The sequence below is a fragment of the Tigriopus californicus genome, chromosome 12 (genome assembly GCF_007210705.1).
Source record: "Tigriopus californicus strain San Diego chromosome 12, Tcal_SD_v2.1, whole genome shotgun sequence".
Taxonomy (NCBI): domain Eukaryota; kingdom Metazoa; phylum Arthropoda; class Copepoda; order Harpacticoida; family Harpacticidae; genus Tigriopus; species Tigriopus californicus.
Window position 1 is genome coordinate 3,235,240 of NC_081451.1, and position 72,089 is coordinate 3,307,328.

A 72,089-nucleotide genomic window follows, 5' to 3' on the forward strand; every position below is an offset into this window, starting at 1 on the left:
GGACATATTTTTGGATTTTTCTCCTTTACAGACTAGCTCAAAAAGATTTTCAAGATTCATTCATAACAACTTAGCAAGTTGATGTATTACGGTTTCGATGTATTTTAAATCATGGGTCAATTGCAACTCAGTTGACTAAATATGTCTTGGGCTTTTCAAGCCATCTGTTCTGATTTCAAGTACATGTAAATGATGTCCCTGAGTCATTTAGTTGAATTTTTGGCCTAACAAAATATTCACATCACGTTTTAAGCATAGAAGCAATGGATATGATAAAAAGGTGCGGGCCCTAAAATGGAGCCATGGGGTACACCTGACTTGAAATTATGTCTGTCACTAAGCTTCAGCCTTAATTTTTGGCTCCTACCGAAAATGAAATGTTTTACCCCATTTGAAAACGTTGCTTTTATTCCCCAGCTGATGAAGCTTCTTCAACAAAGAGCCATGACCTTTTTTAGCAAACGCCTTAACAAAATCAAGATAAAAAACCAACTGACTCATGACTCTCTAAATTTGCATCTTTTCTACGTGCTTTATCAGTTGGGCAGCCAAGCTAAAATGCGTCCAAAACAAAACTTCATTCAGTGCCATATTACTCGCGGCAACCCAATAGTAGATTTGATCTAAGACCCTTACCAGACAACCGGAATTCTGACCATTCCTACAAAATATCAATTTTGTACTGTATCATCAGCCAAGAAAGAGGTACTGACATTATACAAATGAGATGATATTGAGGCTTTCTCTTGCGTCAAAGACCTTGGCTTTAACTCTTAAGGATGATGGAATAACTATTTATACAATAGCGGGGGCATTCTTTGCGTGGAGTTTATGAATGTGAGGCTCGAAGAAATTCGATAAGGTCAAGACACCTTGAATGCGCTCGCTATTTCATAGTCCGAGTTTGCAGATTTCGTCTTCGACTAATTGAAGATCAAGAAGATCGAGGGAGCGAGTATAAACAACATTAGAGCTGAAATCTTTGCCACGGACTCTACCCATATCAATATCGAACACGGAAACCAGGAAGCCGGTTCGGACCTACTACATAGATATTCGTCAGGAAGATTGCCGAACGTGACCAACCATATATACCCGTTGTACTTGACCCCACCACACAAGTTCAACTCCAGCCAGGCACACAACATACGATTATAACCGATCTATCGAGTCTGATAGTGTTAGCGACCAACTCAAATCCAATTATGTCCCAATAGAACTGAAACCGAGGACTTAACCCTACAACTCCTTGTTCGATCTCATCCCAGGAAGCAATTGCCGAAACAACCCTGATCTCATGTGTATCTCTGGTAGTCCCCTCTGGTTAGTGGTTTCTGGAGGACTAGCCCTCTAGTGGTTCCTTTCAAGAAACCAAGGCAAGAAACAAAGTGAAAATGGCAGTACAAAGCCAAGCAAAGTGGCAAAAGATTTTCAATGAGCGGGAATATTTTCCATTCAAGCTCTTGGATGACATGAAATATATCTTCTGTAAGATATGCGAGCATGCCCTTCTTGGAGGTCAAAGGTCCAATTTCAAGCAGCATCTCAATTCAGGACGTCACCTAGCAAACGGAAAAATCTAACGAAGCATGCTCCAATCACAAATTGAAACTGGTGCTAACAATGCGGTTGTTCCCAAGCCATGAAGTGAAGTTTTGGGCCGAAAAATTTGTACAGCTTTTCTATCTGCAAACATGGATTAAGCTTGAACACCTCAGGATCCGCGGTTTATAGGAAACACCTTTAGGCGTACAAATTCCCAATGAGTCTACTTTGAGAAAAACTATTTGCCTGACTGTTACGGAGAGGTAGCAGAATTAATACGACTTTAGCTGGTTGGATGCCCCCTGTGGATTAGTATGGAGAAAACAACAGATGCCATGTGCCGCGCCGTGGCAAATGTCCTCCTTGCAAAACTTGATGAAAAAAACTACCAGAAGCCATACTTGTTCTCATGTGTCTTTCTTGACCAATGCAAATTGGGCACTGTAGTTCGGCTGATCAATGACACCTTGCGCTGGTTGTCCCCAAGTTTTGATTGCCATCATGCCACGATAATTCTCTTCGATTCAAAAAGTACCAAGCTTTATTGACGAAACCTTTGCTTCTTTTGGACCTTGCCTTTATCGGGAGCAATCTGTCATTCCTCCCAAAATACATTACGAGCTTGGAGGAACCTGGTTTGCCGCTAACAGAGGCACTAACCACCTTCAAAAAGGCCAGAAAAAAACTTCAAACCATTCCAGGGGATATCGGCAACACTTTGCAGGTACAAAGCTTTTCAAATGTACAATAATTTAGAACAAGTTTAAGAATAATTTGATTTTTTTTTCGGATGAAGATAAACTCGGTTTGTCAAAAAGCAGCAAACTTCATTATGGGGACATCCCAAGCAATACCAAAACACTTCAACCCATTGAGCATTACAGAGCTCAAATATACCCCTACCACAAGTTTTGATGTTGAGCGATCGTTTTCTTTGTATAAATGTCTCCTTGCAGGCCGCCGCCAGAGACTAACGCCGGAATTAATTTGGAAAGCATTTCCAAAATAATAATAGTTTATAGCTATTACAAGCGTACCAAAAAATCAATGTTATCAGCTATGCCAATACACCAGAAAAAAAAATCACATACTTTTTACTTTTCACATATTTCATCGCTTTTTTGCCTTTTCTTTGCTGTTTTTGCCATTTTCGGCCACATAAAAATGTATTTTTTGCCTCGGAAGATCACTTTCAAATCCGATCTCTATTAATGAGCGAAATGAATTTCCGCGCAGCACTAATCTCGAACCTATGCAACCTTATTCCGCCGCTAGAAGTACGATGAGGTCGGGTGGAAATTCAGTCGTGACAAGTGTATTGATTGTATTCTTGTTATATCAGTTTGTTAAGTTTATTTCTGTGTTTTAACAATTCATAACTGTAATATGATAATTTTTAACCATGATTTCGTTTATTTGTGATCGTGAAGTTTAAGACATTTTTAGTACCATTAGATGAAAATGCTTTTGGTGCGTAGAAAATAATCCGCGCAAAAAGGAAAACTAAACTGGCAGATGTATCCTTGTAAAATTTCAACCACAAGATTGGCTAGTCTACTTTGCCAAGTTCAAGAAAGAATAATTGGAAATTACAAATACTTAGGAGATTTTAGGTGCCTATATTAATTAATTTAAGGCTTTAGGGAAATGTTTATGAAACTAAAAGAATATTATTTATGCTATCATAAAAGCTCATCATTTGTTTTTTTGCAATTAACTAAAGTAGGTTTTTGACATTTTTCTATATATTTTATTGCAAAATGCAACTTTCAAAGTGTAATAACTAAGCATCTGCTGAATAGATATTGATAAAATTTGGTGTCAGTGCGTAATTAGAAGTTCTGATAATATTGCTTGGCTAGGTTTAGCACAAAGATACTTAAAAATATATTTTGAGTGCATTAATATACTAACATGAGCTACTTTTAAAGATGCTTATTGAACAAAAATTGTTCCTTGTGTTTATTTAGCAAAGAAATTGGCAACTTGAAGTCTTGGCATTTGAGCAAGCACTTAATCAGGAATTATGGCCACCGTGGTGAGCAATCATTCATCCCGTACATTACTTATCCATATCATATCGGGATGATGTACTCGATTGTGCACGGATCCCATCACTAGAGACTGGGGTGTTGCTTGAAGAGCAGGCACACTCAGAAATTGAGAGGTCGACTGATTTGACCAATGTAGAAATTGTAGAGATGTCTCCATTTATAGTAAAGAAGGATTAGACTTTTTTGAAGAAAACAGTCTCCCCTGGTCATCGAAAGCTTCCTTGTACTGGAGAAGGAAAAGGCTACCACCCTAAAAGCTGCCAAAAGCTTCTCAAGATCGGCATAGAGAAGTACAATAGAAAGAAGAGATGTTCGAAGGTAGATTGTCCTCTTTTTCACCCGTACATGTGCCGTCAGTATATGAGACTTAAGACGTGCTTTAATGTACGGTGTACCTTCGTCCATGTAGAAGGGACGCAAAGAAAGGCGAGAAATAGGATAGCTCAGTTTCGTAGTTTTAGAGCTGACCCTATTCCTAAGCCCACTCCATCCCACTTCGTTAACCCATTCAGCTTCCGCCCTCCCACTCCTCGTACCTCCCACTCTCTCACCCAATTTCCTCCTCTTCCCTCTAACACCCAATCTACACCCATTCCTATTAAAACCCTCCTTCCTAATGTTCCTTGTCCCTCCCCTATTCCCAAAATACGTTCCTATTCTCATGAAGCTGCCCAAACCGTTTCCCAAACCCAAAGCTCATGCTTTGCCTCCAGTAGAACGTAGCTTTGTTTGATCTTTTACGGTTGGACAGGATGGTCCAAGATCTTGTGAACGTGGTCCGTCAAAAGAGAGGCCCGTAAAGGGGCTATATTTGAACGTGCATTGTCTGATTTCTAAAAAGGACAACACAAAAGCTAAGATCTTAAAAGAACTGGCCGTTGAGAGAGATTTCATTCATCTCTATAACAGAAACCTGGTTTCGCCAGAGTTTTTAGATTAGAACTCTAAGAACTAACCATAGTTGGTTTCAACTTAGTTCGTTGTGATAGGGTACGCCCTGATAATCCCATTTTCTCACATGGGGGTGTGTGCCTATATGTTAGAAATGACTTGCACATTCGTCATGTACAAATGCCGAATGGAGAAGTAGAGGTCTTAGTTTGTCATATCCGAAACTTGATCTGTCCATTGTAACAATATATAGGCCCCCTTCTTGTTCAGCAAGCTCTTTTATGTCAGCTCTCCAATTCACTAGAGCTAGTCTCTCTTTTTTGTTTTTCACAAACAAAGAATTGTCTCACAACTAAAACCAGGTCCATAGGCGAATGCCCTTGCAGGCCACGGAATGTTCAATTTTTATATCCTGCATTTTGAAAGGGCATAACATCTATACACAGTTGTTCGATTGCGTTGAAATTTGAAATACCTAATTGCTTTCACTTGGGGCAAGCTCGAATTTAAGAAAATTCAAATACATTCACTGGCTTTCAAGTGGTCAATTCTAGACCATAGCATCCCCGTCCACATTTCAGTGCTTCATAGACAAACGAATGTTTTCAAAGTTTGAGTTTGCAAACATCCGGATGTTCTCCGAATAAGGTGAGATAACTAACGACCGTGTTTGTGAAATGGAGCTGGATTATTCCTGCGTTTCAAGATATCTCCCTTGGGATGATAGTTCAAGAAAGGACGTTATCATCAAATTCCGGGAAAATAAACGGAGCATTAAAACAATGCTAAGAGCTGTATGTGCCTAGGAAACAATTATGCTGCATGTAATTCTAGTGAATTTATAGACTTTGTGTTAACAGAGTCATTTTTGTTTTCAAAATTGTATCCCCTTGTGCAATAGTCTAGCTTTTCTTGCAAAAACGTTTTAAATTCATTGTTGCTCGACCAATCCTTTACTCAATACTAAAAAACCTAAGCACAACTCCAGGCAGTCCCACCTTTTCATTAGGTGTGTTTGGCAAAGAAAATGAATTGAATACACGTATGAAATGTTAGATTGCTAATCTATTCTTGGGAATTGAAGGTACGCTTTACCTTACTCTCCTATTATTGTACACATGGCCTAATAAGCATCTTTATTGCCTCCTTGAATAGCCAGCCGACCTGTTACCTGACCTAAGGCATCACATAACCAAAGAGAACGCAACACAACCATCACGTCTACTCTTTGGGCCTGTGGATAGAGCTACCGATCTTCTTGAACTCGAAGAAAAAACAACAGTCGGACAGTGATTTCAACACATGACGAGTGTATTCTCGTCCTCTGAGTATATGAGCATCCATCTAGTACTTTTTGATAAAATTCATCTTTCCTGCAGGTGCTCAGTTCATGTCCCAAGAAGCTTTACTAAACTTGGAGGAGTCCTCATCAGGTCAAATGGATCAACCGCAAGAAGCAGAGGAGGAGGCAAAGGTCCCTCTATTTCCCAGAAGCACTGCAGTGATCCGAGTGCTTTTGCGGGAAAGTGAATGATCAGAACTTTGAAATCATCCTGGCTCTTGGCGTGGACAGCAAATCTACCGACCTGAACCAAACTCCACTCCTGGGTTTGGCCATTTTGTCCAAGTTGTTCCACGTGGTGAAATTCTTAATGAATAATGGCGTGGATGGGCGTGCCACCGACAGCCAAGGGAACACCATCCTTCACATGTTGGCCAAATGTGGGTATCACAGAATCATCATGATGGTCAAAAATATTTGGCGGTTATTGGGTAAAGAAGTGGCGAATCCGGACTTGCATTGGATGACATTAAATGTTGAGAGACATTCACCAATTGGAAACACCATCTATGAGAGCAACGAACCTGCCACTCGAACCCTTCTAAAATAATTGGGCCCAACCGAATTTAAAAGTCAGCGTGTGGTTTACATGGCGGTAAAGAGAAATTCTATTGGAGGCTTAAAAGCTCTGATTACTTGGCAAAAGAAGAACAAGTCATCGTAATCGATTTTGATATCAAGGCCTGAAAGGTCTACACGAACGCCCTTGGAGGTGGCTCTCGAACAGAGGCATTCAGAAGCCTTGGAGTTATTGCTCGCAACAGAGGTTGTGGATCAGAATTCAAATCTAGTTCCATCCCTTGCCAGTTACGGCAAGCCGGAAATGATTGAGCTTATGTGGCCACGCCCTAATGGTAGCACCAAGAAACGAATTAACTAAAGTGTGTTTCGAGACCAATTCATCACCTAAGTTTTTCATGCAGAAACCTGAGTACCTCCAAAAAATGGTAAGAGCTGCTGAGCTCAAGGGAGTTCTTAAGTTTCGTACCGACAACAGACGGGCACAATATTTAAGAGTCCACCTTATGTTAGCATTTGCCAATGATATGGCCGTAGAAGCTCAACTTATCCTTGACTATGTACAACAATATTCGCCAAAGGATGCAGAGGCCATGGAAAATCATTACCGGACAATTCTCCTACCATCGAATCAAAAGGGAAGCTGCCTTTTATCTGATTCTAATCCAAATACATCACCCCTTGTGATGAGCATGTCAAATGAAAGTTTCCGAAGTTCGTAGCCATGGTAAGAGGATATAAGCAAGCTTCATACCCAAGATATGTTTCATTTTTTAGAAGAGAGTACCTTATCAATATAGAGGGGAAGTGCCTGATGAAGATCCTAGGGACAGTGGACGAGTCTGAAGGACGAGCTCACCATACCTCAAAAACACTAGATCCCCAGAGCCTACAAATTTGTTTAGGACCTGGGAAGCCCCAAAACACTACCTTGGAACATTATTTTAAGCAATTGATGCGAAGGGGAACCCTAAGCCAACGGATCCTAAGCCTTGAATCAAAGGACGACCGGAATACGGTTTTGAAGTGGCATCGGGAGTGGGCGATGCAGGTGTTTGACCTTCAAATCCTTCATCAAGTTACCGATGCCCTTGGCACTCTGCCGTTAGATCAAAGGCAAAACATCATTTGCGAAGCCTCTGGAGATTGCACTCCCGATGTTGAAACGTCTCATGGATGCCTTCAACACGCCGTCAGCTCTTAAAAGAGGTAACTGCAGTAATATCGTCGATTCATTGGGAAGCTCTTTTGGTGGAATCTATTTATATTTTTTGTACCCTTGCAGATTGTTTGTCAATGAACTTGTTCACCAAGAGCATCTCTGCCACAAGAATGATGAAATCAAGGGTACCAAGTGCGTAAAGAAACAACTTACACACGAGAATAACATCATGTATACCAGTGACATGTTCAGCTCGTTCTACCCAAAATCAGCTTGGGGAAAATTGCTTTCGTTTTTGTTTCTCACGCTAGTTCCTTCCCTTATCGGAGCCGCCTTGATATGCTTGGATATTTGGCAAGACATGATATTAACTGAAGAGTACGACAGTCTGAGAAACAATTCCAACAACAGTGTAGAAACGTCCCACAAATATGACGTTGCCTTCCGAATTCGCTTTGCCAGCCAATTTCTGCATTTAATCACCTCAATTCCCATCTGCATATGGATTTGCTGCTCCTCTTGGAGGCAAACCTTCAACCTTTGTCGATCTGGTGGTGCCACGAGTACTCTTGACAATCTAGTTACATTTCTTGTGATCCTGCCACCCATTGTGTCTGCCCCTGCCATTTACTGTACACGGGGGCTTTCGTCCACGTCCACAGCATTGGGTTTCATGATGATGTCCAACGCGTTCTCGGCCACTCTGATCATCTGTCTTTCCATTTCTCGTATGGTCACAACAACCAAAATTGTCTTCGGACACGACCAGAAGAGATCTCAAAACAATTGACACCTCCACCGAATCGAACGACTGCTGGCCATGACAACCATTGGCGAATCGGGACTTGAGGCCATTGTTCAACTCGTTCTCTTGGCTATTGTCGGAGGAAAGTTTTACCGACCGTTTGAAGCAGAGTGGGTTCGTTTGGGGATCGTTACAAACCATGGCGGCACTCTTCACCACCGAGGAAAATGCGAGCCTGTTTCAAGTGTGGCTCTTGTCCAAGCTCATCCTTTCGTGTTTGTCCATCATCCTAAGTGTGAGTAAAAATTACCGACACCTGAGAAACAATAGCGTGAAATTGCCACATCTGGCCTTCATCTATGTGTCCCTCACGTGCCAGATTTTGACACCAAGACGACTAAGGTGTTGCACAGCATACCTTTGGATTACAGACCTTGTATTTCATAACAAGTCTCCTTATTAGCATCTTGTGGACTTGGATCTCTTCCATTTGCGCTGGCAGTCCGGTACAAAGTGGAACCATGATAGAGATCCCTGTGTTACTTTTTGGAAGCCTTGTATGTCACATCATCTACTTTGCAGTTTATGGACATCCTTGGAAGGTCATTGTGCGAATGAATGCATGGAACAGATTCCAAAAGGTGTGATCGGAATTTTGCACATGCCTTTCCAATAGGCTTCAAAATCTAAGATCTCTCTTTTAATTGAATTTTCCTGGAGAAAAACCCTGCACGTTTTTTATGTTTGAAAATAAATGATAATCATTTAAAAAATCTGATGCTTTTTTTGAAGAAAGGAATATATTTTGCCCCGTTCAGAAAACTGGGGCAAGATTTGAGAAAGGATCATATCGGATTGATCATTTCGCCTGAAGATGGCACCTCAAGAGGTTTCATTTACAAATTGATATTGTCCCAAAGGTCCAGAAGGGGGGGGGGGCATATAATTTCCATAAAACACACTTTATGTCATGATTACATTAAGCCTCCATGAAGTCACGCATTAAGGCGGCATTCATTGGCAATCATGTGGTAAAATCTTAATTTTCTTGGAAAAGCCTACAAAAGTTCAATCTTTTTAATACGTTGTTAGATAAATTATCTTAATATATTTTGCTTGTCTGTGACTAAACGACGTCCATTACTTACTTGGATTGGGAGTTAATGATGTTTTTCATCATACACTAGAATAGTCTTTGCTCCTTTCCAAATTAGGCAGGCATCCAAGGATTTGCATTATTTGATTGAGGATATTTTTTGTAATTTCGGTTGATTATTGGACATGCTTTCTAAAAGGCGTGTGAAATTTATTGCATGACGTCTTTGAAAAAGCCTCAACTGGGTCAAATTCTGGTAAGCTCTAATATTCATTTTGAGGTTTTAGGCGTTGATTGGTAATGTTAAGAGTTCTTGTCAGAATATGTTGCTTTAATGGGATATCTTTAGTATTTGCACTTTTCTTTGCTGGCGAAGTAAAGAGGCCAAGGTGATCATTGACATCATCAAGTAAATTTTTGGTCAGGTGACGCCTTGAATGGCGGACGTGCTTTTTATACTTCTCCGACTAGTTTTTATTGGTTTTAAGTTGATGACATAAGACTGACTGTGATACCAGTGAGTGGGGCCATGCCCTCGAACAATGGCGCCCATGAACCTGTGATATGCCTGGTTCAGTGCACCTCCCCTTCCCATCCTTCCTCTTCCCATATCCCCCGGCCCACGTCTTTTTCAAAGCGTGAGCTTTTAGCCCTCCAACCCTCTTCCTCTTTACAAACATCCCTTTCATCCTTCCCCCCCTCAATGTCCATAGTGATCTCTCTTTTCTAGGTCGGATTGAACAACTGGTTATCGCGAGGAATCAGCACCGGCGGCAACAGCGGATCAAGCGGAGAGGAGGGAATCAAACGGTTTCGGCCTGCCTCCTGAACTGTCATGGAAGGACGAACATGCTGCGAGTGGTTGGAGCTGGACGGTGTCTCGACCAGATCCGAGGAGACGCTTTCACCTTCTTATCCGAAAAGTGGGTGGGTCACCAAGGAGATACACGAGAGTTGCTTTCCTGGCAAACAGAGCTTTGTGATACATGCCAGGAAACCTGCTGGGCGTAGTCGGCTCAGTGGTGGTTAGAAGCTCTTCTATCGTCCTCTCATCATCACATACCTGTGGACGCCCAAGGCTTCACCATCATTGGCGTTTATTATCAGCCAACCACGGACTACAATGATCTCGTCTCGGACCTCATGTCCATTCTTCAGAAGGTGAAGACTCTGGGGACGATCATCATTGGTGGTGACTTCAACATCCGCCCTGCCTTGGGTGAATTCTCCGAGCTCGCCCAGATCCTGAGCCAATGGAGAATCACTCTGCGCTCCGACACGGAAGTCCCAAGAAACACCTACTCCTGGGCGCCTCTGTACTTGACTACATTTTCATATCAGAAAATACTTGATCTACGGCCAGTTTCGTCCATCCACTGGCCATTTCTGATCACCTCCTGATTTCAGTCACCTTCAAGATGCCCAGAAATTTCCATCATCTGGGCGTGACACCAAAATGGGACGTACGTGTGTGTTAGACGTATTATCCTGGTGCTGAGCATGTTGCTCATGCTCATGTGAATCCTTTCTAGTCATGTATATAAATGTGTACTAGTCAAAATACAGTCAGTCACGAAGCGTACACAACTACGTGGTCAATGTACAAAAGGGCGCGGCTTAACTAGAGGCCCTGTAGCTATCCATCAACACCAGGGTTGTGAGCAATCTAGCTGCAATGGCCCAAGGCATTTCGCAAGCATTTAAAGAGTCCTTCTCAGTGCAGAGGAGGAGATGAGGACTCAAGACCCCAGGAACATTCCAAACAACCATTGGTTTATTGACCTGGAGAACCCCTTCTTGAAGATGGTGTCCCCTCTACTAGCTGCCTGCTTTTCCAGATTGGCCAAGCATAGAGATCTCCTTCCAGAGTTCCAATTTGGTTTCCGGAGAAGCCACTCAACCACTACGGCATCTCCTCTCCTCTATGAAATTGTGCACTGGAACATGAGCAACAAGAGGAGAGTGTATGGATGCTTTGTGGATTTCTCCAAAGCATTCGGCAGGTTGGACCATGAACAACTGGAATATGAACGGGGACGCTTGGTTTGGGAATTAGGTTTTCGCGATTAAGTTAACGCATTATGTTCTTCTTCAAATGAGAATGATCCCAGGCAACAACAATTACTCATTTCAATTTTCAGCTTGATCGAGCGATTGGATCAAAGGTTATGCTGTCTTAAAAGGCACTAAAAAGCTCTTCAATGAATGAACGAACTAGCCCTCTTGTGGTAATTGATTACCAGAAGAGGGCTAAGTCATTCATTCTGTGCTCTGTTATGTACTGCACTTTGAGAGGGCATCACTGTTGACCCAGTCGTTTGATTGAGCTGACATTTGAAATACGCAATCGCAGGGATGTGGGGCCAGCCTTATTTGAAGAAGAATTTCATTCATTGACTCGAATTGGAGTTGCTAATTTTCAACCTTACCATCCCCGTCCATATTCCAGTGGTTCATGGATAGACCAAACGCGGTTATTCCTCAAACTCCAACTCTGGGGAGTTCCGCGTTCAATCTGTGTCCTGCTGTCCAACATCTATGCAGGACTCAGATGCTCCGTTCATTCTGGTGAGGACCTATCCCCCTGCTACATTGCTTCCATTGGTCTTCCTCAGGGGGATCCACTATGGCCAATTCTTTTCAATCTCTTCGCATCTGACCTGACCCAAGCCCTCACACATCAAGGCCCCACCATTAACCATTTTATGGTACAACATATCCAATATGCAGACGACTTGGTTCTCTTGGCTAAATCAGCCATGGAATTGCAAAATGCCATCAATGCTCTCCATGGGTATTACCAAGAGAACGGCCTTCAAGTCAATACCATCCAGGCAAGAGTCATGGTTTTCCACCTCTTTCTTTATCCACAATAGTCTGATTGAAATCGTCAATAATTTTAATTATGTCGGTTAGACATTCTCTACTCAACTCTCCTTCACCAACCATCTCAAATCATCAATATTCAAAGCCAGGGCCTGAATCGGATACATGTGCAATAGACTACGCATCAAGAATCTTGCCCTTCCATTAGTTCTTCAACTCTTCCACACCAACATCAGCCCATTTTCCTCTACGGCCTACACCTTTGGCTTGCCTACTCCACCCAATCCACCCTCAAATCCGCCGATGCCACCTTCACCAAGTTCTTCAAATGATACCTGTGTTTGCCCCAATAGGCCAACAATGCATGGACGCATTTTCTATGCGAAACTGAGCCCCTCACCATCGGGCTGGCAAGGCTAGTATCCAACAGTGTTGGGCACCTGACCTCTCCGGAGTTGGTGTCCGTACACAAGTTGTCCTTCCCTGTCAAGGACATGTTAACAACCTATTGTCCTTGGCCTGACATCCCTTGGGAGTATTAGCGATCATGCACCTTTGTCCGGCTCCCGCCCAAATGCCACCAACGACGGGAGCTGACAAAAGATCTGTTCAATTAGATTTGGCTGATTGGGTTAACCCTTGAATAAAAGGTTGATCCGGAATTTTAGTCAAAAACTTGTCCACGTCTGACTTAAATCCTGTTACTGGAACAACGCCTATATACGCCTACGAATATTTGGAGGCAGCAAATTAAACAATTAATGAGCCCGAGAAAGAAGAGAGTTGGACTTCATTATTCTAACTAAACTGAATTCTCGAGGGCTTGAAGGTGCTCTCAAAACGCACGTTAAGCCTCTACGGTTACTAGAATTGACCCTAAAGCCGGGATTGTAGCAAAGCTCATGAATGCTTTTGAAAACGTACAATATCAGGTACGTTTCGCACCTTCTCCGAATTCTGTACAATCCAAACCTTTCTAACCTCTCCCAATACGAGAGCTTTCTAATTCCCATGATGTTCCTAGTGAAACATTTTTGGACCTGCTCGAGCTTTTGCAAACCTGCTGAACTAACTGGAGCCCAAATGGGCGAGGCATATTCAACCAATGCTGGCTAGGAGGAAGGACTTCATGAATATCAATAAATTCAACAAGTTTGAACTTCATGATCTTCTCAAACATCTTCGCAATTTTCGAAGCGAGAGAAATCGGCCTATAGTTACTGGGGAGCGGCTTATGAAAATTAGAGCTACATGAGTTAACTTCAGAGAAGATGGAAACTTGCCCTGATCCAAAATGCAACGCATCAAGTACGAGAAAGCAGGAGCAAGAACCAGTGAGCATCTCATCAGAAACTGAGGTGTCGCAACATCTGGACCAGGAGAACTTGAAAGCCTCAAGTCCCTGATGGCCTCTATGGCGTCTTGATCTGTAACTAAGAGATCATCAAATTTTTCAAAGTGACTAACCTTGCCAATCTCAACAGACTCATCTTCAGAGCAATGAGCTGTTGCTTTTAAACTCGGTGGAGTTGAAAGGATATTAGAGAGCTGATCTCCAAGCATGTTGGCCATAGTCTCTGCATTGTCTATGGCTTTCCCATCGACCTCAGTAGGCCCTACAGGGTGTTTGATCTTTCTCTTAGAGTTCGCTTAAGAGAAAAATGCCTTCGGTTTCGACCTCACCTCCTGAACTACTCGACTCTCCTTTTTCAACTGATCTGTCTCAGTGGAGGCCTTAATTCTACCCTAGATCAACTCCAATTTTCTTTGAAGGCTCTTCACAACTACTGGATTCAAATTGCTGTGAAGTCTTTTTGCTAGTCTTCAAATATGCATTTGACTCGCCCTGAGTGGATGTCTTTCTCCAGTTTTAGTAAGCAAGACTGAACTAAAAGTAGCCTCATTTCATTCACGTCTCTGCACAGTGGTTAAAATGCCTGGATGTGTTTTAACAGAAATATCCAAAACTTTTCTGGCCCACAAAATGAGAAGGATCAGCTTTGGTTTTAATGCCTCACGTATTTTAACTCTGATTAAGCGTACCTTTTGAAAACACCTAAAACTGAGAAAGCAATGATATAATGTGCCAAAAAGCTATTTGATCGACAAAACAGCTCAAAATGCCATAACATTTTTCTTAAACTCCGTAGTAAGTGAATTTGTGATATACATTTTGCAAAAATAAAAAGTAAACTTATCTATTTATTATAATGAACAATTAGTGAAATACAAGAAACAAATAACTTTTTAGAATGTGTGTTGTCTTGCAAATTTGTTGAAACTAATTATAAGCTGAATTGCTGATGCCTAATTGATCTCTTAAATTCGTCATTGATTGTTTATTTATGTAGGGTGTTTAAATATCCAAACTAAGTTTTCAAAAAATGAACACGTTTAAATGGTTCTAAACATTGCTACGCGACAATTTGAGCTCTTTTGAGGGAAGGAAAAGAAATCTTATGCTCTTGTGATATTGAAAATCAATATCAATTGTCCATTGTTTGGTTACTATACTTGAGTTCGGAAAATACTATGCCAGTTCTGATCTGCAACCGGTGGGAAAGAACCGTAAAATTCATTGTGAAGTACGAGTATGTGTATTGCATTTTTACAGTTTCAAAAGTGAGGTAACTTCATTGTAAAATTAAGTAAATTTCCCCCTAGCTGTCCTGTGCTAGCTTGAAGCCTAATTTTGTTCGAACGTGTAGTTGAGCTCTCACATTCTTCGTCTTTCTTTTTAAATCGAATCGCCAGTTTCAGCTAGTGTTGATTTTGCATAAAATCAGCTAAAGCGCAGAATACGTTGAACATAAATTGGCTTGGGGACGGGCACCCTCTGTGTTTGCGTGCTTTTCATGACTGGCCATGAAAATTAGCGCATCCGCAAAAACTGCTGTGCTTTGGCGTGGAATCCTAATCAATTGTTTGATGTCTTCTTTCTCAGATTGGCGATAAATCGAATTTTTGCTCAACGTTTCCATGATATTTTGATGCTTCGTTTGGCATTGCTCTTCTGTGGAGGCAAATTCAGAATACCACGATTCTTCGGCAAAGTGGGGAAAGTATTTCTTCAGGCTTGCCCGAAAACGCGAAAAAGTGTCATTCTCCCAAAGCAACAAAAGCAATGGAACATTCAATTTCGATGGATGGTTGCGATAGCGAAACAATTTTTTCAATTCTTTTCGTAATTGGGCGACTTCTTGTGGTTCTGAGGCAAACTGTGTCTGAAATGAGAGTGCTCGATACTTATCAAGTTCAGGATATGTAAATTTTGTGGTCTTGTAAAACATGATCAAGTTCCTTCCTTCTTACCGTTTCTTTAAACTCGTAATACGGAAATTGCCAAGTAATGAGAAAGTTAATCACAGGCGTGTTTAATCTTGGAAGAAGCCAATCCACCAAATGGTCAATCTCGTTCCAATACTGAAATTGTGGATTGCTCGTATAGGATTGCAGAACAGCTTTGGAAATGGCCTTGGAAACGACATTGCTATTGGCAGAGTCATGTCTGAAATAAGAGAATGAATGAAAGACACAACCCTTGGCTTTGCTGTTTACCGTATTTGCATGTCTCAGATCAGTAAGTTACCTAATAAAAAGACAGTCTTTGAGGATTTCCCTTCGAATTTAATCATAGGATTCGTTGTTCAATTTGGTCGTGTCAAGAGTGAATTCTTTCTTTATGAATTCTTTGCGGATTCGGGACCAGATCGAAAGCAGTCGTCGGAAATCGAACTTGGTATTTAGTTGAAGGTTGAGGCGATGAGAATAGAGGATTTCGGCTTTCAAGATGTGTTTCCAGACTTTCCATTCCCGCATTTCATGGTGAAAGGTAAGCTCCACGATCTCCGCAGTATCCCAATTCGTAAGAGAATTCAAAGGATGATGATCGTTGCCAGGAAATTGGCCATCTAAGTCCAGAGCATAACACGAGCACCATTCATCGGACATTTCCAACCACAGAAGAAGTGGATAATTTGTGTCTTTGTTGGGAGATTCTTGGACCACTAGGCTGTATTGTTTGATCGATGAGGCTCGTTCCAATTTCTCGCGCCATTTGTTCAAATCGTAGTTTTGGAACTCCCAATAACTTGCATATGAAGCAACTGATTTAGAGTCGTGGCTGTACCGAAACTTCGAGTAATTTAGAGTCGAAAAGTTGGCAAAGCTCGACAAGCCGGAATCACGGTTCACACCTATTTTCGTTTCTTTGATCACCTAAACCCAAGAAAATGAAAAGGCATTAATTATAAGTGCAAAGTATGTTCTTTTTTCTATATTCAAAAGATTGTATTCAATCAGGAACAAACGGAAGCCTCTTGGATTCTTGCCATGTTAGAAATTAGAATATGGTGTCAAGAACAATTTAATCCCTGAAAAATAAAGAGAGCTTTTTAAAGGTGTATGCAGCAAAAGGAAGCACAACACCTAATGAAAATTAAAGAAAAGGGTACTAACTTCACCTTAAAATATGTCTTATTCCAGCAACTGATAAATATGACAGGGCTTATCTAGACTTTTTTTCGAAAAGAACAAAGTCGAAAAGTTGAAACAAAAAGGGCCATTTTTCGACCTTTCAAAAAATTCCCGAAAATGGATTGAAATACTTAGGTGAAGGTGTATTGGGTTACTGGGGTCGCCGGGTTGAGTCTCGCCCGGCCAGCAAAGCCAAGCCATCAACAACAACGTCCTTATACTATTTATCGATAGGCAGTGTCATGTTCAAGTCAGTTTAGTTCTCCATCTGTGGGCGTGGTTAGTGTCTAATAGTCTGCATGAGAAAGGTTGGCGAGGAGAATCGAACTGGGAAGCTCTCACATCCAAGAAATCTTTCTGAGCAACTGCACCACATCTTCTCCCATATAGGGGTGACTTCCAAAGGCAGGATTTGAACCCACGCCCTCTGAGGTACTATGACGCCCTCATTTGGGTACATTAGACCCGGGGCATTCCACGTAAAGTGGGTACACCCTCACGGCACTTTGTCTCAGAATCTCATGAAATTTCCCACGGCCAATGCCTAGGTTAAAATAGATTCGCTTCAAAGTTTTTTGCCCCATGGGATCAATATGGCCTATTCTAGAGCCATGTCCATTTTGGGCCAAACCACTTGGCCATCGGTGTTTGAACAGCCATAACTCCTGCTGTAGTTATCCAATTGAAATGAATTTGATATCAAAATACTCCTGGGACAATGACTTTTTGACAAAATTAGATTAAACAAATGTACCAATTGAAATTTGGCGTGTAATGGCCTTATTTGTCCTTTGACTTTTGACCTTTTCAAAAACATAGTCCGTGTTTTCTCAATTTTTGGCGTGTGGATAGTTCTATGTATGTTCTTTTTATGTTGCAAAAACAAAAATGGGATCTCCATGGGTTTAGATTTGGCCAAGAATTTTAGAAGCGTAGGTCATCTAATTTCACAACTTAGAGGCGCTATCACGCAACCTTTTGGAGTGATGAAGTCCTGAGTACGGACCCTTATTTGCAACGTCACACGGCCCAAAGCAAACGGGAAGTGGTACGGTAGAATGCTACCTAAACCTTGCCTTGAACGCAATTTCTTTTCCGGACATTATGTGACCTGACGCACTTATTGAAAATAAGATTTTGATAGAATTAGTAAAAAACAACACAAACGCATTATAATTCAATAACAACGAATTGGCCCAATCAGCCCTTTATTTGGTAGAGGCTGAATGACAAAACGCCCTCTCGAGTGCAGAAGGTAGAACATATTTCGTGCAGCGTAAGGGGGTTATAGAGCCACTTTGGGGACGTTTAGGCAAGCTCTGGCAGGTTTGCTTGTTTGATGGTACCAATCTCAGTGATGCAAGTTTGGGGCTTCAAACACGTTCTTAAGAAGCTGACCCTTCTTTCCCATTGCTATTCGAGGAAAGGTCAGTTTCGTTAAAACCAGTTTGAAAACGCCAAACCTGCATCACTGGCATTGGCAGGTAAGTTTGTTTGCTGGTACCAGCGCTTGCCTAAATGTCCGAATAATAGAAGAGTACGCGGATGAAATTTTTGGTGCCAAAACGTCGCTTCCATTGTACTGTGATTCTTCAGTTCACCCCCAAGGCGGTTTTTCCTGTGTTATGTATTTACTTCATTATTGTTGAATTCAGAAAGAAAATAAATCTGGTGTAAGATTTTTTTAAATTCCATTGTCTCTACGACCGTGAAAAATGATAATTCAGCTGGTTCGGAAGGTTCAGATTCACAATTGATGCAACCTTAGGCCTGGATTGGCAAAAGTGATGCATACATTTCGATAAACTACCATTTGCCAAGCTTCAACTTAAGGTAGAGGTAAATGTAATTTCATTCGTATTCATTTCCTTCGTTTAAAAATGTCAAGTTTAATGGAATTGAGAGTGGAGTAAAAATTGAAAGTGTTGTTGAAACATCAAATAACAAGAATATTGGCATTAAAAAACATGCACCGATACGAATTTGGCATAGCTGAAAGGGCGGACACAAAATTCTTTAGTAAATTCCAACACGCATTCAGGCCTCCATCCCTGCATTATGCGTCAGACCAGGGAGGTAACATAAGGTTAAATCAGGTTGAGTTTGATTACACATTTGAATCAATACTCGAAAAATTTGTTTGATGAATAAATGTAGACACGTAATCCAAAAAAGGATAACACAAATGTAATGAAAATAGGCTCCAACTGTATATAAAATCTTTCACTATCATCATGCATTATAGATAGTTCACAAAACTTTGTCTTTTGTATCGCCGTTTCCGGCTCATGTGCGTTGTTGTTCATTGTTGACATTGTTGTTCAGAACAAATTCGAATACTTACTCTAACCCAATTGAGAGCCGATTTTAGCAACAGTTTCAAGACTTCATCACTCCAAAAGGCTGCGTGATAGCGCCTCTAAGTTGTGAAATTAGATGACCTCCGCTTATAAAAGTCTTGGCCAAATCTAAACCCATGGAGATCCCATTCTTGTTTTTGCAACATATAAAGAACATACATAGAACTATCCACACGCCAAAAATTGAGAAAATCCGGACTATGCTTTTGAAAAGGTCAAAGGTCAAAGGACAAATAAGGCCATTACACGCCAAATTTCAATTGGTACATTTGTTTAATCCAATTTCTTCAAAAATCCATTAGCCCAAGAGTATCTTGATGTCAAATTCATTTCAATTGGATAACTACAGTCGGAGTTATGGCTGTTCAAACACCGATGGCCAAGTGGTTTGGCCCAAAATGGACATGGCCCAAAATGGACATGGCCCAAAATGGACATGGCCCAAAATGGACATGGCCCAAAATGAACATGGCCCAAAATGGACATGACCCAAAATGGACATGACCCAAAATGGACATGGCCCAAAATGGACATGGCCCAAAATGGACATGGCCAAAAATGGACATGGCCAAAATGGACATGGCCCAAAATGGACATGGCCCTAGAATATGTCCTGGTTGGCCTAGGCACCTGAAACTTGTGTGACGTTTTTCAATGTCAACAAATTAGTGTGCCAAAAAATTAGCAAAATCGGAGATGACTTGCCGTGATATCGTCAAAAAAGTGTACCCACTTGACGTGGAATGCCCCGCCCCTCAACTATCATGGGCTTTCATTAAACTCGAAAGTGTCTTCGTTCTTTCTGAGCATACAAAGCTTGGGCTCTGAAATATTCATTTAGGAAAAAGGGACTTGGCTTGAAAGAAAAACCGTACATATACAGGTATATCAATGCTAAAATTTCAGACTTTCTTCGTCCAAATCCTTTTTCTAATTTTAAATCTTAACCTTTATTATGTCATTTAGTCATTATGTACCCTCAGGAGTCCATGAGCCTGTAAAAAGGGCGGGAAATTCGAAATGTGTTTTTCGATTTTTCGAAAAAGAAGTCTACTACTCGCACTGAAAGAGTGCTAGCAGGTCAAACCACAAGTGAATGCGAACGACGTTAGATTACTACAGAACGAATTCTTTTAAATGTTCTTAGAGCCAAACAAGATTAATTAAACGGACTTCTTCTACAGATGTGGATCGCGAGCGGAAAAGAAAATTTCATATTTCCTGAACGTCTTTGATAAAGCAAAGCTACAGCAAGGACAACTACTTTTGGTAACCTTCTAGAATTTACCCTCAACGGCAAACAAGTATTTTTCCCACCTTTAGTCATTGACTTCATTCAAAATAAGAGCTCAAGACCAAGATCTTGTCCAAAAGGTGGACTTGGCTGCTTCCTTTGGGACCGAAATCATACTCAGGGTATTACTAAAGTTTTGTGTTAAAATATCACGCTATTAAATTCGAATCCTAGCCCTGTTCTTGGTCAGCTGAAGAAGCTTTCTGACAATATGAAGAACTTTTGAGATGATCCACCCCGCCCCGCCAATAAATGAGAAAAAATAACTCACCTTTCACTGATAAGGTCCAAGCTTCTTATGTTACTATACCATATTTCGAACTACGGCCGGCCCTAAGTTACTCTAAGTGTTTGATCCTGATGTGGCCTATATGAACAACGTGTTTCCATGATGAAATCGCTAACTTAAATGGTCTTTATTCCGGGGAAAAACCCAGCAGAAGATTCCTATTCATTAAGATACAACAGTACAGGGGCAATGTTTCAATCGATGTTGCACGACTTGCACGATGACCATGCCTGTATATCACATACCAGAGTACATGCATTACTTCAAGTTCAAACCTGAAAAAAAATTGACTTCTTATGGACCTTTGGGGTGGGTAAAATTTGAGCCATATTTCCAATTATCCAATTTTTTCGCCATTTTGACGCTTTTTTGACTTTTAATCAACTCTAATTTCATTAGCTGTTTCGATATTTTTGAATATTTTTAACCATTAGGTCATTTGGGCACTTCATAACTTCTTTTTCTTTCTTGGGAACTGTTTTTATTGTCTTTCATCTAGCATGATCAGTTGAAGAATGAAACCCCGAACCAGATCATTTAATTGTTAACCAATTATATCAAATTAAACTCTCTTTTTGTTTTTGGGAAAGTCCGGAAAAATGGAGTTGCAGTTAAGTAAAACATTCGTGCCATCTTGGGTATTATCCAACTAAAAACCAAAATCAACTAGTGAACACAAGCGCCCTAAGCAATAACAGTAGACTCTCAAAAAGAATCAATGGCACACTGTACTGTAAAAGCAATTAATAATTAAAGTGTCCTAATGCCAAGCAGTTTAAAAAAGGTTCTAATATCTTGTCAATGCCATGAAGAAACTCAATGAACAACCAAGTAAATGTAGTTGTTTTTGAAGGAATTTGTAACAGAAAAAGGCAAGAGACAAGACTTGATAGTCCTTTTGGCCATGGTAGCAACGTTTTGCAAATTAATAAACTTTTTCGTTTTTCCACAATCTTTTTTCATACTTGCTCAACTTTTTCGTATCTTTTTTAACTCTTTTTTAGAAGTTGTCCAAATTTTTCGCATTTTTCTCAACGGTTTTTCGCTTTCCTCCATCTAAAGGAAAATAATTCAGCTGGAGGGTAACTTTTTTTTGAGGTCTACAAATGAAGGAGTAGGGGAAGCTATTTCAAGGCGATTACGAGCAGGGTCGCCACAGCAATATAATTACGACTGTGCCATTCAAAATTGCCGTCAAAAGTTCGAATGATCAATCAGAGCGGATGAAACAAATATAACGAAAATTCAGGCAAATATCCAATCAAAGTATTGAAAATAAGTCAGCAGCAATTTAAAAATAAACGTGAATGCCAAATATTTGGAGGAAAGACCTTTTCATCCAGTGAGCCCAATGACAACTCCACTCTAAGAAAAGTACAACAGGAAATGATGATTGAACGACATTGAACTTGAAAGTCCATGGGTTGTGAAGGATATTGGAGTGTAGGCAAAGACCACAATTTTTGCCAATAAGGTACGATCGCAGCCTCAGTTTTTTTTTGTTTTTTTTTGTACCCCTTCTCGCCCAAGCGCCATCTTTCGGACACGTAGTGATGTATAAAACGTGAAAATGACACAACTTCTTCCACCAAAAGCTGAACTTCTGTTTCAAAAAAAGCTTAAGATTTGTTCTTTTTAACCGTCTCTAGCACTATCCTTCAATTTCCTCGTATAGCAGCTGTGAAAATTACAACACAATTGCAATTAACTTATGTCACAGCCAAACCCTTGGCACATCACAACGTAAGTCAAAAGGGGGCGCTGGGAAGCAAAAGGGGTGAACAGGGTAAACAGCAACCTCCGTGAGCTTATCCAAGGACACTAAAGCAAGGAAACGCCACTTTTTTGTGATCACCAAACCTTTCCCGCCAAGTAAGGCCTAAACTTTTGCTGCTGAAATTTTTCAATGTCAATTATTGGCTTAAGTATTGGACAAAATATGTGACAAACATAATTCTCGTAACCATTGATTGTATGTGCATCAAACCAACCATGTAAATATACTTAAAATGACTTTTAACATGTCTTAAAGTACAATAACTGAAAAGTGCTAGTTGGGTTTTCATGATAGAGCAAGAATTTGCTCTAAACACAATCAGTCAATACTTTTTTGCTAATAATATCATTTGAAGAAAATGATGTCAGAAACATCTTGACCAATTTTCAAGCAATTTGGTGGACTTATTATGAAAATATGGTTCTCACTCTAGGGATAGCCCTCAATCCAAATGTAGACATATCGTAGCTCTGAGCTACATCATGTTCTTTAAACTCATTTTGATGCTTTATAATCATGGAATAATATATCTTAATAGATATGACACTATTTTGGATGCTTTTGCAAAACACAAATTTATTGGAGTTCAAAGTTCAAATTGAAATATAGTTTACTGTACTTTGGTATTACTCTGTGCCCCTTAAATAATGCCTACCTTTCATGCAAACTTCCTAATAAGTAGAAGATTAAACTCTACTAAAAGGTAATGGATTCACTTTTCACCAATGCCTGATGTTTTTTGTCAAATGTGTGGATTAAGACAAAATTATCAATTGTCCATCACAAATATTATAATATGTTAACATTTATGTACATGTACTTTTATAACCTATTTCATACATTTGTTTTTATTTTGTCAGTGTAAGTTCCTCATCAATTAGTAAAATGATTCTTATTGATTTTCTATCTATGCGTGTTTTTGAGCCAGTTTTACGCAATATTTCACTGATTTGAAAGGCAATTTGATTGTTTTTTATTAGTTTGATGTTCATGAGTATTTCATATATTCTTCTGACTTTCAAAATTAATTCAGAAATATTTGACAAATGGACGGAGTTGTATGTCAAGGAGACCATTATTTAATTAAATGCACTTAAATGCACTATGTTGCATGGATAATCTTGTTTTATTAAAACTAGAGTGACTGTCTTGATTCAACGCAATGGCTTAAGTTGGCGGTCAGGGGAAAGCCGTGTCGTTTCCTCTCTTTAGAGTCCCTGGCTTATCCTATTCATATTAACCTTGGAATATCTTCAGACCAGCTATTATTGCCCTTCAAAAGCATAATATTTGGTTTTTCATGAACAGAAGAAGGGTTAAAATGGCAGAGCCCAATACTTTGCTCTGAGCACTTCAAGATTATTTGTCCGCACATGCACGATGCAGAGGCCAATGTTCAGTTTTTTTCGGATGGCATGCAGGATCAAAGTCATAGTTTTCTCTCTAGATGTCTTTCAAATAGTCTTTACCTTGGTTCTGGGTACTGAATGTTGTTTTTGAAGCGCTGGATGAGTGAATTCTTGCATTGCTCCAGTTCTTAGCTTAGTTCTAGCACGAAAAAGGGTGGAATCCGCTTGAAAATCGTGAAATTCCGGAAATAGAACCATTTCGGCCTCTAATCCTTCGACAAAATTTTCGAAAGTTACCAAAATTTGTCGTTTTTCTTGGTTTGGAGCATCGAAAAATTGTTCCAAATCTGCATCAGAACAATTGTCAACGTTTTTCTGTAAATTAAAAGCAAATAAAATCACGATGAAAATAAACTGCTATATATTAAGTATAAAATCTTGGGACCTTTGGCCCTCAATTGGAGAGTAGATTTACATTCTTGCTTTCTATCTTAAATTAAATAAAGATATTATGGCTGTATTATGGCTGAGAAGAAATGTTTTTGAATGAAGATACTGAACTTCCTATTAATTCTACGTTATAAACCCTTTATTCCCGCGGTGGTCTGTTCTGAATCAAGCACACTTTGGATCTTCATATTTTTGTTTTTTTTAAAGAAATGTACCATTTGACTAAACAAGCCCTTGGAACAAAATAATCACGACATCTCTTTCCCTGAATTATGAGGTAATACGTTTCTTCTTTTCCTTACGTAAGTGATATCTTGCAGTTTTCAAAGAAGCTTCTCACCCCAAATGAAAGAGATTGTTCTTGTTAAATAACTTGCATTTCTTGCACTCACTTGATCTCGATACTTTATTTGTATCAAAAATAGAATTGTTACCTCACATGCTCAGCAAGCGCAACTAAAGGTAAGGCCAGTGAACGTGTTGTTGAACAATGGCAAAGGACGGCGGGCCTCTCACTTATTTCGGAATACAACGGGTATATCTCTGAAGTAGCTTTCAGCTATGCTCAAAAGACTTTTCAAGGTAGTTTTTATCATCAATAAATCAAGAAGTTCAATTTCTGTTTTGTAAAATAAGTCATTTGTCGATCAAAAAAGTATAAAATGACACTTACCATCTTCAAATATTTTTGTTGCACTTTCGGGAGAAATATCATGGACATATAAAAATCACCTACTTAGCTCTTGCAAGTTGAATGTTCCAGTTTCTATGTTGAATGGGAGGAGACGTGGGGTAGGGGTTAACGCAATTTTCTAGCATGAGAGAGGTCCCAGTTAGATTCTCCTCACCGACCTTTCTCAAAGAAACTTTTAGACGCTAACCACGCCCACAAATGGAGAGCCAATCTGAAACGGACTATGACATTGCCATTGTAACAATATAAGGACAATGTGTGATGGCTAGCTTCGCTGGCCGGGTGAGGTTTACCCTTCCGACCCTAGCACCCCAAATACAAAAAGAGGATTGTTCAAAATTCCTTCTAGAAATATTACATTATTGTTTGCTGAAAAAAAAATTGCGGTATTCTATTTAGCGGTTAGGTTTTCCAATTTGAAGCGTGACAAAAAGCTTCGTGCATATTTGATCATTAGCGTTTTATTAAAATGGCATTGGTTTTCATGAAATTGCAATGAACTGCACACCTAGGTAAATGAAGCAGGTTCATAAAAAAATTATCTAAAACATGCATTTTAAATAGGATAGTTACCTAAATAGGAAGTTACCTAATATTTTATTAGGAGTATTATATTATTTTGACTTCTTGTATAGAACAAAAATTGAACTTCTTGCTTTACTGACATAAAAACCTCACTTTAAAAGACTTGGGAGCATATTTGAAAGTTAGTTAACAACATTTTAATCACCGTGTGAGGCATGTCAATTGATGTGGCAATTGGAGTTTATGGATAAAAAACAGACGTGCTTACATGACGATCAGAATAAGACGGGTTTCTTTGATGCCATCAAGTTCCGATCACTCGATTAATCGATTAATACATACTATGTAAGACATCATGCGTGAAAATGAAGTGACGATTGATTTTGTTGCACGGCATATCTCCGACTTGGGTAAACGTGAAACGTGCCAAGACAATTACGTTCAACTTAGATTACTTTTAAACTTGAATTATTCGAGCTAAAATGTAAAAACAAGGGGAATAATAACATTCACAGTAGCGGTAAGGAAGTCAGCAAAAAAAATCACGCAAAAGCATGAAAACCGGAAGAAAAATGCAAGTTTCAAGTAAAATGAACCACGGCCACAAATGACGTAATAAGCTAAAAGACAGGGAACGCTCTCCCCCTGATGAAATAGTTGAACGCTAAAATTTACCAACGAATATACTTACGTAAGAAATTCCATAAAATTTGACGTCTTCGACCATCTTCATCTTTTCCACTATCATTGGATCATTTCGATTCCGGAGAATGACAAGAATTTGCTTCGCATCGCGTTCTGTTTTCAAAACCGAAATGAGGTTTTCTGCCAATAACATTGTGTCAACTTCGGAATTGTTGGTATCTCTATTTTCTTGAATGAGTGGAATTGTTTTCTGGATTTCTTGGGTATTCCGCAAATTCATAACGAGTCCCTCTTCAATCTCACAATCGCCCTGAAACCTTAAGAGGGGCATTACACAAGCGGGAAAAGTTCTGAATGTGCAGTGCAAGTGTGCGTGTTATCAAATGCTTTTTATGTCTTATACTTGAATAAAAATATGCTTATTTAGCAGCCATAGCGTATTGGTAGAGCCTTCGCTTCCCTGCTGTCTGCTGTGCCTGGTTTGATCCCGGGCTAGCTCTTTAATAACTCAAATGGGCGGCGAACCTGTGGTCATTCCCCAGGGTGAGTTAAGTAAATATGGCAAGAAATAAGTGACGAATATACGAGTGGACAATGGTACATGAATACGAGGGGTCGAGGATTAAGGGTTGCTTCATTTTCATCTTTTTGCATTGTTACTAAACATTTCGACAAGTATTTTTTTTATTTATTTTCATGGTTTGAAAAAAAAAATAGCGTAAGCCAAGTAGTCTACTGATTTGACGAAAGGACAATCAGGATCACATCCGTCATGTAACTTGTAACGTAATATGCTACAAAAAATGTTAATTGATTTTCCATGTTGCAACCTCCCGTGGTTATCTATTTGATCCTATCAGTAGCAAATAAGTCACTGCATTTGGGACGGAACTTAAAAAAATTCGGGGAGGAAACTCTTATAAATTTATTCTTTCCCTCGTTTAAATAAGAAGAAAATAACGGTAACATGGGGGCTCAAAAAACACCCCCCCTCCAACGATGTCGTTACTTTTGCTGAAAAGCAAAGCGTTACTGGCAGCGTTTAAAGCCCTGTTGCTCAATGCTGTTGAGCTTTGAAGCAAAATGTTGTCTGTGCACATGCTAACCTGACGTGAAGAGTTGCTGTTTTTGAATCATGTACAGGAGTGCCCTAAACTTCAGATATGCTCAGCAGGTTCTAGGGTACCACATACCACTTAAGGTACACACTCTCAGTCTTAGGGTTAAATAGCCTAAGAGAGGGCGAATACATGGAGGTAAAACTTTGCTAACGTAACTGTGTTATTTGATGCAATGCTCACTACTGGCTGCGTCCCTTTTCCCCTCTGATTACTTGAATGACTTCCAAAAAAACACGTTATTTTAATCTTAAAAAAGATTGCGCTTTTCGACAAAAGAAAATATTCGTCAGTTTTAGTTTGGGCTGGTACCTGAGATTCCCATACTCTATCGGAATGAATTATTGGCCCAATTTTCTTCCCAAAACTTGCACATACCTTTTTGATAACGTTGGTGGACGATATGATGAAGGGAGAGATTTCATCAACTCCTCCTCTGAAAATTGCTTGTCTCTTTCCACAATCCAAACGAAATTGCCTGAATCTTTGGGAATCTTGGCCAAGATATCTTCAATTGACTGTGCGTTTTGCGAAGAAGCCTCGTCAACAAAAACGTGCATTTTGAAAGTGCCATCATCATTTTGAAATTCCGGAAACATTTTTCCGAGTAAATCAATAACATTCTCTTTGTTTGGGGCACCGTCTTCCCAAATTTCCTCCACTCTGATCCTCTTGCAATAATCTCGCTCTGGGGATTTGAATTGGAATCGCAAATATTTTGTCAATAGAAGTTCAGGAGTCCTGAAACAGAAAGCCAAAGGGACTTGGCAGGTTAAAAGTACGTAATTCGCTCTTCCTTAATCTAATAATTGGAAGTCTTCTAGAGAGCCAGTAGTCAACTCACCATAACATACTCATACCCTGGACGAAATACCCATTACCTACGTATTGAAAAACGAATACCCGAGGTAAAAATTAGTGCAGCATTACTTATTCTGGATTGGCCTTTCGATTGGAGTTGGCATATAAGTAAATCGCTTTTGGGTTGATTTAAACATCCTGAACAACTTTCGTCTCTTTCCACAACTAGTCCTTTTCCAGCTCGTTTGTTTTTTAAATGTCAATAATCTTCTTCATAACGTTTTGTGATATGATTGACTCATCATCCAGGGACTCCAGCCTCTTTGCCAGTGACACCCATTTCTTGAAGAGTCTTGGTCTCTTTTTCGGAATAATCACTTGATTATCTTTATTTGCCAAAAGAGGTACTCTTTCTAGGGCACTGCGTCTTTAAGTGAGCTTATGAGCAATGTCAAAGTATCGTCAATATTAGGCTCCTGTTCCAAATTGGAAACAAGGTCTGAGGATTCTATATCAAGGCCCAGTCAGCATTCTTCATGAAAGCAATACTTGACAAGTCCAGTTTTTGAGACTTTTTCTTAGAATATGAGATTCTTCTTTTCCTGAATTGTGGTATATATTTCCAGAATGCTATGATTGGGAAGGTTATTCGGCGTTACTTGAACAGTCGAAATCAAATCCGGATCACTGGCAAGTACGTTCTAGATCTAGTACATTTATGACCCATTGTGGCGGTGCCCACATCATTGGACAGGTTACTCTCAAACATGAAATCCTCAAGGTTTGTAACCAAGGGGGCTAGATGGCACTCAACTACTGTTTTCTGGAAATTGAAATCACATTGCATGATTTGTCGCGAGGAGGTTGGTTGCCTTGGCTAGTTCGTCTCGGATGAACAATAATCTAACCGGAGAGAAAGAAGGTGGCCTGTAGACGGTATTCAATAGAGATGTTGGAGACTTGCGAAAATTTCGGCCAAAATATGCGAATATTTAGGCAGCAAAGAGAGCGAAATATATCCCGGAAAGAGAAAAATATATGATGATGTTCCGGTCTACAATCAAGTGGTCGGGGATGTGGGCCTCCATTAGGCGCAGCCTCTTTGACCAGATGGTTGGAGAACCTGTTGCTCGAGTCCAATATTTCCCTCTTCAGACAGCGTGGCGTGTCGGCTTTGCTTTTGGTCCCGGCATACTGGCCGACCAAAGAGGGACGATCTCCCTCTTGACTGGTCTGGAGCACAGTCGGCAGAAAAGCGTCGAGGTGTGGACATCGTTTTTCTGCACCTAGTACCTCCTTTCCCACTCAAGTCCGCAGTGTATTTGTAAGCAAGGGTGCTTCCAGAGGCCGGTTTATTGACTAATTCATAGACTAGTGCACTGTTAGTTAGGGGTGAGTTGGTTCACAATATTTTCGCGTTCTTTGAATACCGGCTTATTCATGTCTAGCTAACGGCGAATTACTCTAGGTCCATTCTTGCTAGTTTAGCCATCTAATAGTCCATGAATCAGTCGCGATCAAATTTAGACATGATTTAAAGACCGCAAAAGTGTGGCCACGAACTAATTCATGCACTAATTCATGTGTCAAATAAATTGGACGCGATTCAAAGAACCCACCTCAGGCATCGTGTCACAGTCAAGACCATACATGAAGTCCAGAGAAATGGAATTCCTTGCTGTCATTTATGGCCGGCAGAGGAGACGTGTGAAAAGCACTCAAATGTACAAATCGCTTGCTTCAAAGGTATGCGGTGGTGCAAAAATGAGAAAATGGCTAGAAATGCTGAAACATGTGACGAAACCCAAAATATGCGAAAATCTTGCGAAAACTGGGATCGCAAGTTTCCAACATCACTGGTAGTCAGGGTTAAATTAAGAGATGTTAGATGAGCAATGAGGATCTCGACTTCACCATTGGACATTTTGTAATGGAAGTCACACATTCACTACTTAAGTAAAAACATCCTTCAATGTGGGGAAAGACAGGGTTTTTTGACCTCTCCCAGTCACAACGATGCAATAAGACAAAGCCATTGAAAAGTGGCCTCACAATAAAGCACAAGAAACTAGATACTTGTAACCTTGGTCAAGTTTGTAATGCCTTGTCATGTCATAGGAACTAATACGTATGGTTGCATGACTGTTACTGATACATGGACAAAGTTCAGAATTCAATGGGCCTATATAGGTGTTTTCAGCAAAGAAACAATCCAATAATAAGACGTTTCCAGAATATTGCCCCAAAGTATCTGGACAACCCTGTATTTGCTTTAACAGTACGGCCAATGACTATGAATGAATAATATAATAGTGTATCGTATGTTGTCCTTACCTTGCCATGGGATACGGCCTTGCCACCAAGAATGCCACGAAATTATTTGGATCTTTTGACAACCTGGTTGCTTTGGCCTTCAAGACCTCAGTTTTCCCGGTCCCAAAGTAATCTTCTCTCTGTATGATCATTCTATGAGGGTCTTTATGAAGAATCGTCAGTTGATGAAGGTTTCATAAGATGATGGACTGGCTAGGGAAGTCCACCATCTTCAATTGGTGCTTGGCCACTTGGCTTCCCTCAAAAACCTGTTTATTGGCCAAAGCGTGAAAGAGATAGGTCTTGACCAGGTCTTCGTAGTCCTTTTTGCTGGTCCCGTTTTCAATTGCATTGCTTTCACGTTCATTTAGAATCTTGTTGAAGGATGTTTCAAGGTCTGAAATCGGGACCAAAAATGGTCGGCATTTCGAGCAAATGGGGGCAGAAGCTCTCTCCTCAAAACAAGCCCAAGTTAGGAATTCCCAGCCTTTTGTCACAGGCAAATAAAACTGAAGATACTCGAAAGCGTTGTTGGATTGCTTCTTGATTTTCATGGCGATGTAATCCCTCAGAGTGTACTTGCATTCAACATAGATGATTTTCATCACTTGACCCAAAATGATTAGAAAATCAAACTCGTTCTTGCCTTGCTTATTTCCCAAGACAACCAAACCACAAAAGACGGTGATCCACCTTGGACGCTTTGATATAGTATCCTTGAGAGCGTGGAATACGTTCTCCTCAAAGAGATTGCCCAACAGAGTGCCGTGTTTTTGAACCATGGGTTCACTTTGAGGACCAGTCAGACCCAAAACTTTTCCCGTAAAAAAGGTGGCTAGGAAAAGTGTACTTGAATCCAAGAAGCTCGTCAAGATCTTGCTTCTTTTAGTGATCCTTTTCGAATTTTGGACCTTGGAATGTTGACCATTGATGCTCACGTGGGAATTCAAATCTTTGAGGAATGATGGGATGTCCAGGCTTGGCGCTTCTCTTAAATGGCTTTGAAGCCTGTACCACAAGGAATTGGGCTCGTCCCTGTCCTTGAACAATGGAGCAGTCAGAGTGCCCAGCCAATCTTCTTCTTTCCAAAGCTCCTCTCGAACAATTGTCTGATCATGATGCTCCAATTGCCAAACATCAAGCAAAGATTGAGCCCATTTCATCTTCTTAGGGAGTAAATCTGTGGGGTCACCGTTCTTCTCTTCTTTCGCAATCAGTTTAGAGACTTTCTCACATGCAGAAACAACATGTTTAACTGTTCGGAAGGAATGTTTGAATTCTTTGGGAATGTCTGGAATGTTTTCCAAGAATTCCTCGGGAATAAACCTCGATTGTGATATATTTTGCCGGTCGGGCGGAAATTCACGATTCCACAGTTTATCCCTACCCTCTTCGATGGAGTCAGTTGTTTCACCTTGACCCAAATTTACGGCCTGTTTTAACCTATCGTTAAAACCTTCATTGGTCTCAAATAGTTGTGGGAGATTGGAGGAACCAACTTCATTGCAACCCAATGCCAAAGAGCAAGATGTTTCTTGAGGGGACGACGAGATCTTAAAATAGAATAACGAAATTCATTAATGAAGGCATTTTGCATAGGAGGCCAATCAATCACTTGTTAAATGTCTAAAGTAGCTCTCCTCTTAGGGTAACCGTCTATTTAACGCTAAATTGTTCAAATTTTATAGCGGAGAACTAGACTTGGTAAAACCATGCAGCTGAGAAGTAAACACATGGGTGGGTGAGTACTAGAGTTGAGCATCGAATCGGATTAAGCAAATATATCTCGGATTCGGATTCAAATTCGGATCCGAGACAAATTTCGGATTTGGATTCGTTCGGATTGGGCAAAGCTCTTGGATTCGGATTTGGTTTGAGCAGACATTTTCGGATTCAGATTGGGTTGGATTGGGGAAAAATTCTCGGATTCGGATTGCAAAAATTCACTTCGGATCGGATTCGGAGGCCCTGTCGGTTTCGATGTACAGGTCTAGTGAATACACACTGGAACAACTTAGCTTACAGTATTACCATCGGTTGAAACGTTTGCGAGTTATCGTCATTAAAATAGAAATATTTTTGATCGTTGGCGAACGACTCTCGCCTTTCCCTGCATAGTAGTGATGTGTTTCGAACCGGAATGTCAGTTGATTAGCTTCAAGGACTTCGGTCAGGGCTCCCATCACGAGAGAAAGAGGGTACACAAACAAAATCAAACCCGCCTTAATGAGTGTCCAAACGTGACCCTGCCATTCATGGTGTCAGGACCAGGGGTGCTTTGAAACTCGTTCCTTATCTTGGGTCTTCATTTCTGTATCCCTTTTCGCTCGAATTACGAGCCCTAACAGAGGTTCTGTAGGCTGCATTGCTGATTTTCCGGTTCGAAACACACCCCTATTTCATAGCACCGACACGGCAAGTAGTTCGGCGCTTAACTTGCCCCAGTAGGTACTTGTCCCAAATTGGGTTTGTACCATAGATCTATGGTTTGTACACAAACACTTCAGAGAAAAATGGTGTGGCCAAACTTACGCAAGGTACGAGCTTTAAAAAATAGGCCTCAGAACACTTTCTTATGGATCACCCAGATCACGCTTCCGTTGGAAAGGTATCCACCCAAGACAAAGTTGGCCAACAATAACTCTGCCTTAGAGCAGCCGTGGAGGACTTTTATTTTAATATGAAGCTGCAGGTTGTGTCGCAGCAATATATGAAAAATCCCCTCTGGTATTGCCTCTACCGGTGGTTACGTTCAACGAGAAAAGATTAGTGTTGGATGTTCAAGGAACTTGGACCCTTACTTGACAAAGGGACCAATCAATTTTTCGCACTTAGAGACTGCTGATCAAGGTTTGAAGACAAGCCAATGATCTGCCACATGTAGTTTAAAACGTGGATATCATCAAATCTTAATCAAACCCTCTCAACGAACACTTTTTGCAATCAGTTGGACCAAAACTGGCCGAACTCAGTTCTGGATTCGGAGAGGGCATTAGTCGTTCCTGAATAAAAGGAACGAATTACAGTTACAATTACTTTGGTCAAAATAGGAATTTGTTACACAACCGTTACTCGAAAAAGTTATAATAGCGTTACTCGTTATTATCACTTCTACTAAAATTTTAGATTGCCAATATTTTATGGTTTAGCCAATGAAGACCGTTCTTCTCAAAAGAAATTGAGTGTTTTGACGCCAACAGTCTTAAAGGGTAACATTTGAAGATTTCGTGTCAACATTTTTCAATAATGAGCCTGGGCATTTAATCTTGGCATGATTGTTCAAAATGTCTTGCATCATAATGCTTTGAGGAGTCAACATTGGGACCCTGGATGGAATAATAATTGTTGAAGGTTTGAAACAATGTCGCAAACGTCATGATGGAAAACAGTATTAGACATTGCGAAGTCGGTAAGGTAAAGCTTCTCTGCAAGAAGTGTATTCGTTAAGACGTGGAAGTGAGGAGGCTTTGGAAATTTGATGCATCATATTCAAGCACTGAATCGGATCTTCAGTCCAACGGAATTTGATTGAGAAGAGGTAAACAATAAAGTAGCTAATGGAATTTCAGATTAAAGTCCTGGAACACCCTCAGAGTAGTTGGGGGCAGGCACAATTTTCAACCCTGAATTTCTTTGATCAAAATGTCCTAGATGGAAATGGCAAAAAATGGCAATTTCTGTTGAGCCTTAAGTTTCCTTAGCTGTCACAAGATAAACGAAAAACTAAAGGCCATTCTGGAAGCTGAAAAAGGAACGAGTCACGAGTAATTCTTTTAAATTTCGTGTCGTTACAATTACACAATTTTCTGAATTGTAATGCAATTACAGGTCCTTCTTCGAAAACAGGAACAAATTACTGTAATTTCGTTACTTGTAATTTCGTTACTAATGCGTATGTATTATGTATTATGAATTCTTTCAAAGGTATTGCGAACTCAAATCAAGTTATGCCTTTATCTCTGAGCATCTCAGTGTCAATGTACACTGATGACATAAGGACTCTGGACAATACGTTTGAAGATTGATACAAGGCGATTCATCTTGGGAAGAAAATGCTCGAAAAAGCAGATTGGAAAATCAAAAGAAGGTTTAGGCATTTGGATCCCAACGCAAAAAAGTGAATTCCTGGGGATGACACGTGATCTGCAAGAACTCGTGTAACTCATTCCTGAGAGAAAATTTCAATCCCTCCAGAAAAGAGGCCAAGAGCATAAAAAAAAACCACAAAAGTGGCAATGCTTCAGGATTGACTCATTCCTGCATTAAGGATAGCCATGACTTTGCTAGACCAAATATTGAAAAATATACCCTCTAATGTTAACTTATTCCTTTTATGAACAGTTCAGGAACTTTCTATGAAGTTGTGCCCCTTGATTCCCTTATTTCAAAAAGTACACAAATATGTCTCGGCATTTTGTTCCGTTTCCTATGTATATTTATCAAACCCAAAGCCATGATAAATTCCAAAAGCTTTTGAACAATAAAAAAAAAACCTATATCCACCTTCAAATGGGTGGCTCATCCACCAACGCCTGAAATTTGGGGGAGAACAAGCTTTCCACAAATAAGTAAAGAAAGGTGTGTATACGAACTACAGCATCGTCATGAGAAAGCCAAGCTAAAAGCATGATGCCCCAAAATGGGCTCTGAAAATCACGACAAGTTGCGACAGACATGGAATAGGTGCCCTAAGCGCAACTATCCTCTTCTCTGCACATAATACGATGTTCCTCCTGAATGCACAGCAGTCTACGACTTACTCTCTCCATGTCAACACTATTCATTTCTTAGCTAGTCTTAAGTTTCACTAAGTCTCGTGTCTTGATCTCGTTGAACTTGATTCGAGCAATACAGGTGTCCGTCCTTCTTCAAACTTTTCGGTTCCAAAGCAAAAACACACTTTACCATGTCATTTTCTACGATCTGTGTTGGTTCTTCAGATAAGGTGTCACGCTTTAATGCCTTCAAGTGGTCACGGGTCAGACAGTAAGCATCCTAAAAATCGAAAGACACCCATGGGTCTTTAAGTTGTGATTTAAAGTAAATCGTCTTTCAAGGCCCTAGTGTACCTTTTGACGGCTCACGTTGTTCAAAAACATCAAAAACCCGAGAGGCTGTTTTAATTTCGAGCATTTCTTCATCCTTTTGACGTCTGCGGCATTTAGGTTGAGATAAGCCTTCCATTTAGACTCTAAAGAGGACGCCATAAAGTTTGTATATTTAGGTGGTTTCCTCGAAGGTTTTCTGCAAGGAAAAGAAATACACTTTTTTAGGTATCATGATTCTAAAAGTGGAAATAGCCTAAATAAACCACAATACGTAATTGATTTTACATTTTGCACCATTTTGTGGAAGACTCAAACTAGTTGAAATATTTTAACAACAATTGCTCATAGTGGTTCGAAAAAGAGATGTCCCACCATAAGAAATCAACATCTCTTGTGGAACCTACCTGAACCACCTGAAGGCAATTTGGACCTCGGTTAAATCTAAGTACCCAATGGTTCAAATGGCCTAGTAGATTTGGACAGAAATACTCAAACGCATCTTTTACTAGCTCAAAAACCCGTGGGAAACAATTTAAATAGATATGAACGATTAAAGTGACTTCTGTTCAAATATAAAACCTAAATACCTACAATAAATCACAACACTTATTAAAAACCTAATTGATTGGGTTGAAGGGGATCCGTAGTTCCAGCCTGATTGGGATTCTGGGACATGCTCTGTTTAACAGTTAACAAGTTGTTTGGTTCTAATGGTAATATTGTCATCGGTTTTCAGTATTTCTAGTTTTCTTGCACAATAGTGCATTACTTTTTCTTTTATTTAATTTTTTATCGCGGATTTCCTTACCTCTCTACTGGGAATGGAAAAGCTTATGAATTTTTTTTTTCACGTTATTTTAATGTATCATTTGATCGACCAACGAGTTTGAGTTGGCAGATCTGACTAGCCCTTGAATATAGAGTTAATCAGGAATTTTGATCAAAAACTTGTCCAAGTCTGACTTAAATGCTCCTACTGGATCAACATCTATATACGCCCTACGAATACTTCAGGGCAGCAAATTGAAAACAATGAAGGAGCCCGAGAAAGAAGAGAGTTAGACTTCATTCTTTTAACTAACCTGGATTTCAGAGGACTTGAAGGTGCTCTTGAAAACCGCACATTAAGCCTCTACGGTCACTAGAATTGACCCTAAAACCTGGGTTGGGACCAAGCGCATGAATGCTTTTGGAAGTGTATAGTCTCAGATACCTTTTGTACCTACTCTGGACACCGAAAAATCTCAATCTTTTGAGCCTCTCCCGAGAGCTCCTCCGTTCTTGAGTTCTTCTTGCCTCTCCCAATTGGGACATTGAAGCGAGAAGGGAAGCTGATGTCACCATCAAATGTTGAAAGGTCACTCGTACCTTTGAGGCTCAATAAGTCTTGGTCAGGGGATTAAATTAGATTTCCAATACATTTATTCATTAAGGGAATGGTTCATTTAACATTGCAATTTAATACACTGTCATAGTTTTACGCATTAACATGCTTGTAAATACTCTCTAGCCGAACTAAGTTGTTTTTGGATTGATTGCTCCAGAGTGCAGAGTGCTACGTGAACAGAGTTAATTTCGTGTTGCTATCCCTGGACTTAAACGTGCGATATATCCAACCACAGATGTGAAAAACTTTACCCACCTTCAACTGGATATGCTCAACTAACAAAGCATTATTTTGGAGAACTACGCCTTAATCCTGCATGAAAGAGACCTGATCAACATCTTTACCTCCTTTACCTACCAATGAAGTGTTCAATGGAGTTAACCCAAAGGTCGATGAGCGGAATTTCAAACCATCCTAGGCCATTTTACTCTCGGCCACGCAAGAGTAAATTTGATCTAAAAAATCGACCAAACTTCCGGCATCTTGACCAGTCCTACCAGAAAATAACTTCGTGTAGTCATCTTAAGATGAGATACTGGCAACTATGATAAGCTTTTGAAAAATGGAGCCCTGGAGGACACCTGCCATGACTTCATGTTTTTATGTCACTAAGCCACTCTTCAACCATCACGATTTGCTTCCGATCATGACCGAAGCTTCTTTTCCAATCGAGAACACCGGCTTTTGAGTAATGGTCGATCCCCTCTCAAAAAGATGATGTATGACTGTTATATCTTTGATGTCATATCGATGGGATGCTCATGTACCCACTTCAAAAATCAGCATGTTGGCTGCAGGAACAAACAATTCGATTTCGGATCTAGGCTCGAGAGCATTTATTCACTCCCGTCATCAAACAATGAACAAACAAATTACTAGATCTTACAAGGACAGACTGGATCAGATCAGGGTCATTGTTTATTGTTAATTAATTTGGCCACCCGACATCAGATTTAAGAAGACCAAGTCCAGAGCTTTATTCACTCTGGTGGTTACACCAACATGGTGAGAGAGATTGGGTAAGATCGCAAATCTCTCCAGCTCTCTACTAGATCTCTTGAAGTTTATATGTCCTTTAATTTCCTATCGATTCGACTTTTGCTTTTCAATAAATGATCATTTTTGTAAATCTTGAAAGTAAGGTAGATATCAAGTAGAGCTTCAGCCAGATCTACTTTCTAGTCCAGACCGTTGCCTTCAAAAGCTGGACTCCACCCATTAGTACTGTGTTGTGAACTCACCAAGATTTCTTTGAGCATAAGGTTGAACAAGCTAAGTCCCAAGAATCTGCATGATTGAATCCCAATGCTCATGGGAAATTGGAAGGACTTGATTAATTATGATTTAAAATGATTACCTTGAAAAAGTTTACAATCTGGGAAAAAAAACGCTTTTAATCCTACCTTTTTTGGCCACTTTGACCGATTCTATAAAGCTATTAAAGGTGTTTAGCGAGATGTCAATTAAAGCTACTGCATTAACTTTAATCCCCTGTAAATAACGTAGTTTGAGAAATACAAAATCAGTACGATGTTAATCACTCTACTCAATATGCCTTGACTGGCCTTATGGCCCCCATTGTGTCACAGTAACTTAACGCAATCTTCAGTTTACGAACGAATTTGAACATCAAATTCATTTTTTATTGTTTGGGAAAGTTTGCAAAAAAGCAGAGCTGCAGTTGAACTACATCTGCTACCTCGGGTTTGATCCGACCCAAAATTATTTTGTGAACAAAGGCGCCCTAAGTACCGAAAACAGTAGGCTCCAGAAGATAATCCATTGTTCACTATGGCATTTTCATCAATTAGAAACGTGTTCCGATGTCAAGCATTGCAAAAAATGTTATTTTCATGTAAACTCAATACATAAACTAATAAATACAGTTGGGTGGCTAGATTTGGAAACAAGTAAAAACGCAGCAAAAAGGCTAAAAAGGGCTAACACGACCTTTTCCTCAATTTAGCAATTCTTTTTGCATTATTGAAACTTTTTGCATTTTTTCATAGCTTAAAAAAATGGCTTTAAAAGCAACTTTTTGTTAGAGCTGATAATTACAAAGAAAATAACCTTAAGTTATTTCATCTTGAACTTGGGAAGTACGATTTAAGTTAATGACATTTAACCATGTAACCGTTTGGGCGGGGCTGCCTTTATGCTTTGGTTGATTGAGGCCATGCAACACAAATTTGGAGTCCCAAATTCTAGGAGTGGATCAACCTGACGTCCTAGTGCTGAACTACCAATTGAGTCGAAAGCAAAGTTTCAACTAGTTTGATGGAGGTCAAAAAGTTCTCTCATAAGTCAAACTCAAGTCTGAACATAGAAAACCATAACTAGAATGCTTAAGTTCAACAGGAGCTGTACCGCATGAGCATGTTTTCAGGTCAGCTGACGCTGGTGGAAAAGGGACAAAGATATTTCGTTAAATCTCGCTTCAGGCAAGTTGAATTATGATCATGAAACGTTTGTTATTCCTCTTCAATCTTAATTTCTTTTGAATCTTACAAATATACAGGTAGAATGTTTTTTAGGGCATAATACACGTAACATGTCAAAAAAAGATTTGGACATTAGTAGAGAAAATCATGTACTCCATTGATTGCCCTTGTTTAGCAACGCATCTCGAAAATCTGGAAAGTGTAACAAAATGTATCTGAAATTGCAACGCAATGATGAGGCATTCGGAATTTCGTTTCAATCTCCCAACAATGTGCTTGAATGTGGGCGACATGATTGCGCCTATATGTAAACAAGGTAACTCAGACACCTCTGGAGGTCATCCTGAACCCAGGCTTGTTCCTTTCGTTTCAGTTAAGTGTTTCCACCACATGGATGAAAACTTTAACTTGAGCCCCATTTTAACCCCTTCAAACTTTCGTTCTTAAAAATGTGGTCGGACAACTTACTCAAACCCGTTTTATGAAGCGCGCTGGACGAGAGCAATTGCTTGACAAGGAGTCTTATTAGGGGTTTCTACTCTGAATTTGGACGAGCCGTCAACGATTCAAATTTGCACCATAGTTTTCCTAAGTAGCTTGACTACGAATGAAACGTTTTTTCCACCAGCGACAGCTGAGACGAAAACATGCGATTGCAGCGCCCTTGATCGATCTATATATGAAGTTATCTATGAGTCTGAATCAGACCAACACGGCTCCACCTTTAATCGACTGAAGTGGACGAGCACACACTATCCATGACGCATAGAACCTGTGTTCTTGTCGGGAGCAAATGAGTTGAGTTTTACTTCTAACGCTTAATCGATGTCCATCGATTTGCTAACTCACTAACTAACATTATTCATTGTCAGCTGTGTTATTAGCTAATCAAATTCAAATATATCTTAATTCAATGTTTACGCGTGTACATTCGGATTTAACCCTACTTTTACACATAAATGTTAATACCGCTGATATTACATTTGATCACCACATGCTATGATCAATGACATAACAAAATCTTAATAATTGTACAACTCACCAAACACCATCAAATAAAACCAAGATACATGGCGTGAATGAATTGCATCTTTTTACTCGATTATCTCAATATACACTTCACCATCCCCCACAACATCCAATGGTCTCTGAAGAAAGTTATGCACAACTTGAGCTGGATTCTTCAAGGATCAGCTTACGCTTCTCCTTCTAACACTAACACGACCGACAGAGTGATTCAATTGCCTTTTAAAGTGTTGACAGAAAGATTCAAATAAATCCCGGTAGTTTTTAGGCATAGGAGTGTCCAATCTGAGCAAGAATTCAATAAAGCAACCGCATCAAAGTTGTTCTTTCCGAAGTTGTGAAGAAGAAAATTGCTAAAATGTCTTTTTGAATGCTTCCCTCGAAACTGGATGAGACTTTTGAACCACCGTCACGTTAAAGACGAGATAAAATGAGAAGAGATGAGCATATCCAAAAGTCAAATTCCGTAGACAACTCGGACAGACAACAATTCAGGTAAGAGTTGCCTGTTACGCCGGCAAGCTCCCACAAAAGACTGACTGACCGAGCCAGGGTTGCCAGATTTTTAAAAACTTATTCCGCCATTTTGACATTCCTATTGCGCCAAATTCCGCCACATTGGGACAATTTTACTTACTTAAGAATGGAACACTATTATTATCAATGTATCATAACTAAGGCTCTAAAATGATCACTAAAAAGTTTTTTGAAATAATAAAATATATTTTTCTCAGAGGAAAAGAAAATCAAAGGGAAAACGTTAAGCATGTTTGAAAGCAAAAGAGCATGTACAATGGCAAATTGGAACTCATTTTACAAAATTTTGTGCTACTTTTGACCTAATTTCGAAGATCATATAAAGATGAAAGGGTAATAAATAGACACAATATAACCTTTCATTTTGATAGTACTGGGGACTATTTCCCTGTAGCGTTTAGAAAAGCCCGTAAAACAAATCAATCAAACATGACCAAAGGTTTCAAGAACTTTCAAAATCTTATAAGATCAAAAGTCCTTCTGTCTCCTAGTTTGGACCCCTAAATTGATACCCCAAAATATGCAGGTTTCTAATTCAACTTTGGCTCCTCTCAGTGCTTTATCTTACCTTAACTTTCCCTCAGGATGAAGAGACCTGGACTACAATTAAAGTATTTTAATATTTCCCCTTTTATATGTGTAGTATAGTGTAAAGTATCGGGATGCTAGTGGCATCTTAGGGAAAAGCTTGAGCTGAATTTACTTTTTGCGTGAAAGCTCTTTGAACTAAAAAGAATTTCACCCAAAACCAACCCACACATGTCACCGGGCACATTGCAATTAACTCTCTCATCCATTCCATTCCAGATACCTTTGCAACAAAACAATGACGTTTCATTCAACTGAGCTGAATTTAGATGAAATGAGTAAGGTCAAGAACATGATCAACTCAAAATGAAATTCTACAAGTTCCTTCAGGTTTCATTCCGCCATATTCCGCCACATTTTTGGCTTACCTCCAATTGAAATCTAAAACCGAAAAAACTTTCTCATTCCACCACATTTTCGGCTTATCGCCAATTGAAATTTAACGCCGCAAACGACTTTTTCATTCCGCCACTTTTGAGTTATTTGGCGGTAAATTCCGCCACTTGGCAACCCTGAATGGAGTCATTGTTTTCGTGAAACTCAGTGCTGGTTGTAAGGTGGCCAACAAGATTTTTCATACGTCAAAAACATAACCACTTGTTACCCATTCTCATCATCTCCATTGACTAATCATAGACTGTGGCCATCTGGGTTGGAGAGCAAAGAATTGTCGCTCAGAGAGTGATCATTTCAAGAAGAACTCAATAAGGCCAAGGACCAATCAAGACTAGTTAAAGAGTGAACGCGGATGATTCACGTTTTCTGAAATGAAATGTATGTCTGGCCAGGCACGGGCTTCTAGAGATGTGGACTGTGAACGGAAGCAAAGATTTCTTATCGCCTCAGCTGTCCACTGTTTTCCAAATAAGCACTTAAAACGACCGCAAGACATTGTTAAATGGAAGGAAGAACTTTGTCAAATCTGACCCCAAAGCTATGCTTAGGGAACTCAGGATATATGTCCAAATTTGTGTAGTAAACGCCACATAAAATTGGAATTTGTGGCTTGCTTTTGTTCAGTCAAATAAGCTTTTGGCAAAACAGCTTTGAAACGAATCCTCATACAATTTCTTGATATAAACATGTCTTGCCCTTTATTGGAGAGATCTACGCTTCTTTTTCTTACTTTACTCAGAAAATTGGCTAAGAGTTCCTATGACCAAGATTTGTTAGGAAGCTCGTTCACAGTCCATATTTGTAGAAGTTAGTGGTCTAACCAAAAGAAAGTGAAAAGGACAGTTCGATGCTAATGCAATTACAAATAAGCAAAAATGATACCAAGGAATCAAACGGGCAAATTAAGCGACAATGTTGAGGCAACAAATTAGATAGTAAGTCCTGTTACAATAAAACGAAAAAAATGCCGCGGTTTAAGCTTATTCGGTAGATAAAATTATAATCACTAGGGGCCTGAAAGATAGTATTTTAAGATATTTTTTTTTGGCTTGCTCTTTTTAAAATTTCTAAATTTGGGCATTGTATTTTCTTTGTTGAGACTGAATAAAAACTGGACCTTTAAAGATTAACTGACTTTCTTGAGGTTTTCTAGACGCGCTAAGTTAAACTGAGAAACTTCATATTTTTCGAGACCTGAGTCTCATTGTTGATTTGATTGGATTTTTTTTCATTTCAGGGATGATTTGTTAAAAAAAACAACGAAAGTAGAGAGGCAAATAGTTAACGTACCTTTTGTACGCATATTCTTGAGCATATATTCCTCAGATTCTGGAAAAGCAAAATCTTGTTTTCACCAGAAACTGGGCAGGAAGTTAAGAATTCTAAATTTGTAACGTTTCAAGGACAAATCGTGGAAGAAAGAAAAGAGTTCAGAAGGCCAAGGGTAGGTGGAAGATACAAAAAGAGTCGAAAAGTAGATGCCAGTGACTTTTAAAAGAAGAGGGTAAAGGGTAAGTTGTCACATTGATTTCAAAAACAATAATAAAAGAAATAATAAGGAGCGGTAGAGAGGGCCAGAAATTATGAGAGAGGGTAAAGCCTGAATTAACATATTGGCTTGCAAACATAGCAATGTGTAAGTTCGAAGCATTCAGAGCTATATTCTTTTAACATATGTGATTTTACTTCTTTTTTGAATTAAAAGCTCTAAGAATACCGTTTTTGCAATTGGTGTAATTGCTCGCCAACCACCAAGCCTTGGATAATTTTTCCATGTGTATATATTTATTGTTGATGGCAGGTCATTTAAGAAGCTCTTTATTTCAAGAATTTTAAATGTTCTCAGATCTTCTGCATTGAGAAGATTATTCATTTCCAAAAGTGGTTTGGTTTGGGCCACCCAGGTAGTAGTATTCATACAACGAATGGCTCTTTTTGTAATGTTGTCAACCATTTCATTTTTGTACTTAAACCATAGAACTCGACAAAGCTGAGTCTTATTGATTATAATTAGTATGACCTCGTGCGTTTTAAAGACAGGAATCAGGGCGGAGATGCGGCCTCCATGCTAAGCATAAACAAGAGATTGCTGAATTTTCACATATGCGAGGGTCCATTTTAGTTGCGATTATTAAGAAATTGTTATCTAAAAAAATTTATGAGCAATGATTCAATTAAATACTGCACAAGTAAAAAGCATGTATTTAGTCTGTACATGAGCCATTAAATAAGCGGAGAAATTTCGTCTTTTTATACTAGTGCAGAATATAAGGGGCGAGACGTATTTGAAGGTGAATATTCACTTCCTTTTTTTGAATTGATTAATTGCCATATTTTGAAACCATCATTGTGGTTACAAAAGTATAGGGAGTGGTAAGCGTGGAGGTGTTCACCCTATGGAAGACAGTTGTAGGTCAAGGACAGACGGGGATAGAACTCTTTTTGGGGGCATGTACTGTAGTGATCTGTGACCAAAGCCTCCTTGAAGATGTTTCGTCTTCTGATTGGATCAAGGGGATGTGAAAAATTGTGCGGCTCCACCATAATTATGAAGGAATGTCGGACGTCAAGATTCGTCTCCGATGCCGGAGTAGGTAGCTGATTGAAGAGAGGAAGTCGAAGGCCAGAAAATCCTTCGCCAAACTTCAGGGCTGACAGTCTGTTGAACACAAAATTTTGAAGCCAGAATTTGAGGATATACGTCGAAGTGAGGAAGTAAATAAATGTCTTTTTTAGCATTTTTTATTCTAATACTTTTTTCCACGACAATCGGAAGTTGCATATTCTAAGGAAAGCTATAAACCTAGTGGCTTGCAAAGTTCTTAACTAGAGACAAGTTCAAAATATTCAAGAAGGGGATGAAATATCTTTAGGTTGAATTCGACTAAGAAAAAGGGCAACTAATTTAACCGTCATATTGTCAATTGGCCAAAAAACTTCGTTTCAAAATTCTTTTGCCAGAGACCGTAACTTGATCTGGAATTTTATTTGCAGACCAATCGGCAGGTATACCACAATATTTTCTACATTTCTTAGAAGGACCCGAAATGGACTCAATGCTTTCATATTTTTCTTCCTTGTTGCAGCAGTTGCAACATTATTACCGGTAAAGGACGTTCATTTTCAGGTTGATTCTTGCAATAGCCTTGTTTTGAACATTAATGAGAACTTTTTCATTTTTATGAAATATTTCTAGAAAATTGACCACTTGATTTGCAAAAAAATGAAAACTGATAACAGAAACTAAGCCATGCCTCAAAATGAAAGGCTTGGCAATTGATTCTGCAATGAAATCGCTTCTAACTTTTTTCTTATTCAAAGCACAAAAGTTCTTTTAAAGCACAATGGGGACTTCGCTTTTTTGGTTAAAGCATACTGCTTACATCAGCATTTGGAGCTTCCTTCGTCAAAATATACCCCTCCTGTTGCAATGACGTCAATTTTTTGTAACAATGATAAGATAGCATAACTTAAACTCTGAGATGTCCTAATTTCAATTTCCCTAATAATGACTTTTTACGTTGTAAATGCCGTAATCCCTTTCGTTCTTGCTGAAATTTTGGGTGTCTTTATTTGTGATGGAGTACCAAGCAATTGTTGAGATCCCTTTTAAGATAACAGTTTTATTCACTATAAGTTACTTTCATATTCTTCAACTTCCCTTATATTTTATGAGTTCTAGAAAAAACCGTTTGAAACACCAAATTTGTATGCACTTGATTTATCGGGAGGTTTCAGATCGGGTTCGGATCCAATCAAATATGAGCCCAATCCAACTTTTCCCCAATTCGAATTCGAATCAAAATTCGAACGAAATGCTCAATCTAACCTAAATATTCATGGGGTGTATGTAGGCGTTGATCCAGTGGCAGGATTGAAGTCAAACTTGGACAAGTTTTTGATTAAAATTCACGATCAAGTTCAAGGGTTAGGCAGATCAGCCAACTCTAAATCGTTGGTCGATCAAATAATTTATCTAAATAAAAGTTAAGTAAAATGAATACATTTCCCGTCTTGAAGTGCTGGGATTCCAATACCGGTAGCGATAAGGAAGTCCGCAAAAAGAAAAAAAAAGAAACCGAATCTGAAATTTTCCCCAATCTGAATCTGAAAAGTGTTGGTCAAATGGACGTATCTCGACGACCAAGGCTTGTCATCAGGGCTGCACCGTTAGTCTTGTCATGCTGCAGGTTCGTCCTGTCTATAGCTCTCTTGAAGGTTAAGAAAACGCAATTTTCAAAAAAAAAACCTGGCAGCCCTGTCATCTTGACCAACAAATCGGACCAAAGTTTCTACAGACATCCTTTTGGCTTTTTGTTTGGGTTTGGCTTTATGCTAGTCTTGGTCGAGGTCCGTCCATAATTTTCAGTGGTTGATGGTCAATCCAACATGGATCCGATGCATAGCTCATAAAGCCCAGATTTATGAAACAGTAGGTCCTGGTCTACCTGTAATTGTAGACCCACAATGCTAACGTCAAATATTGACAAGGTCAAGGAAGAGCACGAGACTGAAGAACTTTTTTAATACCCTCATATGAAATATAGCATTCTTGAACAAAATCATGGGTTTCATATTCATTTTAATATTGTGACTTGAACAATTCAACATTTTGTCGACGAAATTGAGGTACTCTAGGATGATCAATGTGTACACATTATGAACTTGGACTTTCTTATGGTCTTTGACAATGTAGCTCACTTTCTGCAGCTTAATTTTTTTTTTTTGTGAAATAGGTCTTAAAGGAAAAACACATTCTTGGATCAAGGAGCTCCAAATCAACCGTACCCAAATTGTTAGGGTTGAAAGCTTCTTGAGTCGCAGTTGACAGATGCTATCTTCGCAATCCTAATCGTTATAAATGCTTTCATTTTCCGTGTCCTTATCCTTAAGGCGTATCCTTAAGTTACAAAATTCAAGACAATCTTCTTGAGATAGGGTCGACTATTACTCAAAAGCCGGCGTGCTCTAGAGTAAAATCGATCAAAAAGGTCGGTTTGGCTATGTCCAAGTTCAAAGATGAACATTGGCCGTTGATTTTAGAAAGATTAGAAGAACTTGACCTGATTTCAATTCTGAAACAGGAATCGTCCATAGTTGCAGCCATTGATAAATAAGCTTCAGTTTTTAAGGAAGTTTGCTCCAGTCTAGCCTTCTCTGAATGTGTTCCGAAAGGTGGAACGCGGACAAAAATTCCAAAATATAACTTGTTGTTCAAAAAGAGTTGTAAACTGGCAAAAAGGCTGAAGAGCACTTTGAATCCAGTAATTGTGGGTTGTCTCCAAAAGAAGTTGGACGTAGTTCAGGGTAAGATTAAGGCCTCCATCCAATATGACCAGCTACAAACTGAGAGTAAGGTGGTTCAGGAGGTCAGGTCAAATCAGAATGCTTTTTTTTCTCTTATGCGAACTCTAAGAGACAGATGACACACCCTGTTGGGCCTTTTGAGATTGATGGGAAAGCCATTAACAATATAAAGACTATGGCTACCATTCTAGGAGATCAGTTCTCCAGTGTGTTTTCAACCCCACTGAGTTTAGAAGCAACAGCTCATTGCTCTGAACATGCGTCTGTTGAGATTGACAAGGTCAATCAAGTTGAACGTTTAGATGATCTTGTAGTCAAAGATCAAGATGCATGCAATAAAGGCCATCAAGGACTTGAGACTCTCGAGTTCCCCTGGCCCTGATGGTGTGACATTTCAGTTTCAGATGAGATGCTCACTGGTTCTTGCTCGTGTTTTCTCGTACTTGATGCGTTGCATCTTGGATCAGGGCAAGTTTCCATCTTCACTGAAGATAGCTCAAGTTATTCCAATTTTTTTAAGCGGGAGATAAGTCGCTCCCCAATAATTATAGGCCGATTTCTCTCACTTTGAATATTGCAAAGGTGTTTGAGAAGATCATGGAGTCCAAACTTGTTGAATATCTTGAGGTCAATTATTGAGCATTTAGAGCAGGTCATTGAGGTACTGGAAAGGTACGAGTCAGTTGATGTTGTCTTTCTTGATTTTGCCAAGACCTTTGATAAACTTGATCATGGCCTACTAATGAATAGACTTCATGAGATTGGCATCCAAGGCAAGGTTCTCAATTGGATAAGAAGATTCATTCAGGATAGGAAGTGAAGGTCGAGGGATCCCTGAGTGACATACATGATGTCAAGTCAGGTGTTCTCCAGGGCTCCATCTTAGAGGCCCTCCTCTTTATATTACTTGTTACCCCGCTTCAAAAGCTTCGTATTACTGCCAGTCTCTCTTCTTATATTGAAGAGATCTTGATACTATCTCTGGACTTAAACGTGCGATATATCCAACCCCTTGATTGAAAAGCTTTACCAACTTTCAACTGGATATGCTCATCGAACTTTCCATTATCTTGGAGGACTACACCTAAATCCTTCATGGATGAGACCTGCTCAATGTCCTTACCTTCATCATCTAATAGTGGAGTGCCTAATGGCGTCGACCCAAAGGTCATTGAGCGGAATTTCATTCCATTCAAGGCCATGTTACTCGCAGCAACCCAGGAATAAATTTGGTCTAGGACCTTTGCCAGACAACCGGAATCCTGACCATTCCTACAACTACCAATTTTGTATCATCAGCTTAGGAAGAGGTACTGACATTTCTACTACCAAGCTTCTGAAGCGGAGCAATGAAAATAATGAAAAGGAGAGAAACCAAATGGAGCCCTGAGGGACACCCGACTTGACATCATGTATATCACTAAGGGATCCCTCAACCTTAACTAATTGTTTCCTACCACAAATTTTTGTGGGTTCTAATGAATTCAGCAGGTTTGCAAAAGGTCGAACAAAGTCCTAAATGTTTCACTAGGAACATCACAGGATTGAGAGAGCTCTCATATTGGGAGAGACTGAGAAAGTTGGGACTGTACAGTGTTCAGAGAAGGTACGAAAGGTATATGATATTGTACGTTAATTTTAGTGACCGTAGAGTCTTAATGTGCGTTTTGTGAGCACCTTCAAGCCCTCTAGAATCCAAGCTACTTCAAACAATGAAGTCCATTTCTTTTCTTTCTCGGGCTCCTTCATTGTTTAATTTGCTTCCCACTAATATTTGTAGGGAATACGTAGGCCTTGTTGATCCGGTGACATCTTTCAAGTCAGACTTGAACAAATTTTTCAATAGCATTCCAGATCAACCCTACATTCAAGGACTAGCTAGGTCTTCCAAATCAAATTTGTTGGTAGACCAAATATTACATAAAGATTGAAAGGTGATAATTATTGTATTGGGGATTACATTCCCTGTAGCGGTTAGAAAAGCCCGTGAAAAAAACAAACCAACCCCAATAAAATGAATGGGTTACTTCCATTAAAAACATGGCCAATGGAGAAGTCGAGATCCTTATTGCTCATGTAACATCCCTTGATTTAACCTCGATTATTAGTGATGTTGGAAACTTGCGATCGCATCCTGGGGAACTTTTCGCCTCTTTTTTAATTTCGTTCCAGACAATTTCTGTTTTGGGAATGACTTTGTTGCAAGGACTCGTTGATTAATTTTTCGATTTTAAAATGCAAAATTACAAAACCAAATCCAGTTTGTACACGTTGTTTATATGTATATGTAACCTATGCATTGGCTAGAGGAAAAACTAGTATTTTGATATGGCCCTGAATCCAGATGGTACGATTTGCTTTGCGAAATGAAAATCTATCTTGATTTGCAAGAATTATTTAAAAATCCAATATTGCTGAATAGTTGCTCGCTACTGATTAAGTGTTTTTACTCTTTGATCTTTTTGAATGGTCGTTGTTGGCACCTTAGGGAGCTTTAAGGTCGGTTTTTAGATTGAAGAAGGGTTTGATTTGAATTTGGGGAATTCCCTAGAAATCCAGCATACTAAATCACTCATTCACGAGAACATCAACACCAATTATTTGGGACTTGATCCAAGAAAATTGTCGGGGAAAATTATTCCTCAATCGGAAGAAGAAAATGGTGAAAAAGACATTCTCGTCATCTTTGCAGAGATTAAGACAAAGATTGTCAAGAAGTTGAACAAAATCAAAGACGTCAAATTTTACGGATTTCCTCATGAGGTTAGTATATTCAATGGAGTTCTAATTAATCGCGGCTTTGCTATATTAGCCAAAAAGATGTTTGTTTATCTATATTCGGTCGTTTAGATAGAAAAAATATTTCCTCTTCAACTTTAAGTTGCAGGAGGGTGTCCAAAATTGCTTGAATGCTGTTCTCTTCGAACGTTTTTTCGACGAATCAAACAAAGAAAATCGACACATTTTGGTGACTCTTGAGGATTTTGTCGAAGGGTTCGAGGCAGAGCTGGTTTTAGTCGAATAGCCTCATATTTTTCGGACAAATCGACCAGTCTTTGCGCTGGGACAAAATTGAAAACGGCAACTCTCGAGTGATCTGCTCATCCAGCACTTCCGGAACAATATCCAATGCAAAAAGAAACCAAAGGCTAAGATTGTTATTGTGATGCATTGGATTTGACTTAAATAATCTCAAGACGTGATTCCTCATACTCGCACCTATCATTTCTAGTCATTATATATATATAAACCCACTCTTGTCTAATAATCATTAGTCTTCACATTGAGCTCCCCATGAGACCATGACATGGCGCAGTCGGTTGGGCCGGATGCTACTCTCTGTCCACCCTGTGTTGCTCTCCCTATTGGAGGAAAGAGTGTTACTTTCTCCGTGAGAGAGATGGAGTGAGTGAAAAAGAGGGAAAAGGTCATGCAGTTGCAAACCTCTGCATGGAGACCCGTGGGGAGGCCAGATGCCCTATGGAGTCCAGATTCCCCTTATGGAGTCAAGAGGCACCTTGTGGAGGGCAGATGCCCCTTGTGAGCCCACAAGTGAGGAATGCCAGCCAGGCTGCGGATTTCCCACTAGAGTGCCGATGGTCACCGTGACCTCGATAAGTTGGTTCGTAACCCTAGATGGTTGGCCCGTGACCACGTATAGTTGGTACCTTGAACCCAAATGCTTGACCAGTATCCCGGATGGATGGTTAAAATAACTTCTTTTTGATTTAAAGTTTGGAAAAATGCGATAGACTCGCAAAATAGGGGGAAGGTTGGAAAATTATTGAACAGTAGTTGGGGCTTTGGTACAAGATATCGTATATACTACGTATGTACAAAGAGAGCATATATGAGGATCGAGATAGTATGATGCATAAGTAAATGAGGAATAAAACTACACCTTACTTTAACAATATCTGACGTTAGAACACATTTTAATTGATAAGGATATTTTGATATTCAATTAACTCTTTTTAAGAGTTTAGCGATACTGCTTACGGCGCTTTGCCCACACAGGAGCTGATTTGCAGTTTTTCATCCACAGAAATCATCAAGGCAATCCTCAATACCAGAAATTATCAGAAGAAGCCATTCCAGGGTAGTTTGTTTGCCCTTACCTTTACTTCAGTCTCTTTCTAGACATGCTCCACATGCTAGAAATTCTATCTGTGAAATGTGACAAGAACCGTCCACTATCTTCTTGGCTTAATTTTAATGAACGTTTTCTCACTTCAGAATTGTGTTACAGCTAATAAAAAATATTAAACATAATTTCATGAGTTAGCAGTCTAAAGCGTGGTTAGCGTCTATGATGAAATCCTGACGCCAAAGTTGTGACAGTAGTTTCACCTTGTCGTGTTTCCTCTGAATATGTACAAGTCTGAGTTGAGACTTTTTTTTTGTTCCCGTCACCTAAAAGAAACGTATGTTTAGAGTCCTGTTATAGCTGTATATATGTTCTGTCATAAATGTCCCAGTGCCAGTTCGACTTAATCAATTAAATGTGACTTTGAGTCGTATGGTGTGTATCTTGGGAGAATTCCTTGAAATTTGAGGGGCGACTCACAGATTTATGTCTATTACTATTCAAGAAGTCTTGAGAAAAGAGCTTTTTAGGTGATTGAATAGGGCTAGAGTTTCTTAATATGACAGATTAGTGCAATAGATTTAGGATTTATTTATGGGTTTCCCCGTGAAGGTAATAGGAAAGCTTAAAACGCTAAATTGTAAAAAGAAATAATTGCTTTGGGCAATTGTTATTTATTTTCAAGATTTCTCGGCTTAGCCCATTTGTGGATGTTCTTCGAAAAACCGTTGTTACTCTTCCAAGGCCTATTAATATTTCATCATGGGAAAATTGTGTTGCAGATGAAAAGTATGTCAAATATGGTGTAAATTCATACCATTCATTAAGGCCGTTGATTACTTCAAAAAATAAACAATAACGGTTTCGTTCCGTTTCGGCTAACATGAGTTGGCGAATTAGTTGCACAGGGGATTTGGGGGAGGCTGCGCAATAGTAATGATCCATTGCGCAAAATTGGATTTTTAAGCGGTGGTTTGATAAATGGGATTCACAAGTATCAATTACCTCGCACATGTGCGCACACACACACACACACACACATTTTAAAGGTCTTCATATTTGTGATCGATTGTTACTACCCTTTCTCATTTTATAACAATCCATTGTTTGAGAGAAGGAAAGAAATATTTTGTTTCAATAATTCGCTCCTCTCGTGCAAGATAATTCACTCCTTTTAGTACAATATCTTGCTCTTTGACCAATCCGTAAAAAAAGAAAGCATATCTACTATCTAAGCACGTCAAGATCTACTAGTAAACCCAGTGTATCCAAAACCAGTAAAAGTAATATAACCAATTTTTCCATCTCAAACCGTCAAAACTCAATAAATCAATAAATGCTCGACATTTTATCAAAAAAAATTATTGGTTTCATACGACAATCACACATTTCACCAAGGTTTGATTGATAAGGTATCGCCTTACAGGATAGATTTCGTGTTGTTTCCTTTTCCTGGGTTACTTGTCCTATTTTCTTTTCTTGTTCTAACGCTTTTCCACGGCGCCAATAATGAATCTGCTATTGAGCTCCGTGAGTGCTGAGGACAAGCGTTGCTTGGAACTCGCGATCCACGGGAGAGATTTCAGCTCAATTAGCAAACCACACATTATTGAGGCTTTCCAAGCATGGATAAGCCAGACAAAGTGTCATATTCTAACTGAAACCGAAGACACAATGACCCCAGATGACGTGACAAGCTCAAATGTCAATGCAATCTCCGTAGAAGAAGAGGTGGGAAGTCCTCCTACTGAAGGCACCACGCCTCGTGCTAATGACCTCAAATCAACTCAGATTTGGAAGACCCATCGAAAGCACCCCTGCCGAGGGAAATCTCTCCCAACATGTCAGTATAGCCACACGAGCAGAGAGTATATTAGATCTGATTTTTGCCAACGACCCCGACATTATAGCACAAATTCAAGTAACGCAAAGTCATCTCTCGGACCATAACATTCTTTAAATATGTACCACCATAAACAATGGAAAAAGTCCTGCAAGGACCAAACCAGCTAAGACAGGGTTGGCTAAGTTCCGTTTCGAGGAGGATCATTGGCCTCGGGTCATTGCAATATTAAATAGCCTGGACATTGTTTCCCAAATGGAACGCGAATCATGTCTTGACGACGCCGTACAATTACTGTACAGCACATGGGAGGAAGTGTGTAGTACCTTGACGCAATTAGTTCAGCATTTTGACGACGTAATTGAGGAACTATCGCATAATGACTGCGTAGACGTTATATACTTAGACTTCGATAAAGCGTTTGACAAAGTAGACCATATTCTACTTAGCTAGTATAGGTATTGGGGGAAATATTCATACGGGGCTGAAAGAATTTCTGAAGAATCGAACTCAGAAAGTCAAGGTAGATAGAGTATTGGGGGCTACGCAAAACGTAACTTCGGGAGTTCCCCAGGGTTCCATCCTTGGGCCTCTACTATTTATCCTCTTCGTATCTCCTTTACAAACATTACCCTTTATATCGTCCATCTCGTCGTACGCTGATGATACCAAGTTAGTTTTTGGAAGAAATTATGGGAACACTCAAGACCTACAAAATGATTTAGATCAGGTTTATGATTTGGTGGTTGAAAAAAAAAAAATGAAGTTAAACGGTGAAAATTTTCAAGCCATGATCCCAAGAACATCGAACAACCGACCTATTTAGATAGTTGTCAAAAACCAATAGATATGGTCGCCTCGGTCAAAGATCTGGGAACAGTTGTTGCGAATGACGGAAAGTTCGAGGAACATATCCAAATTAAAGTGAGCAAGGCTTTTCAGACATACGGATGGATATACCACACCTTCAAATCCCGTGACCCATTCACTATGAAAACTTTATATAAATCAATTGTACAGCCGCACTTGGAGTATGCATCCCCAGTTTGGACCCCCATGACCGCAGCAGGTCTAAATAAGATTGAAAGAGTGCAGAGAAGTTTCACGCGAAATATTGCAGACATGAGCCATTTAAGCTACTGGGATCGGCTCAAATCCCTGGAACTATACAGTACTCAAGGAAGATACGAGCGAAATATGATTATCTACATGTTTAAATGCCTTTGCCACAACCCAGGAGTTGTATACACATTGAGCGACAGAAGAGGCATCCGTTGTACCATTCGACATCGAGTGAATTCGATGGACAATAAGATCCTGAAAAATCTTAAAGCCGGTTTGTCTTGAACAGAGGCCCTGTCCTGCTTAACGTTTTGCCAGTAGCACTTCGACGATTCTACGATTTAGATGAACCTCTCTTAAGTTTTAAGCGCGATCTTGATCATTTTTTGCAATCAATACCTAATCAACCATACGTTCAGGGAGGTTTCAGAGCGGCAAACTCCAACTCATTATCGGACCATTTTTTTTATCAAAGGTGGCTTGCTGGGAAATCATTCCCAAGCATCGGCTAGAAACCCGTAAAAAAACAGCGTCAAAGACAATGAAGAAATAGAAAACCTTTGCATTGGTGTAAATAAGAGCAGGGCCTCTGATTCTGGCTTCTGATAAAACCTAGAACCAAATAATCCAGCCACTAATGAATATAATAGGAAATTCTTCACAATCAATCCGGAAAAGCAATTGTATAGCAACTGCGCCCTATTGTACTTTTCTTTTTTCATAGCAGCACAACGTGCCTGAACCAAGCTATATTCTATGATCATTTGCACTAAAGGGCAATTTATTTATTTGCTATATCTCAATACTTCTGGACGCTAGGGTATTCATTCATGCAATATTGAAATTGATATTTTTATCACTTTCTCCCAATTGCCCCAAAACATATTAAAAACAAGGAATATCTAAAAACAAATGAAATATCAAGTTACAATGTCGCGAAACATTGCCCAACTTGACCTACTGATGTTGCATTGGACTTGAAAGGTAGGAATCGCTCTTGCTCTTGAATCTTTACATTCATTGCTTTTAACTATTAAAACCTATTGGAGGAAAATGCTTATGGATAGTTTTGAAAATATATTTTAAAGATACCTTCTGTAACTCCTTTGAATACTGCATTGTCCCAATCTTCTAGGTTTGTCGAAATAAATTAGATGCTGTCTTATTCTCACAAAATTCCTGCTTGTCCTGTTGGCAACAGCTCAAATTTTTCCTGAAAGCTAGAATTTCAATACTTCACTCACAAAAGATCAAATATAAAAGTATTTGCATTTTAGAGGTTTCTTCACCCAGAGAAACCAAATTTGATCTAGAAACCTGTTTGGTTGAGGGTATCAATTTAGAGGTCTAAGTAAGAAGACAACTTTCAGGGCTTTTGATTTCTAAGATTTTGAAATAATGAAACGCATTGATACCTGTGGCAATGACTTCAAACTTTTGCAAGATTAGTTCTAAGTTGTTTTTTATGTCTTTTTGCCTTTAAACAGGCTTACATCTTTGCGTTTGAGCATTCTTTTTCCTTCGGAAAAATTTGTTCAGTGCTTTCAAAAAATATTTTTGTGATTATTTGGCCCTGAAAAAGACTTTCATTTCCGAGCCCTACTAATCAGGGAAGGACGCACCCTGGACAGGGCAAAAACCTGCTACCTAGGGAGAGCACCTTCAAATCCAGATGCGGGAAGATATTATGATACTATTTTCCTATTCATCTACATGTTGTCTGATATGGAAGGCAAAATACCCCTTACAGACCTCCAGAACGTGTTGATGTCGATGTTTTGGAAAGTTTATTTGCAAAGTTTTGTGCAAATTCGGTTTATCTTTTTTTGCAAATTTGGTGTCAATGAATGCCACATTTATCTGAAAGTTTTGGCCGGCCGTATTGATGATGTCTGTTCAATAGGATTCAAAGTTCAGGATCGAATTGGCAGAATGTAACTCAGAGGTTGCACCTCCACTCAGCTCCAAAGACTAATCTTCCCCAGGTCCTCTTGACTCAACACGGCTTCCTGGATCCCGACTCCAATCATTGACTTTCACAGTCCTTATTCAAATTGGATCGACTGAACATCCAGCAATCTAACAAAATTGCCCTTGATTCAACTACCAGCAAAGAACTTCATGATGGGACTTGTTTTCACTTTTGTTGTTCAATGGTAATTTTTTCTCTCAGGAGGTACGTTGATGAATTCCTTGACAAGAGTTTCTTCGTGACCTAACCCTTTGAGAGCTCAGAATATGTCCGTTCTCCTCGAGAACCAAAATGTGGCTCTGCTTTTGTTGTACAGTACTACCTCCTTGATAAAAGCTCTTGGTAAAAGCGAGTATTGAGGATAATACTAGAGCAAATATTTTCGTGGCTTATCCCCTTGACTGCTTGACCACTTGACCGCTTTGCTTTATGCTTCAACCAATCTGAGTAGAGTCTCTAGGTCAAATGGATAAGCCACGAAAATGTGAGGGTTTTAGAGGGAAAATACAAGACCAGAAATTCCCATCTATCCTTGCTTTATCAGAACTCACACTAGAGGGTCTTTAGCGGGGATGCAGGTATGTAGTAATATCCGATAATTATCCTTAATTCTAACCTAGAGTTCTTGTCAGAGAAATGTCACTCTGAGATTTTTTGGTTCCAGTGATGCTGCCTGGGGTTGAGTTGATCATTTTGATATGATATGGAAGAATGAAGTACTGGATGAATGATTGCTCATGGAACAGGGTTTAACACTTTTTGTTCATTAAATTGGCAAGGACTTTGCAAAGTTTGACAATCTCGTCGAAAATGCCAACACTTGGAGCGCATCTTATTTTGGGTTAAAGTTTATTCCGTATTCATTCGACCGGCGCTTTACAGTAAGTCACACTGTAAAGTTGAAAATTCAGTAACATCGCAATGAGAGTTGGCCACAGTGTTTATATCCCTCCACAAAATGACAAGAATCAATATGCCCCACACCGGCGTTCTTCTAAATTCCTTTCCTGGGCATGGTCACACTTCTGCGTAGCTCCTGAGTCCTTGCTTTCTCGAGTTTTATGTCCTCTTTTTGAAAAAGATGTCACACGCTGGGTCTGGAACGGGACCCAAGCAAGGGTCTGAAAAGAGGAAATGAATTGATTGGCTTTAGTGTCAGCTTTGTGTCAAGCAACAGTTGACACTGGATTATTCCTGACAACAAACTAAATTCCATTCCTAGTCAATTATTTTAACAAGTATTTAATACAACTACCCCTCAAATAATTAATTCGCAAAATAAAACCTGCTTACGCATTCAAAGGCTCAAATATTACTTTTGAGCAAAAAGTATTGTTACAAATTGTTAGCTTTTTGCCTTTGGCGCTTACATTTCCTTTTGTTTTAGACTTACCAAAGGTCTTGTTTGTCTTTTTTCCAAGGGTTTCATTTTTTTGTACCAAAATGAAACTCCCAGAAAGTGGCGACGTCGCCTTTTTTGTTTTAGTGTCCAAACAGGCAAAAATGTTTGACAATCTACAAATGCCGTTCTACCAACTTTCTAAACCAAGAAATGGGCATCCCTCTTTAACTCCATAGTTCACTTTATGCCCTCATTTGCACCTTTTGAAACGTGGATAAAAGCATTTCAATGAAATAGCTGTCCCTCTATCCAAAATAAGCAAAGATTCCCATTAGTTCAAGTCGCTTTTTCGACAAAATTATTTGCACCCTAATTCCTACAATTCAAGCATATTTCTGGCAAACAAACCAGAATTTTATTCTCGCCTCCACTTTGTCTTCTATCCCGTGAAATTGGCAATCCTGATGCTTCCACTTTTCCTCATAAAATCACTGGAGCCTGTGACCATTCGATGTGCAATCTGCTGCACTCTCTCGATTAGAGCCACATCTCTCTAGAGCTAGGGCACTGTCAAATGCAAACGGCTGTGTAAGTCAGGGAAGGTTAGATTCCGAAAGGTTAGATAAACCGAATTTGCACAAAACTTTGCAAATAAACTTTCCAAAACATTGACATCAACACGTTCTGGAGGTCTGTAAGGGGTATTTTGCCTTCCATATCAGACAACATGTAGATGAATAGGAAAATAATATCATAATATCTTCTCGCATCTGGATTTGAAGGTGCTCTCCCTAGGTAGAAGGTTCTTGCCCTGTTCAGGGTGCGTCCTTCCCTGATTAGTAGGGCTCGGAAATGAAAGTCTTTTTCAGGGCCAAATAATCACAAAAATATTTTTTGAAAGCACTGAACAACTTTTTCCGAAGGAAAAAGAATGCTCAAACGCAAGGATGTAAGCCTGTTTAAAGGCAAAAAGACATAAAAAAACAACATAGAAATCAAAAGCCCTGAAAGTTGTCTTCTTACTTAGACCTCTAAATTAATACCCTCAACCAAACAGGTTTCTAGATCAAATTTGGTTTCTCTGGGTGAGAAATTTGGTTTCTCTGGCCCGAGAAAGTTGACCAGAATTCTTGAAAATTATTCATTAATAATAATAATATTTTGCGCTGAAAAGGCTCAAAATGCACAATAAATTGCAGGAGAATGTCAAATATTGCTTTTAAAATGGTTAAATTTGCAGAAAAATCTTGGATGTGGAAGTTTTTGCAAAATTTGCACATTTTGCAGAATGCGAGTTTTGGCCGGCCCAAGTCATCACCGTGGATCCCTGTTGGACGCTAGAATCACCCTCTTCAAAAGCAGGATAAGACCATTTTCTATCCATTTGTGATTTCCATCTTCCATGGCACGGTGTTACTCACAATACTGATAAAGATTTTTTGCAAATGCCAAGACTTATAATAATGATTTTCGTTGTTATGGAAACAAAAGGAGCATTTTTTGTAAAAAATCATTTTGGATTCTAGCTCAGATTAGAATATTAATCCAATTAAAACCTTCAAAGAGATAGCATTTTTTAAAACGTAATTAATAGATGTTGGAAGTAACCTTAGGTGCGTTTCCAACTAAAATTGTATTCAAATCCATGGAGCAAACTATAAGATATCTCGTTTTAAAAGATTGCAATTTCATCGAATTTGACAGCAAATTGCTCCGGTTATAGCTTAAAGCAATTGCCAAGAAATATAATAAGCTTTTTCTATGCCTAAAATATAATTGAAAATTTTTCACTTTTCTGAAGCAGGTAGCAAAGCCCGAATATAGTTTGCAATATAACTTAAAACTTACTTAATGTCAATGTTTCACAATTTTGATGCCATACTTGTCAGTCGCAACTTCAATGAAGCTTAATCTTGAATTTTGACAAAATTTTATTAACGTTCAATAAAAACATCGCTAGTACGTAGAAATTAATTATTGCAAAAAGTGACAATTTGGATAATTATACTGTCACTGGTATCGTTCAGATATTTTAGGAACACGATAGGATATTGTAACTTTTGGCACTTAAGTAAAATGAAAGGCAATTTTGCATGTTTTGTAAGTTTTAAGCGACATTTTTTGCTACTTTTTGCTTTTAAAGAAATCTTTAAGAAAATGGCGAAATATCATTTCTTGTCATGTCATTGAAAAACACAATCATATTCCTAGGGAATAACTGGAAACATAATTAGGCCGTTTTTCGATCTTTTAAGGCATAAAACGCAACCTTCAAGTTGTAATATTTAGGCATCTGCGGAAAAGAAGTTTATGAAATTTTACGTCAATTTCATAACTAAGAGTTTGTTTAATACTGATTGACTTCGTTTTTGACAATGTTGCATTTTAATGCACTTCAAGTGATTTAACACACTTATCTGAGCTAATTTTAAACATGTGTATTTCACAAAAGTTGTTCCTTTTGTCTCTTTGACAAAGAAAAACATATCTAGATGTCTTGGTATTTAAGCAAACACTTAACCAGAAAATATAACCACCGTGATGGCCAAGCGTTTACCAAGTAATTAGTATTCAACTGTATCTAAAGTTCTTCACTCTTATGGCAGAAATCTGTAGTTAGACTCTAGAGTAGAGGTCGACTTTGATAAACGCATTTAGACTATGATAGTTAGCCTTAAGACAATATTTCATTTTTTTTTCGATATTCCTTATTTTTAATAAGTTTTGGGGCAATTGGGAGAAAGTGACTGAAATATCAATAGCATGAATGCATACCCTAGGGTTCAGAATTATTGAGATATAGCAAACAAATAAATTGCCCTTTAGTACAAATGATCATAGAATATAGCTTAGTTCAGGCACTTTGTGCTCCTATCAAAAAAAGAAAAGTACAATATGGCGCAGTTGCTAGCAATTGCTTTTCCTGACTTATTTAGCTTATGAAGAATTTCCTATCATATTCATTCATGATTGGATTATTTAGTTCTAGGTTTTATCAGGAGCCGTAATCAGAGGCCCTGCTCTTATTTACACCAATACACAGGCTTTCTATTCTTACATTGTCTTTCGACGTTGGTTTACACCATTTTTGACACACTTTTCATCTGTAACATAATATTTTGTTTATCTTGCCCAAAAGAATAATTAAAAATAAAAGAAGAAATAAAAAGAAATAAAAAAGAATAAGCTGAATTACCAAGGAAAGAAGAGGTAGTTCTGGATGTAGTTCTGGAAGTAGTTCTGGAAGTAGTGGTGGTAGTAGTAGTAGTAGTAGTGGTGGTAGTAGTAGTAGTAGTTGTAGTAGTAGTAGTAGTAGTAGTAGTAGTAGTAGTAGTAGTAGTAGTAGTAGTAGTAGTTAGTAGTAGTAGTAGTAGTAGTAGTAGTAGTAGTAGTAGTAAGTAGTAGTAGTAGTAGTAGTAGTAGTAGTAGTAGTAGTAGTGGGTGTGGTGGTAGGTGGTGGTAGTGGTGGTAGTAGTGGTGGTAGTAGTGGTGGTAGTAGTGGTGGTAGTAGTGGTGGTAGTAGTGGTGGTAGTAGTGGTGGTAGTAGTGGTAGTAGTGGTAGTAGTGGTAGAAGTAGTGGTGGTAGAAGTAGTGGTAGAAGTAGTGGTGGTAGAAGTAGTGGTGGTAGTAGAAGCCGATGGAGTAGTGGATGTGTTAGAAGCCGTGGTTGTAACGGTGGTACTGGTAGTTGTAGTTGGTGTGGTAGTGATGTAAGGAATGGGGGCATCAAAAATGTTGGTAGGGGTTAAACCAATGTTGGCGATGGGAGTGGAGCTGCCGATTGGGTCTACAGATGAAAAAGCATAGTACACTGCCCATGCCAGGGTGACCAATAACATTCCAATCAGCTGTGGAAAAATGAATTTTGTTAGCTGCAAATCGTCACAAAATCATGAAAATATGGCAGTTCAACAGATCATCAATTTTTAGGGGAAAAGGCTTTATTCATTTCTTGAACAATTACCTTTTCTACATGGTAGTCTCACCCGTGTAACCTCTTTTCATCAAACTTTTGCACAATAGCCCTGCCATCAAAAACCTCCTGCATATTTACTTTACAAAAACAATGGTTTTGGTATGTTCTGGGGGTGAACAAAATGGATGTTGTACTGGCTGCTTGACGATCTTATTCAACTTACAGTAATCCATTATAAGTCTTATTAACCTTCCCCCACTGATTTCGTCTTAAACTGGGTGTAATATGTCCATTTCCAGGGTTGGAAGCCTCAAAGAATCTATGCTATCCCCTGACATCTTGCACATCATGGTGTCAGATATAGACAAGTGGGTCAGCTACGCAGATGACACCATCATCTACATAGCCTAGGAAACCAAAGCGGAAGCAGAAAATACTTTACAAAATACAACATTTGGAGTTCTCCAGTTAATGGAGGTATCTAAGCTTGCCGTGATTCCACCCAAATCCAAATTCATGATGATAGGAAAAAAACGGAAACAAACATAAAAGTGGGGAATGTAATGGTAAAGGAAAGGTTATCTAGATGACTTTTCCTGCTTTCATTCCACCCAAGACTATCACGCTTGCCTAAGACAAAGAAATCAGAAGCTTTTGCTTTGTGATGTCCTTGGTTTGGCACATTTGCTCATACCTTGCACAATTCTAGTCATGCATATGAGAAAGCACTAGTCAGAAATACAGTTAGTTACAAAGTCACCATCCAACTCCTTGTGGGGTTGATGTACCCCACAAGTCTACGACATGGTGCAGTCGGTTAACTAGCTTTTGCCCTCTGTCTTCTTGCGCTGCTCTCCCCTCATTGGGAGGGAAGTGGCAAAACTCTCCCTGTATCGGATTGATTGTGTGGAGTCAGTGGGCCACGCAACTGGCAAGAGTCTGGGGATAGGCCTTGTTATGTCCCTAAGGACACACCCCTAATCCAATATACACAGAGGGTTATATCTTCACGTCCGTTCTATTCAAGATCAAGATTAGGAGTCAGAGAGGCAGAGAGATATATAGAGAGAGCAATAGAGAAAGAGAGAGCAGGACAGCTGCATATGCGCATGTGCATGCAATACAAGTACACACCATCTCCCCTCACAGATGGAAGCATCCTCTTTCTCAGAAGTTTGAATAAGTATTGGGGAAAAAAAGAATCGCTGGATTTGCTGAATTAGAAAGATGTGTGCAAAACGTCGTCTCTTGAAAAACTGGACAACTCGTTTCTTCACCACGACAAGTGGAGTTATCCAGTAAGGTATCAAATTTCTTCTTAGGCATCAATTGACGAAACATGATGATGACTCAAGGTGTAGAAAAAGTTGATAAGAAGACTAGAATTTTGAATGGAACAATCCACACATAGTTGGTAATTGTAAGAGTAAAAGGGCGAGAGAAAGTGGGTATCCTCCACGGTACAAGGTGGGCATCATCCACAAACAGGGTGGGCATCATCCACAATACATGGGGCTCATCCCAATACAGGGTGGGCATCATCCACAATTCAGGATGGGCCATGTACTATCCACGGGAGCATCCTCCATAATACAGTCAGGTTGGGCTCATTCCACAATTGCACAGTGGGCATTTCAATCCCCACAATTTTCAAACGCGGCATCATCCCACAAAACGGGGGGTGGCATCATCCACAATACAGTGGGCATCCTCCACGGTACAAAGTGAGCATTCTCCATGATAAGTGGTGGCAAAAGGCCACACGCAGAAGGGGCGGGCTGGACAAGTCCGCAAATGGTGTGCCAGGTTTTCCTCACCAAGGGGATGCACTTATTCGCAAAAGGCGGTTCTTGGCTTGGAAACTTGATGTCCTCAAAGGTCCATAAGTGTAGATTCACAATATATGGACGTAAACAGAGGGCAGCAAGTCGGACATGCCGATTGCGCCATGTTATGTCCCTAAGGACACACCCCTAATCCAATATACACAGAGGGTTATATCTTCACGTCCGTTCTATTCAAGATCAAGATTAGGAGTCAGAGAGGCAGAGAGATATATAGAGAGAGCAATAGAGAAAGAGAGAGCAGGACAGCTGCATATGCGCATGTGCATGCAATACAAGTACACACCAGGCCTAAGTGCCCCCGACCCTGTTGGAGGACCCTTAGGGAGCCCTTATGATCCTGTGGGTAGACCCCATAGGATGGCATTTGACCCAAATGGTAGGCATTGGTGCCTGTGACCTGTGGGATGGACCCTTGACCTTGAGGGAAGGCTGCATGACCGTGTGCGATGGCCTCATGACCTGAATGGTGGACCTTGATGCCTGTGACTTGTGGGATGGCCTTGTGACCAAGTGGAAGAGCCCCTCGAGCCCCCGTAAAAGGGCCCCCAGTGACCCCTTGGGATGGACCCCCTTGTTATGAATCCCCGACCTCTTGGGATGGATGCACCTGTGACTCCCCCAGTGAGGGAGATGTGATGTGCTTGGTTTAGCACTCTTCCTCATACCCTGCATTATTCTAGTCATGCGTATAAGAACGTACTAGTCAGAAATACGAGGCGTCTTTCAGATCAAACCGGATTGCTTGTGCCAAGCACAAATCGGAACTTGAATGGGTTAGGCACCTTCTCCACATGAACTTGTGGCAAATTGTGACACTTTTTGTTTTAAATGTTTGGGCATATCTCCCACTCGCCTTAAGCTATTTGAGTTTGTAAACAAGCCTTCTTGTGAATCCCCTCTTCTCGGCACCATGACACGCACGTGCCCATGACTACGTTGCCGACCACGCCCGCGCCGGCCAGGATGTCAAGACCATCCTCAAACTTTCGTTGGATGCACATGGGGATCAAGTTCCCAAAAGGACTCAAGTTCACAAAATCGTGGCTGATGTCAAGGCTGGGAAAGACATCCACAACAAGCGCCATCTGAATACAAAGAGGACAAAGATTTTATATAACTGTCTACAAGATCCTGCATGAAGATGTTAGTCTTGTCAAGAAATCTGCAAGATGGGTCCTCAAGCAGCTCACTGAAATCCACAAAAAGAGGAGAGTGGAGTGTGCGAAGGCCTTCAATTTCTTTAAGGGCAAGGCCTTCCCTAAATCCATAGCCACCATGGACGCCAGACACCAGAGAGAGCAAATGGTCATCACATGGTTTGACAATGCCGGCCAACATTATGTCCCAGTTGGAAGTAAAGTCAATGCCAGTTCCTTTTGCAATGTCTTTGCCACCTTTTGGAAGATCAAGAGACCAGTCATTCAAAGGGGGAATGGGCCCTCAACAAGGACAATTGCAACAGTCACATGGCCAGGATCACAAAGGAGTTCATCGCTGCCAGGTCCATCAGGATTACCAGCCTTCCCCCTTTTTCTCCAAACCTGGCGCCGGCGGACTTCTTCCTTTTCCCCAAGGCCAAAAATGTGTCGGCAGGCACATTCATTAGCGGAAGGAGACGAAGTGGGAGGGGGAATGCCGCACCATTACCAAAGATAATTATGTGGAGGCCTTTGACAAGTGGGTAGACTGCAGGCAGAGATGTGTTTTTTTAGAGCGAGACTATGTGGAAAAATGATGTTAAATACAAGTCTAGTTAGTCCCAACCGTTCGTTCCATGCAGTCCCAATCCAGTTTGTAACTAACTATTTGAGGCGTATTTCAAATCAAAGTCACCATCCTACTCCTTTCGGGATTGACCACGGACTTCTAGAGATAAGGACTGCACACGGAAGCCAAAACTTTGTATCTCTTAAAGCGTTCGTCTTATTCCAAATAAGCATTTCATACGACCAAAAGATCATGTTGAATAGCTATGCTTAGGGAGCTCAGAATATTTGGTCAAAGTTATGTAGATTCTTGACAACGTAACATTAAAATGGTCCACTTTGCATGTAAACTATATAAAAATGACCTACCTTTAATTGAGGTGATCTAGTTTCTTGTTCTATAACCTTAACTGATCTCCAAGTATGCTGGCCACTGACTCTAACCATTGACTCTAACCATGGACAATGTAAAGTCTATGGCCAACATACTTGGAGATCAGTTCTCTAGTGTGTTTTCAATTCGAAGGAGTTTAGGAGAAGCAGCCTATTGCTCTATTGATTAGCTTGTTGAGATTGGCAAGGCTTGTCAAGTTGAGCGTTTAGATTAACTTGTAGTCACAAATCAAGATACTTTGGAGGCCATCGGGAACTTGTGACTCTCGAGCCCTCCTGGTCGTGATGGTGTGACAACTCATTTTCTGATGAGATGCTCACTGGTTCTTGCTCCTGTTTTCTCATATTTGATGTGTTGCATCTTGGATCAGGGCAAGTTTCCATCTTCACTAAAATTGGCTCACGTTGTTCCAATTTTTAAAGGGGGAGATAGTCGCTCCCAAGTAACTATAGGCCGATTTCTCTTACTTCGAATATTGCGAAGGTGTTTGAAAAGATCATAAAGTCCAAACTTGTTGAATTTCTTGAGGTCAATGAAGTCCTTCCTCCTAGCCAGCACGGGTTCCGAGCACATTTTAGCACGGTTACCCAACTGATTGAGCATTAAGAGCAGGTCATTGAGGGACTGGAAAGGCATGAGTTAGTTGATGTTGTCTATCTTGATTTTGCCAAGGCCTTTGATAAAGTAGATCATGCCCTTTTGTTGAATTGACTTCATGACATTGGGATCCAAGGCAAGGTTCTCAAATGGATAAAAAATAAAGTGACACACATGATGTCAAACCGGGTGTTCCCCAGGGTTCAATCCTAGGGCCAAACTAGATTACCCAACTTAAAAAATGAATTTCATGTGAGGCCATTTTGGATTGGTCAAGATTGGCCAAGTAAATGCAAGTACTTAGCACTGAGTTTCTGAGAAAATTACCCAAGCCATGGTTTTCGTATATTTGATGTTATTGAATCATATTTGAATATGGTAGTGACTTATATCTTATGTCTACGCCGCGCTGAAGTCTTCTCTGGCAACTCTTTTCGTCCGACAAGGAACCTGACATCCGTTTATTGACAACATCGGTTGTAGTTGGGTGTTTTACTTGAACTTTCCGTCGATATCTGAATATACCTCTTGAATTGCTCCAAATTTAAGCGAAAAAGCAAGAAAAAAAAACCACAGGAGCAAGAATCTACCTGGCACTGTCTCTCGTCTTGAAAAAAGTCGTCGGCAGCATAAGAGCACGCATTGTCACCTAAAAATGATTTCGATTATCTTCCATTGTTATAAAATTTAGCTTCTCGGACCTTGGAGGCTGCGCCCATCAGGGGTCGCTTTTCATGCTTCTTGTCTTCTACTAGAGAGCCCTCTTCTCAACTAGGTTTTAGAGTCAATTGTAGTTAATGTAAACGTTTGCATTTTTGAGCCCTCCAAAAAATCCAGTCTAGTCAAAACCATGAAGATGAAGTACTTTCTTCTCCTAACAGTTCGTTCAATGTTTAATTTCCCGCTGAGAGAGTGGTACATGAGTTCCATCTTCATGTTCAATCACTCAATTAGGAGGTTACGCTACAGTGAAAAGTCATCTAGCGAGTTTTTAGAGAGCTTTCCTCCCCACTACTGCTGCACTCCATGGATAAACATAGGATTAGACATTGGATTAAAACCCCAGCTGTGGTATGAAAATTGTTTACATGCTATTGAAGTTCTTGGGTGTTCCAACCATAGCTATTCTCATCATACTATGTCTTTTTCGATGAGACTCTATTGGAACTATTTTAGTGAAGTTATGATACATTTTCCCAACTCTTGGACATCTAATTGTTTGTTACCTGGACAGCAAGTCCATTTGTTGTTGAAAGGCCATTGAATTGTTTGTTTTGTGCGTAGTTGAGGAACGAAGACTGTGTGTTCCACGAGTCCACTATGTCCATATCATGAATGTCCATATTCTGAAACAAAAATGAATATTTTGATATTGTTTATTATTCTGGTCCACTTGGCTAATGTTTGTCATGGGATATAATAACATGTTAAAACAAAAGAGAACCTTCGTAGATGAATACATTTCATCAGTTTTCACATTAGCACTTGGGCAAACCAAATCATTATGTCAAAATGCATCCAAGAACCAACCGTCAACATTCAATTGTTGTTTTTTTACCTGTTCGCGCCCCCCCTCAGTCCAATCACGTACTTCAGATCCCTAAATACACTACTAATAATTATTATTTGATTGAATTTTTTGGAAAACCGGGATGTAACTCTTTTTTCATCACGAACGAGGTTTCCAATTTCTGGCCGACGTTCGTCAAACAAGAGGTGAAGAGATCTTCAAAGCTTCATGAGCAACCAATTTGATGTGGGAACTCACAATCTGCGTTCCTCGAGAATTTCGTAAGAAGTTTAATTACGTCTCATGAAAACTTATGAAAATTAGGTTCCGACGATTTTTATTCCGGGTAGTACCTACATTCGCCCATCTCTTCTGTGCACCTTTTAACATTCAAATCTCGATCAAGCAGAATTTTCGTTGTTCTGTCATGCCTTGATATCTACCAGTTTCTACTCGCTAGAATAACAACAAGAAACGCGCAACCTTAAGGCGCCAGTTTACCAAAGTATCGAAATCTTGGGACTTACGTCATGAGATGACTTCCACCTAATGAAGCTCAAAAGATGCCTTCTTACCCGCAAAAATACCATGACGTCAGTACTACACAGATGTTGGATAACTCAATCCTGTGCTGAGACAAGCATAATGCCTATTCTTAACTCCATCAAGGGAGAAACGCTAAACATCCAACAGAGTTCCAACAGGAGATGGGGTTGGGTTGTGCCTAGGACACGCAAAGTCGGACAGGAGACCGACCGACTCTATAAAAGGTCAACCCATGGACAGAGCAACAGAATGATGAAAATAAAGTGAAACTAAAAACATAGTTCTTTCCTCAAACCGCGCAACATTGGAAAAAAATGCTTTACCCAAGGGTGGAATCCATCCTTTCATTGCAGCGTTCGAAGTAGTAACCAAGAACCTGCTGTCAGCCAACAGGAAAGCCAAGTTAGAAGGTGCACGGACTTGGAATCAACGCTGAGAAGCCAGAAGGAGCTTTAAGCCATGTCTGCAATGTCTTTGAGGAATTGTTGCATTGAACATGATAAGCCCTTTGATGTCCAAGCCGGTGGTGGGCCGATGTCTCCACAATCCCATGGTCTACATGAAAAGCTGACAGATTCGACCATGAGCTACTTGGACAACCCGTTTAGCCCCCATGAGGAAGGCAAAGAGGGCAGGAGTCACATGTTGGTTCTCGATGTTGGTTCTTCAATGAGGACAGATGTCTCAATTTGGAGCTCGAGGAGAGAAGTCAGTTTTTGAACCTCTCCGAGGAAGAACCCCCTACCATTGTTAAATGGTGGGACTTTGCCATTGTTGTGGTGCCAAGAAGTGGGAACTGTTTCGAAGGACAGAGATCGTCATCGTATGGGAGTAAGAAACCCAGGAAGCCGTGAAGAAGAGCAAGAGGACCTGGGAAGTGCCGAGTCTGAGTACAGCACTTCGTCACTCTGTTAGTGGACCTTCAATCCCATCGAGTGGACGTCATCCAAGCATCTCCGTTGGACCATCTAGCCACACATCGATCAGTAATTATTAACTCATTGTTCCATGTGTGAATATCCCCATTTTTTATTGGCCCAACAATTCCCCCACTTTTCTTACCGGAGCAAGACAACTGATAGGCGGTGTGTTTGTGATGAATAAAGTAGATTGAACAGATTGTACAGTTTGTCTTGAGGAGTACCTTAGATTTCCCAGACGACCGAGATAGTTCTGGCATCGTAGGAAGTAGAGGTAGCAAGTGATTTGTATTCAACTGTATCTGAAGATCATCCCTCTTGTGGCAGAAATCAGTAGTTAGACTCTAGAATAGAAGTCGACTTTGACAGAGGCATTTAGATTAGAATAGCGACCCCATTTTCCGGGATAGTAAGTCTTGAAGATTGGCCCGGGTGTATGCCATACAACCGAGATTGATCTGGGACCGTGGAGAGTAGAGGTAGCTAGCGATTTGTATCCTTAGTCAATTGATGACTGTTTGAGGCCCTGATAAAGAAAGCTCGAACCATTGATTGTATGCCCTGATTAGGGCTATAATCGGAGGCCTTAAGATAGGTCTAAGAAATTGACGCCCATGTACCAGGTGCTCTCCATCTTTGAGAGCTATCAAGGTAATTTTACCTAGTGCTTGGGTCAAGAGTTCCATGCTTCCGTTCACCACGGGAATTCAATGAGTCAGGACCTTTCACCCCTGGCTGATGGACGGAACACCATCCATCACCAGCCTGAAGAATGGACCCATGGTTTGGTACTTGGAAATGCACAACTAGACTCTACCTCCCCAGCACCACCGCACCCGGGGTCCTCTGTGCCACGGTTGGTATCACAAGAAGGAAATGTAACAGACTTTTACCTTAGAAAAGAGCTCTTTTGCAAGTCCGAGGACCCATTTATTGGTAACGGCAAAGAAGATTGATTACTATGAGGACCAGTCCAAGTCGTCAATTACCTGGTCGCAGGAGGAGCTAATCCGGACCTGGCATTGCGAAACATATGATTATATTGATAAAAACCAATACTCTTTATACTCACCCATGGTGATTTGAGTGGTATCCACAATAAACAATAAACAATATGGTACCGACGATATGGGTCAAATAACAAGGTTGTCCAAAGCCTCCGTAGAAAACTGGAGAGCTTCCCTTCACTCGGAACTGGTCCAACCTTGGGAAAAAGATTGAAAGAACTCTACCACCTCTGTCCAGTAATCTCAGCTCAAATTATCTTTGTTCCCAGCCTCACTATATTGAACTTTCCAGAGGGGACACGCCTGGTTTGGGAAAAACTTCCCAAGTGCATCCAAAATAGATGGAGAACTAAGGGTAACAATTTTGAAGCAAATTTGGGACATACAAGGCACCCCCGTTCTCGTTCTTTTTGGAATTCTTTGGCAAGGCAGCAGATGAATTCTCAAATGAGAGTTACTCACGGCTGACAAACGCTGACTCACCATTGAAATATGAGGCTAGAACATTAACCACTTCCAATCAATCTCCCTTACAACCTCAAAGGCGGCCATCCTTTTGTTCCTTTCACGGTTTTATCGGGCACAAGATCAAAGATTGTTCCAATGCATCCAACACCATGATGACCACGACCACTTGTTGGACGCCCCAATGTTCCCGGTCCTCTTGGGAATCGGAAATGCACGTCCCACTTGGGGACGCTTTTGACACTAGCCCAAAATGTGAGCTCGCGGGTACTTCATGGGAGGATGAATGTCTCTTGTGCATCATTGGCAAGGGAATTCATGTTAATGTGAAGGGAACCTGGAGATGCCCCTACCATTTAAAAAGACGAATCCCAAACTGCCAATGAGGCAATAGTCTACCGCAGAACCAAGCAAACACTGAACAAACTTGCGGGTTGCTCAATTCGAGCTAGTGAAAGAGCTTCCATGTCTGCCACAAAACCATTCCACTTGAACTAAGAACACCGCAACTACTAGAGGTTTTATTGATTTAAAGAGAAAGGTGGAGGCCAATAGTTGGTTCAATACATTGCTCAGGTACATCTTTTTGGAAACCGACCTAGCCCCGCAGTAGCCACGTTTGGGCTCCCATTTGTCGCCATCAGGGCACTGACTTCAACAGCAAGGGTAATCAAGTGACTTAAACAGAATGTTTACATTGATGCCGGCCTTGGAAGCACTCACTCCATACTCTATAACTGAAGCTATGGACACTCTTATGGATGCCATACACATCTTGTCTGAATAAAATATTCGCCTCCACAAAATGGCATCAGTGAAGAGCAAGTTTGTCTTGCATTCCCAGGGGTGTAAAGGGCTAAAGGGCGCCACCAGGTTGGACTGGAGGTTACCTCATTGCAAAGAACATTGGGGGTGGCTTGGGACGTGAACACTGATGCGTTCATAGTTGAAGTCAGGGTTCCTGACCGACCATGTACCAAGCGAGGGGTTCCGGCCAGCACTGTGATCTTAGCTGGGCGCCTTATTCAAAGAAAAGTCGTCTCTAGCAAAGCCAGTGAACCAAAAGATCTTCAAGAGTGTGCATGGGATGAAACGCTACCTTCTCAGTTTAAAGCTGAATGGAATCAGTGGGTTAAGGCACTTTGCTCCTTAGATGCTTTACCAGTGCCAAGAGGCATAACGCCTGTGGGATTTGGAAAGGTTCTTAAACAAGAGCTCTACGAGTTAGCTGTTGCTAGTGTAGAGGCCATAGGATATGTCATGTACTTGAGAATTGTGAATGCTCAGGGAGAGGTGGCAGTGGCTTTCCTCATAAGTAACTCAAGGGTGTCTGCCCAATCCCCTACTTTGGGTTCTCGCCTTGAGTTGTGTGAAGCACTTGAAGCAGTTGCAACAGCCCGGTATGTGTTTGAAGAACTTCATTAAAAGCCTGAGGAAGTTCATTATTACTCGGACAGCTAGGTACTTTTAGGTTACCTGAAAAATGAGACACAAAGATTCAATAGGCACGTCTCCAGGAGAGTGGCACTTGCAGAGAATTGGCAATATTGGCAAGAAAGGCGTTTAACCCTGCTCCTGTCCCCATAGTTCAAGAACCTTGCTGAATACAACATGGTTGGATGCCCCGGAATTTCTCTGGAGTAAAGTAGGAGCTAACCCATCTTTGCAAGGCTATAAACCTTTCACATTGACCGATCTGCCGGAAGTAGATGAGTAGTAGAATTACGTGATCTTGTATGATGGAATGGCTGTGGATGGTTTTTTGGCAGATCTCGTTAAAGATCTCAACAAATGAAATTGACAAGTAAATGTCGTCACAGCGAAACTTAGTATGTACAGTATTCAGAGAAGGTACGAAAGGTATCTGATATTGT

At 40.0% G+C, this 72,089-nt stretch overlaps 1 protein-coding gene and 1 long non-coding RNA gene across 3 annotated transcripts; one reads left to right on the forward strand and one right to left on the reverse strand.

The window, feature by feature from the left end:
- The first annotated feature begins 5,723 nt into the window (after nt 1-5,723).
- Nucleotides 5,724-9,099, forward strand: LOC131891663 (uncharacterized). 2 transcript variants are annotated; one of them, XR_009374446.1, is made up of 5 exons: nt 5,724-6,686; nt 6,756-6,779; nt 6,865-7,065; nt 7,129-7,560; nt 7,637-9,099. It is a non-coding gene; the product is annotated as an uncharacterized LOC131891663 (long non-coding RNA). The 2 variants fall into 2 exon arrangements; XR_009374445.1 differs by having other exon boundaries at nt 5,728-6,686; nt 6,756-7,065.
- A 5,225-nt stretch (nt 9,100-14,324) lies between these two features.
- Nucleotides 14,325-32,004, reverse strand: LOC131892242 (uncharacterized). Its single transcript, XM_059242030.1, has 7 exons — nt 30,293-32,004; nt 27,536-27,898; nt 26,086-26,356; nt 23,846-24,100; nt 15,770-16,398; nt 15,493-15,688; nt 14,325-15,404 (listed from the first exon to the last, which is right to left on the reverse strand). The coding sequence occupies exons 1-5, from the start codon at nt 30,421-30,423 to the stop codon at nt 15,808-15,810; spliced, it is 1,611 nt and encodes a 536-aa protein (XP_059098013.1). The 5' UTR covers nt 30,424-32,004; the 3' UTR covers nt 14,325-15,404; nt 15,493-15,688; nt 15,770-15,807.
- Nucleotides 32,005-72,089: the final 40,085 nt, after the last annotated feature.

What these genes read in the sequence shown, in the direction of transcription:
- LOC131892242 (XM_059242030.1), bottom strand. Translation starts at nt 30,423, where the DNA reads ATGATCATACAGAGAGAAGATTACTTTGGGACCGGGAAAACTGAGGTC. An exon ending in AATTTTATGGAATTTCTTAC is followed by an intron (nt 24,101 to 26,085) that starts GTAAGTATATTC and finishes TTTAATTTACAG; the next exon opens with AAAAACGTTGACAATTGTTC. An exon ending in ATTCAGTACCCAGAACCAAG is followed by an intron (nt 16,399 to 23,845) that starts GTAAAGACTATT and finishes TCTTGGGTTTAG; the next exon opens with GTGATCAAAGAAACGAAAAT.